This window comes from Balaenoptera acutorostrata, chromosome 3 (assembly GCF_949987535.1).
Source record: "Balaenoptera acutorostrata chromosome 3, mBalAcu1.1, whole genome shotgun sequence".
Taxonomy (NCBI): Eukaryota; Metazoa; Chordata; class Mammalia; order Artiodactyla; family Balaenopteridae; genus Balaenoptera; species Balaenoptera acutorostrata.
In genome coordinates this window covers 173,847,566-173,919,654 of record NC_080066.1, presented here as the reverse complement: position 1 = coordinate 173,919,654, position 72,089 = coordinate 173,847,566, and positions in this window count along the sequence as shown.

Sequence of the window (72,089 nt, the reverse complement as noted above, 5' to 3'; positions counted from 1 at the left end):
TAAAAGCACCGTACCTGGAGCCGATGGCCTGGGGTTGCCTTGAGTGAATAGACTCTGAGGCCTGTAGGGAGAGCTATTCTCAATCCCAGCCAGAGGGAAAAGGGCTGACAGATGTGCTCGGACCACTGAGCTGTAGGGACAAGGAGGGGACAGAGGGCAAGATGGGTGGGGCTTCATGTGAGACCTAGGCTGCAGAAGGCACTGGTGCGCCAACGGTCCAGGGTGGCGGGACGGGATCACGTGGGCAGTGAGAGTGGGTGGGGGAAGGGGAATGATGCAAAAGAATCAGAATTTGGGGGAAAAGAAGGAGAAACTCTAATAGCTCAGAGGCAGGAGAGAAAAGGAAGTAGGGGAAAAGACAGATATGACAATAAAAATGGGGCCATCTTTCAACTTTTACAATTGTTATGGGTTGAATTGTGTCCCCCATAAAAGATATGCTGAGGTCTTAACCCCTAGACTTTAGTTGGAGACAAGGTTTTTTTAAAAAAATTGAGATGTAATTGACACATAACATCGTGTTAGTTTTAGGTGTGCAACATAATAATTTGATATATGTACATATTGCACAATGATCACTCCAAGAAGTTTAGTTACCATGCATCACCACACGTAATCAAAAATTTTTTTTCTTGTGATATGAACTTTTAAGCTCTACTCTCTTAGCAACATTCGTATATATAATACGTTATTGTTAACTATAGTCACCATGCTGTATATTACATGCCCAACTCACTTATCTTATAACTGAAAGTTTGTACATTTTGACCTACTTTACCCAATTCCCCCACCTCCCATGCCTGCCTCTGGTAACCACAAATCTGCTCTTTGTATCTTTAAATTCGGTTTTGTTTTAGATTCCACATATAAGTGAAGATCATTTCTGTCTGACTTATTTCACTTAGCATAATGCCCTCAAGGTCCATCCATGTTGCTGCAAATGGCAGGATCCCCTTCCTTTTTATGGCTGAATGATACTCCATTGTATGTATACCACGTTTTCTTCATCCATTCATCCCTCCGTGGACACTTAGGTTGTTTCCACGTCTTGGCTATTGTAATGGAGAGAGGGTCTTTACAGAGGAAATCAAGTTAACATTAGGTCATTAGGGTGGGCCCTAATCCAATATGACTGTGTCCTTATAGAAGGGGGAAATTTGGACACTGAGATAGCCAGGCACAGAGAGAAGATGGTGTGAAGACACACAGGGAGAAGGCCGTGTGAGGAGGGAGGATTGGAATGACCCATCTTGCAAGCCAAGGATCACTGAAGATCGCTGGTGACACCAAAAGCTAGGAAGAGGCTCTCTGTGAGAAAAGAAATTTCTGTTGTCTTAAGCCTTCCAGCTTATGGTACCTTGTTCTGGCCGCCCTAGGAAACGAATACAGCAATTATGAAAGTGGGTGGGGGGGTGACGGGAAGGAACAGTAAATGCCCAGTGTGGCCAGCGTGGACCCTGGGAAGAAGGTGGGTATGAGGGGGTCTCAAGTTCTGGGAGAGGAGCCCCGGGAAGCATTCCCACAGGGTCACTCTCTGTCTGCTGCAGTTCCCCAAACTCCTCACACTCTTCCCTCTGCCAGAATGCACTCCCCCCAACTTCACATGCTCCCCATCTGTTAAGACAGAGCTCCAAGGCGCTCTCCTCTGTGAGATGTTTCCTTATTCCAGCCTCTTTGAGATTAATCAGAAGGTCTTGACCTGTCTTCTCGTTGCCCAGCACTGGATGGACGCTGCTTTAGGAAAGTGCCATCTCTGCCCCTTCATCTGACACCTGGATGCCCATCTGCCAGCCCTCCTTTCTGCTGCCCACCTGAGCCCCTCTCCCGCTCTGCCCCCAGCACCCGACACAGTGCCGGCACGCAGGAGGACCCTAAAACGCCTTGGCTGGACTCAGTTTGATTCATCATCTGTCACTCCCATAACATCAGGAGCAGCAAGCCCAGACAATGATGTTTTTATACTTCTCAGAACTGCTTTCAGTGTCTCGTTAAGTAATTGCATGCTTAATATTGCCGGGAAATAGTCTCTAAATGCCAGAGTGGGAGAAAGCAGTTTTCAGAGTACAGGAAATGATACAGTTTTTGCTCAAGTCTCCAGCTCGCTTCTAAATGGAGAAACAGAATATTCCCAAATCCATAAAAAAAAAAAAATTTGATAGATAATACAGATGTTCCTTGCTTTACAAAATAGATCGTCCTGGCAATATTGGGTGTAAATCAAATTTCTTAAAATTAAATTACACTGAAAATGCACCATGGGAACGTGCTTTTAAAAGGAATCCTGCAATGAATTCTTTTGTAAATCAAAGAGACACTCATTCATTTGGTCATTCAGTCATTTATTTATTCCAGCAGTCCTCAGCCCTGGCCAAACATCAGAATCACCTGGGGAACTTTTAAAAAATATACCATATTGAAGCCCCACCCCTAGAGATTTCCTTTTAATTGGTCTGGGGTGGGGCCCAGGTCTCAGTATTTTTAAAAACTCCCAGAAGATTCTGATGTGCAGCCAGGCTCGAGAACCACTGGTTTATTCAATAAACATTTATTAAGAACCCTCTAAGTCAGACCCGACTAAGTGCTGGGAATTGAGCGGCTACTAATAAGACACAGCTTGTTTCCTCCCAGGAGCTTGGAGTCTAGAGGCCAACATAGATACATTAGCAGACAATTTCCCTTGTAATGTGAAGTCTGGGACTAATATATTGGAGTTCGTCTATTTTATAAATTTTGATTTTTCATGCAGCTGATTGGGCTTTTTGCTTTTTGTATTAACTGAGACACAGTTAAATAACATCTTTGAGACTGTTTTATCTGGTCTGACACAAGATTTCTTTCTGCTGGTGTTTATTTGCCTTATGTGTCTTTCTCTATATCTTTACTTTCCATATTTCTGTGGCATCCTATTTTAGCTTTATCTCTTAAACATCATAGAATTCGGTCATGAAAAATTCACTCTGAAAAAAAACTCACTCTTTTAATAGATGAGTTTGATCCATTTATATCTGCTGCATGTATCTGGGCTGACTTCTGCCACCTGGCTCTGTGTTTTCTATTCACTATGGTTTCTCACTGCTTTTCTCTTTTCTCTTTTCCTGCTTTATAACATTAAGTCAAGTCTTCATTAGTTTCTTCCCCCCTTTCGATTGTTTGGAAGTTATTCTTTTATAATTTTAGCGTTCGACCTTACTTTTTCAAGTTGAGTACTTAACTTCTACATTACAAAATATTTCTGTCATCCTCCAGGAAAATACAATGATTTTATTTATTCATTTTATTGAAGTATAGTTGATTTACAGTGTTGTGTTAGTTTCTGGTGTATAGCAAAGTGATTCAGTTATATATAGAGAGAATATATATAGAGAGAATATATATATATAACTTGTTTTCTATGTCTGTGAGTCTGTTTCTGTTTCATACAATGATTTTAGAGTGTTTTAACTCTTATCTTCTACCTCCCAGTTTTCCTCTAATTTTTGTCAAGTATTTTAGTTCTTTCTTGTGTTTAAAATTCCCCCAACTCATGAATTTTAAAAATTTTATACAAACAATGTTTGTTTAGATTTAGCAGCATATTTACTAACTTCATTTCTGGCCAATTTCTTCTTGAATCTGACTCCTTTTTATTGGATTTAATATTTTTCTCTTTGGATTAGGTCTTTTACTAAGGTCCACAATCCCATATACTCATTTCTGAATTCAAAAAGCTTTAATAACTGAAAATTATTGAAAATCTTTTCTACAGAAATATTAGTGTATTTAGTTAGGAGATGCTGCCCCAGACTGCACTGCAGTGTGATATGTGATACTTTCTCAAATATGAAACATTTTAGGCCACCTTCCACACCAGCTCAGGCCACATGTCGTGAAAGGGTGATTCCATACCCCTGTGAATGGAAAAGGACCTCCAGCCTGAGAGGGTGACACGTCATGGGCCATCTTCCGGATGCTTCCATTCAGAACCAATCCCTTCTTCCTCCAGCATTTTATGACTAGTTTATAACAGAACTTGTACCTGTCATTCAGGTCTTGCGTTTGTCACTGGTCACCAAGGGTCCCCCTGCTACACACTTGTTCTACTTCCTTGGGGGCCTCTGTAGCCTGATACCCACCCCTTCATAAACCATCTTCATATTACATTTCAAGCAATATCAGATTATACATCTTAGACCAAGGTCTAGCTAGGTCTTGAGATGATTTAGGGGTGGGAAATCTCCTCATCCATATTTTCTTTATACATTGTCAATTGAAAAATAAAACGCTGAATGGTATTTGTCTACTATGAAAGTACTTTCGTATGCATGAAAAAGCAGATGTGTGTGGACATGTACGTGTGTGTATGTGTAAGGAGACACAAGACATTGGTAATAGCATTTAATTCTCGGGTGGAAAGGAGATTTGATTCTAGTGAATATCCTTTTGTTTGGCTTACCTTTCTTCTACCACATGCAAACATTATTTTCAACTTAAAAAAACCAATTAATATGAAACAAACAGCAACATCCATAAAAACATCCCTTTGCTCTGTCTTGCACTCACCATTCCCCTCTGTCATAAAACAAAATATTCTCATCCACTTGTTGTGTGAAGGACGCTATGAACCATGGGGTCTGGGTTTTCCCAGTTCCCTTCAAAAGGAAACCTTTTGGTTTTTTGGGGTTTTTTTTAAATTTTATTTATTTATTTTTGGCTGCATTGGGTCTTCGTTGCTGTGCGAGGGCTTTCTTTAGTTGCGGTGAGCAGGGGCCACTCTTCATCGCGGTGCGCGGGCCTCTCACTGTCACGGCCTCTCTTGTTGCGGAGCACAGGCTCCAGACACGCAGGCTCAGTAATTGTGGCTCACGGGCCCAGTTGCTCCGCGGCATGTGGGATCTTCCCAGACCAGGGCTCGAACCCGTGTTCCCTGCATTGGCAGGCAGATTCTCAACCAATGTGCCACCAAGGAAGCCCAAACCTTTTGGTTTTAAACACACTTTGAAGAGATGATCTTTTTGGTTCCCCAGTCTTTGGACTGTGACCCATGTACTTCCAAGAAGCTCTTGGTCCTGTCACTGTCCCTTCGGGAGATGGCTCACTTGGGTCATTGAGGCTGGCCCTACCCAAGGGTGTCAGGCTGGCTTTGGTGTTGGTTTAGCAGAAGGAGGGAGCTTGGCCTTCTAGGGACACAGAAGGCACTCAGGAACCCAGGGTGTGAAGGCTGAGGGCTGCCAGTGCCAACCTCAGGACAGAGCGTGCCGGGTGACCCCAGAGGAGATGCACGAGCCAAGGAGTGCAGGCTGCATCTTGTCAAGAAGAGTGAGTTACTGTCGGATCTGCTTTTCAGAAAGAGGGCAGTGCCAGGGGGCTGGGGGGACTGGGTCTCTGCAGGACGGGGTTAATGCTCAGCAGGGCTGCTGTGAAAATTCAGCGAGAACACGTGCGTCAAATACTGATGCCTCTTACGTTATAGCCTTTGATCCAATTTCCTCTCTTCCTTATCTCTCCTCTTGTTTGCTGCAGCCCTCCTCTCCTCTCTGCAAACTATCTAATGGATTTCACCACCCTCTCATCCTCTTTGCCGTCTTCCTCTTTTCAAAAAGTCTTTCATTTAAGAACTGTAATGGGGTGTGGGGTGAAGAGGCATTAGACAATTATGCCAGCGGCTTTTATGTGTGTGATGGAGGCATAGATCACATCAGAGAAGACGTTCCTTCTTTTTTTTTTCTTTTTATAAATTTTATTACTTTTTTTTAATCCTCAAGAAACACAACGCGTGACTATATTTTCAGTGTAAAAGTTAAAAACTGCACATAAACCTAAAGTGTTTCTTGACCCTTCCCATGTTAATCTTCTCTTTGGAAGTAGTCAAGGAAACTAGTTTGATGAGTCTAATTTTCTTGAACTTTTTCTGTATGTTATATCCTTAAATAAGGTCCAACAGAAATACATAGCACTGTTTTGTACTTGTCTGTGAGTGTGTGTGTGTATTCTGTTTTGCATACAGTGACTATACTTTACGAATTGTTCTACAACTTGCCTTTCTATTCAACATCTTGTCTTGGTCATATTTCCACACCAGTTCTTAGAGATGGGCCTTGTCTTTTTAATTGTTACGCGGCACTGCATGGTTTTGAGTGGTACAAACTCTTGTTGCCCATCTAGTATCTACTTTGTTAACAGAACCTGATTATGTTGGCATCTTAGTCAGCTCAGGCTGCCATAACGAAATACCACATTCTGGGGGTTTTAAGAGACAGAATGTGTTTTCTCATGGTTCTGGGGCCTGGAAGTCCAAGATCAAGGTGCCAGCAAGTTTGGTTTCTATTGAGAGCCCTCATCCTGGTTTTAGATGGCTCCTTTCTCCCTCTGTGTCCACATGACCTCTTGTGTGCTCATGTGGAAGAGCTGAGAGGGGAGATACTATGCATAAAATAGATAACTAGTGAGAACCTACTGTATAGCACAGGGAACTCTACTCAGTGCTCTGTGGTGACCTAAATGGGAAGGAAATCTGAAAAAGAAGGGATATATGTATACGTATTGCTGATTCACTTTGCTGTACAGTAGAAACTAACACACTATTGTAAAGTGTGTAACAACACACTATTGTAAAGTGTGTTTTATTATCCAATAAAAATTTAAAAAAATTAAAAATAAAATTGAAGAGCTGAGAGGGGAGGGAGAGGTGGGGGGTAGAGGGAAAGAGAGATTTCTTTCTTATAAGGCCCTCAATCCTGTTGGATTAGGGCCCCACCCTTATGACCTCTTTTAACCTTAATTACCTCCTAAAACCCTATTTCCAAATACAGTCACTTTGGGGGTTAGGACTTCAACATATGCATTTTGGGGGCACAGTTCAGTCCATAGTAGTTGGGGAGGCAAGTGACTGCCTTTGGAAAGTGTTTCCCTTCACATCTCACATCCCTACCTATTACACTGCCTGGTCTACAACATGTGCTCAGTAATGGCTTGTGAGGTTTATTATTTAAAATAATAATAATAATAAATATAATAAATAAATAAAAGTTACCACTGATGAGCTGGGTGACCTTGGGCAAGTGATTGTCAAATGGAGACAGTACTAGCTTAAGTGTATTGAGCACTCACTACGTGTCAGTCACTGTTCTAGCACTTTCTGTGCATCATTTCACATACTCCTCTCAAACCTAGGAGGCTGGTACAATTGTTAGACTATTTTCCAGGTCAGAAAACTGATGCACAGAGAGGTGAAGCAGATCACCCCAGGTCATGCATCTAGAGAGCAGAGGAGATGGGATGTGAACACAGGCACTGTGGCCCGAGCCCTGCTCCTTCCTGGGTTACCTGCTGAAGTGGGTGGCCAGGAGCACTGACACGAGGACAGGTGGGGAAAGGCTTACTGCATGCTAACTGCTCGATGAACTATTGCTATTATTATCGCTTCCCCTTCACCTCCATCTCATCATTATCATTCTTATTACAGGCCCTGTAAAATAAAATAAAGTAAAATAACATAAACTAAAATAAAATGTGATTAAAGTGTATTTTCCCATTGCAAAACATGAACCAAGTTCTGGTCTCAGGTGGCAAGAAATTAGAAGACTCTTATCCTTCCATGCTGGTATTTTGATACCCAGTCCTAGCCATAGCATCTATGTGCCAGACCCTGTGCTGGTGACTTCACACACACTATTTCAGATCTTTACAACAGGCCCACAGGGCTCCCCTTTTTACAGGCTAGAAAGCTGAAGCTCTGAGAACTTAAAAGAATTGCCATCGGTCCCACAGAGGGAAGCAAAATACCTGTGCCTCAAATTCTAGCCCATCTGGCTCCAAAGCTTCCATGTTTTATCTTGAAAAGAAAACTGCAACTTGGACCTGCTGTTTCCCCTCCATTACCCATTCAAGGCCACTGGGGAAAGCAGGACATGGGTGATTCTTGCTCCTTTTCAGATCCTATAGAAAGGAACTTGGGAGTCCCAGCTGCTGCCCATATGACCGTCTTTGCAGAAGCTGTAGGTGGGGTTTGCATAAATGTGCACTGCTGCATGCTGCTGCAGGGGAGGGGCCCGTGAAACGCGGGGGTATCTGACAGCGAAGGGAGCAGGTGGGGAAGCAGAGCTGTAAGGACAAGCATCCCTCCCTCAGAAGGGCCTCTGAAAGTTTCCTTCACTCCTTTCACCCGCAGTTTTGAAGCCTCAGGCAGATGAGGTCCCGGGGCATCAGCAGATCTGAGTGACAGGTCGTTCTGAGGAGTCAGTGGCAGTTCTTGTCCACCATTTGGATTTCTCTAAATCACAAAAGCCAAGGCCAGGCTTAGATTCCTGGCAGTCAGTTCGGCAGGTTGTGGTTGAATCCTGGAAGGCTTCGTCCAAAGGCAGACCCACCCTCAGCCCTCTGGAGAGCACAGGAGCCTTGCAATCAGTACTCTTGGGGTGGAGTCCAGCCCTAGCCCTTTCTGCTTGTGGGTGACCTTAGGCAAGCTGCTTCGTCCCCATCAGCCTGGGATTTTTGATCTGGAACAGTTGGTGGTTGCTCAAGTTCAAGGAGACGGTGGCGGCAAGTGTCTGGTGGCAGGTGCAGAGCTCAGCACAGAACTGGGGCTCTCTGTAAATGACACTTCTGCTCCCTTCTCTCATTTGCTCTGCAGAACCCCCGATGATACACAAATGCCAGGACCAAGGTCCTGTTGTCTGGGCCTCCTCCCCTGACTGGGGCTGTGGAAGGGCCTGGGAGGACCCTGGCTTCAGAACTGCCAATAGCAGTCTCAGGAGACGTGGCTGAGTGGTGACAGCAGCAGAATGGGAGGTAAGGATTGCAGGCTCAGCTATGTGCCTCTCCCATCCTGGGGTCCCAGTCCTGGACCAGACTAAGTGGATTGGAGAGGCTTTCACATTGGGAGCTCTCCGAAAATGGAAACTGGGTGTCAGAGGAAACAGCTCTTTCCAGACCACATCCTCACTCTCCAGATTGCCCAAGAAAACTGATGTCAAATAGAATCTCATGTGGGTTGGTTTTATTCACTCATTCTTTCAAAATATATTCAGAAGCCAACCCTTTCCATCCACCTCCACAGAGTCCCCATCATGTCTTTTTAAAAACAATGTATTTGTTTATTTATTTATTTATTTTTGGCTGCGTTGGGTCTTCGTTGCTGTGCGCAGGCTTTCTCTAGTTGCGGTGAGCGGGGGCTGCTCTCCATTGTGGTGCCCGGGCTTCTCATTGCGGTGGCTTCTCTTGCTGTGGAGCACGGGCTCTAGGTGTGCAGGCTCAGTAGTTGTGGCGCACAGGCTTAGTTGCTCCATGGGCCTGTGAGATCTTCCCGGACCAGGGCTCCAACCATTTTCCCCTGCATTGGCAGGCGGATTCCTAACCACTGCGTCACCAGGGAAATCCCCCACCTTCTCTTATCTGGATTGCTGCGATAGCCATTTATTGGTCCCTCTGCAGTCATGAATCAGGTCAGGCCCTTCCTCTGCTCAAAAACCTTCAATGACTCCCCATTTCCTATTTAATAATGCAGAATGATCCCTCTTCCGGCACTCCCAGCCTCCATTACCCTGTCCTAATTGTTCTTTTTCTCATAGCTCTTATCACTTCTAATAGGCTACAGTGCTCTCATTTGCTGTGTTTTTTCTCTGTCTCCTTCACTAAATGTGCTCTCCAGAAGGACACTCTTGGGGAGGCTGACGTGTATAAAGACACTGACTACGCAGTATTTTAAGGGCCGGGAGAGAGGGGAGTACAGGGTGGAGGGAGCTCAGAGGAGGGGGAGGCACTGCCTTGGCCTGAAAGGGGTGAGGCTTTACATAGAGCAAACCTTGGTACTCTGACAATTTTATAACACTTTCATAGGTGAAAAGTATAATGCATTTAGATTCAATATAGTTATGTCACAATTTAAAAAATATCAGTACTCAATATTTACAACGTTAGGACTACATAAATATTGTTCACTGCTAAGCCATATAGTATATTGTGGTTGAATTTCCTTCCTTATATTAATTACTACTTATCAAATAGCTGATTTTTGACTTTAAAAAAAGTCTTTTTCTGTGTATTCCAATTTTTTTTTGCTGGAAGTGTGAACTTTCTCTTGATATATTCAAACACGATGAATAATTTACCAGTTTCCTTATTAACTCCTGGAAACTTCCACCCTCTGCTCTTGCTCTGGTTGTTCTCTAGATCTGTTGCCCAGCTGTCATCCTGGAAATTTCCTTCGTCCTGTGTTAAATTACCTGTTTCATGGACTCCATGTTGCTATGGACTGAATTGTATGCCCCCAATTCGTATGTTGAAGCCCTAACCCCCACTGTGACTACGTTTGGAGACAGATCATTTAAGGAGGTAATTAAGGTTAAATGAGGTCATAAGGGTGAGATCCTAATCTGATAAGATTAGTGGCCTTCTAAGAAGAGGAAGAGAGAAATTTCTCTTCATGTGCATGCATGGAGGAAAGACCCTGTGAAGACACAGCAAGAAGTCAGCTGTCTGCAAGCCAGGAGGAGAGCTCTCTCCAGAAACCCAGCTTGCTGGCACCTTTGTCTTAGACTTCCAGCCTCCAGAACCATGAGAAAATAAACGTCTGTTCTTTCAGCCACTCACTCTATGGTATCTTGTTATGGCAGCCCTTGTAGATTAAGACACATGACTTACTCTCTGATTTTGGTGGAGTGCATCCTCCAGCAGCTTCCTCAGACATGGTTCATGGAAGCAAATTTTTTGACACCGTCCATATCTAAAATTTTCTTTAGTCTATCCTAACACTCAGTTGATACTTTGGGTATATAAATTTTGGTTGGAAATCATTTCCCTTAGAATGTTGAAGGCATTGTTCCATCATCTTTTACCTTCCATTTATTGACAAATTCAGAGTCACTGTGATTCTTGATTCTTTGTATTAAACCTGCTCCTCCCATCTCCCAGAAACACTTAGGATTCCTTTATGTCTGATTTTTGAAAATTTCTTGATAATGTGCCTTGGTGAGCACCTTTTATTTCTATCTTGAGCTAGGTCTTCAGCGGGCTGTTTCAATCTGGAAACTCATTTGATTGCACTCCACCAAACTGAACTGTATTTTTTGATCATTTTTTTTTCTTTCTCTTTTCTCAGTTCTCTCATTTTCTGGAAATCCTAATAATTTGCTATTGGACCTCCTGCACTGATACTCTCATTTCTCTGGCTTTTCTATTTTCCAGCTCTTTGTCTTTCTGTTATAATTTCCAAAAGATTCCCTCAATTCTATTTTCCCACCCTTTACTGAATTTTTATTTGAAGTAGGTTTTAGTTTCTAAGAGCTCTATAAATGACATCCTGTTCTTGGATGCAATATTTTCTCTTATCTCTCTGAAGATATTAATTCGTGTTTTTGAAGTCTTTGTTTCCAACATGTTCCTTTGTTCTGTTCTCTGGTTTTAGTGCTTTTCTCGAAGGTTTGGTAATTATTGTCTGTCTGTTCATGTTTAAGAACAAAGAACTAAAAAGCTGGTTGGAAGCTTTGGATGCAGGGTGGGCCATGTTGACTGGTAGGTCTCTTTACAGAGTTATGGCTGTTTCATGGAGGGACCCCAAGTGTGAGTAGCTATAGTTATTTTTTGTCTCAGATTAGTCAGTTCTCCTAGAGAGGTCTGCTCCAGGCTCATTCTCGTGGAAGAAGCTGCCTGAATCCTGGAAGCCTAGAAGGGGAAGGGTCAGGGGGTCCCACCATTTAGGACACCACTCTTACTTCATTCCCTGTTTCCAATATGACGCCCACTCTACCCTCAGCTGGGCCTGGTATCCTTGGGTTCCCACCCTCCCTAGTTCAGTTTCTTCAGAGATTAACCTTTGCCTTCTGCTAGCATGTGGGATGGGTGTCACATTGTGGAGTGTGATGGGAAGGGAAACTCGGGTTCTAACTGTTCTTTACATGACTTCTGGATGAATCTTCTTATCTCAAGACATACCTGGCTCCCAACCCTCTGAGGAAACTGCAGCCTCCAACTCCTGGGTCTTTGGGGGTCTGGTTCCTAAATCAGCTTGATTTTTGAAGTTGCTCTCCACTCCCACCCCTCCCCAGTGGCAGGTATGATACTGCTCTGCTAAGTCAGTTAATATTGTCCATTTAATAATTTTTGGTCAATTCTTGTCTTCTGGAGGCTACCTCTCCCCACCTCAATTCTACTGTTTTTTGAGGATACATACCTTTGTTTTTCCTTTACCGTCACTTCAGAAGGTGTTAGAGAAAGAGAGAGGAGATAAACGTGTATTAATACTCCATGTTTATTAAAAGTCAGCTCGTGGGGGTCTTTTGCTTTATCTCATGAGTGTTCTTCTCTCTGGTCTACACACGATCACACACACTTACCCGCATCCACAAATCAGTGAAAGGACGCTTCAAGTTTGCCAACAGAGACTATGTGCCCACGTGAATTAGTGAAAATTAGAATCAGCACCATTAGCAACACCCAATGTCTGCATCCTGTTTGTTAAAGCCTTTGTAACACGTGCATTTAGGAAGCATGCTTTCATTAATAACAACAGTTACCATTTACATGATAACTACCATGACAATGTAATCACACCTGACCATAAACAAGCTCTTTTCCAATTTGGTGTCTTATAATTAGATGGCCCAGCCTTTGTTCAAGAAATGGAAGGAACACCGTGTTGAGAACCAGCAGGCTTGGGACAAACTCTCATCTTGGCCACTTGTGAACCTGGTATCTAGACCGATTACCCCAAACCTTCTGAGTCGTACTGTCCTTGGCAGGTGGGGTCCCCTGGCCTTCTGTGTTGGTCTATGTCCCCAGTCCCTGTTCTAGTTCCCTGGGGAGAACCGACCAGAACCCAGAATATAGTTGTGTGTGCTGGGAACCCTGGTTCTTCCCTTGGTACCGAAGCCTCTGCCCCTGGGGCTGAACCCTACTTCCCATATCTTTTTTCTCCTCCTGGACTTCCAGCTCCTTGACCTGCACAACGCCTGGACACAAAGATGCAGCTACTCCTCCAGAAGCAGGAACCCAAAAGCCTTTGCAAAGAAAAGGGCCTGCGGGCTGCTGCTTTATGAGTCTGCAGAAAAGGAGAAGATGGGGGACTGCAGAAAAGGAAATTTCCCCACTCCATGTTCAGACTTTGTATAAAATAAGTGGGAGTTATCAGCTCTAGAGAAAAAGAAGCGACATTTATAAAGTTCCTACTCTGTGCTAAGCACTCAGTAGGCACTTTAAGTTTTCCTCCAGGGCTAGGAGGTTCTTATTATGTCCATTTCATGGAACAGCCTCACCTGGGCGGGAGACTTGCCCAGGTCTCCCCTTGGGGGTCAGGGAGGGCTGGATTCAAATCCAGAAGAAGAAAGTGGGATGAGCTTCTGGCTTGGGGACTGCTGTGGAAAGGAAGGAAGGAGGCGTGTCCTGAGCAGTGAGCCCACGTGTGCACTTGGAGAGGCTGGTGAGGTTCCTGGCAGAGCCCAAGCCAGGCACTTGAGGGGTTGCTGCCTTCCCCACCAAGCGAGTAACCACAGAGCCTCCTGCTTGGCCTTGGAGAACCCTAAAGGGTCAGCCTCCAAGCTTGGGGCTCTGCCCACTCCGCCTGGTGACTGGCCAGAGCCCGGTGCCCAGGGACACTCACTGGAGGAGGATGAAGGATGCTCAGTGCCCGGGACAGGCCCACCTTGACCAAGAACCAAGGCGGGGGTACCGCACGCAGAGTACAAAAGGTCATGCGGGAGAGCCAGGCTCTCCTTAAGCTGGGTTGCTTTTCAGCTTAAGGATCATGAATGGTCGAGGCTGAACCCCAGTCACGGCTGACTGGACTCCCCCTCAGAACATTTGATAGGGTTCATGTATCACTCTTGGTCCCCCTTGAATCGTGACAAAAGGAAAGTATTTATTACAGGCAGACCGAGCCCTCGGGCAAAAGCCCGTCATCTCTGATTTGCCTGTTAGCCCAGGCTGTGGAATTAAATGCAGTTTTGTTTTTATCTATTTGCATGGAAGCTTTCCAGAGAAAACACCAATTTTTGTGACCTGCGCACTTTGTATCATGTTAATTAGGTTTGAAAACTCATATATTGTTTTCATAAGGGCTATTACATTTTCTCTAATTAAATTAAGGGAAAAATAAGGATGCACGGCAATAATATTTATTATTAATACCAGACTCCAGAGGCGCCCAGCAAGTTAAATCGGAGGTAAAAAAAAACCTTAAAGACAGCCTGGACTTCAAAATAATGTGGTATATTCCAAGATTTCAGCAAGTCATTACTCTGAACGTTTTGGAAAAGTAGAAAGTGAAAAATGGACCCATTTGTGGGGGAAAACAGGCTTCTGGTCCTGGTTCACACTGAGAGTTTCTGGGACATTTACTACTGTTTCATTACAGTGGTTTTACCAAAATTGCAGCAACTTTGTTCCAAGGGGAATGTTTGACTTAGGTTTCATGTGGATTCAAAAGTTGTAGTCAGCTCGGGTTTTAGTTCAGCCCCAGACGGGTTTCCTTCACTAGGGGTCTTGGTTTGAGGAAGTCAAGTCAGGGAGGCAGAGCAGAGGAAGTGGCCCCTGGGAGAGAAAGTGTCACATTGGAGGGGGAAGGTGGTGGCATGGGCAGGTCCCTTCTGGAAACTGGGGTGAGTTCAGGCCAAATTCTAATGGGGAGAAGGGAGAGCTGGGTCCATCACAAGGTGGTTCTAGAACAACCTTCACTAAGCTCACAACTGGAGTGGGCAGTTGTAGTTTGGGACCACCGGCCTCATGCCAGTTTCTCCTTCCTAAGGGTACCCTGATTTCCTTTAGGGATACTCCCTTGGAATGCAGTGTTGGTGGCATACTGGGTGGTGGTGTCTGCCCTTCCGCTATGAAAGCAGATGAATTCCGGAGGCTTTTCTGTTCCATCCTTTCTCTTCTTCCCCAGCCCTGCCAAAGGGTGAGCTCAGCCAACTGGGCTCCCTCTCTGGGGTCCTGGACCCTTGGGTGGGCTCAAGGATGGAAGAATTCTTTGGAATACATTCATTCTTGTGGAAGCACTTCAGAGCCACTGTCACATAGACCCTGCTGCCAGCAGCACCTTCAGATACTACCTGACCCATCTGACCCTCCTCTTCCAAGCTGGCTCCTTGGCTTTCCATGTGGTCCTGGGAGCCCCCATGTCCCTCCCATAATCTCCCTTTCTTCTTGGTTAGCCAAAATCCATTTCTGTTGCTTGTGACCAGAGAGCTCCAGTTGTTGCAATGGCTTTTGCATTTGAATGTGGGATAAACGTGTGTGCTGCAGACTGGCTGGTAGAGACCTGGGAGAGCCTAAGGGGAGCCCAAGACTCTATCGGTCTGGTTTAAGGAAGATCACTGGATCAGGAGTCAAGGGTATTGCTTTGAGTCTCGGCTTTTCCACTATGCCCCGTTGGGAGAACTTGACCCGTCAGTTTTCTTTCTGGGCTTCATCTGTAGGTGCACTGTTTGGAATATAACAACAACAATAGCAACTATAATTTATCTTCCACTTTGTAGGGCCAGGCAATGTGCTAAGTGCCATATGTGCATTTGCTTATTTAATCCTTACACCACCTTGGATCAAGCCTGTTAGTCCCCCTTTTTCAGAGAGAAGGAAGCTGGAGGTCACCTTGCCAAGAAGGGGACACACTAGGGCCTGAACCTGGGTTTGTCTGGGTCCATTAATGGTCACTAAGGACTTGGGTGCCTGTTCCTGTTTGCCCAGGACTGAGGGGATGCCCAGGACACGGGTCTCTCAGTGCTAAAACCAAGTCAGTCTTGGACAAACTGAGATGGTTGGCCGCCCTACTCAAGATCCATCCAACTGGAATGCTCTGTGGTTCTGGAACAGCATGGACTTTGGTTGCACTGGGGACCAATGAGCACAGGCTAACAGTTATTAAACCTCAGAGTATAAACAAAACCCAAATAGGGTTTCAGATGCCATCTTCAATTGTCACCGGACCCCATCCCAGTTAGCCTGCATCCTCCAGTGGGTGAAGAAATCCAGAGCTCTTCCAACAAACTCTTGGTTGAATCAGCTAACCCCTCAATCATTTTACAAGAGGCCCTTCATCCTACTTGCCTGTCCCCAGGCCACACTGAAACCAGTCATCACCATTGCCCCCTCCACCTCACACCAGTATTTCCGACTGTGGAACACTCAGTGCCTGAAAATGTTCCACATATTTTGAATTTTTAAGAAATTGAATTCTGTTTTGCAACTGGCTCATGCTGTCATTGTCTTCTCTCAGATCCAACTGGCAGAGGTCTTAGACTCTGGTTCCCTCATCTGCCCTAGTCTTCTCACTCCTATACTGATTACTGATTGACCAGACATCTATTGAGCACCTACTATGTGCCAGGAATGCTATGGAGTACTGCGTGCTAAGGACCAGGAGACCAGAGAGAAACCTGTTGACCACTGCTCTTGAGATGCCCCTACCCAACCGATTCTCACTCAAAAGAGGTCAGGTCTGTACGATAGAACACAGGGCCTGTAGAATGAAGAGGAGGTTAATTAGGGAATCAGATATTCCAAAGCAGTAGGTGATTAACTGTTCCGTTCCCAGCTCTCCCATGGCCTTGCTCCTATCACAGCTGGTTTCACACCATATGGTCATCATTTTGCTGTTCTTAACTCCTCGTCCAGTGCTCAACACACAGCAGGTACAAAGCACACGGTCTGGTTGACCAGACCCTTAATGCAGCAGAAGAGGCCTGCTCTACCAGGTGAAAAGCTTTGCTGACACAGAGGATCATTTTATAATGTAGTGAGCTGTCCTCTCTCAACCCTCAAGGATTCTATTTTCTAAATTCCAATTTCTTCATTTCTCTGCATTGAGTTTTCTAAAATTGGGCCCATCTCTTAAATCAGGTATTGCTACCAGGCCCATCTGATAGAACTATAGGAATTCAGCCTCTTTGGGGAGCTAGGAAGTAAAGACAGTAAGAATATGTCAGAAATGGTAGTAAATGTTAGAAAAATGTCAGCCATTCCAATGACCATTGGCCATTTTCTTAAAAAGTAACTAAGAGGAGGCCTTAGGCGCTAATGCAAAGACTCCTGAACTAGAGGTTAGGAGACCTAGATTATAGGGGGAAAAAAAATGAAAAGAACTGGAATTGGTGACTTTGGGTTTTCACAGCAAAAAGATTAAGCTTGCTGGGGGTTCACAGTCCTCACTGAAACTGAGTGCTGGATGAGTCAACGCGTTTGGTCTCAAAGAGAATCTTCTGAAAGAGGCCTCGTACCCACCACCCACTGCCCATCAATCAGCAGAACCAATCTTTCACTCACGCAGACTGGAAAGTCACAGGCTCCTCAAAGATCCTCTTAACTTTAATGAAAAACCTTTGATAGATTCTCAAACCCTAACAAAGACTGGTCACCCAGCGTATTTCATACTTGTCATCAGGCAGCCCCTGGTCTGGTTTGCTCCTGGCTCCTTGAGATGGATATCGTTGCAGGTATGAACAGGTACACCCCCAGACTTGGGGTACCTTCTTGGGTAGCATCCAGTCAGGGAGGGCCCCAACAGCTGTTATGAAATAGATGTTGTCCACCCGGGACAGAGTGAACATTTCTAAGACGGCTGGACTCGCTGAGATTAATAGCATCGGGGGAAGAGTGCTAAGGTCCTGGGCAATCATGCTGGTGTTCAAAGCCAGCGTCAGCCTCCAGAGTAAATCAGGGCTGGTGACTAGTCGGTTTGCACCGGGATGTCTCTGCCTGTTGTTTATGGCTGATGTCCACTCTGGCTGGCTAGTCAATGACCGCGCCGTTCTGGCTGGGATACATTTTGAACGTCACTCCTGCTACCCACTCCAACCTCATCCCCCTCCTTGCCCCGGAACCATCCTGTCTGCTCCAGGGACTGGTTGGGCGAAAGGGGATGGAGAGCCATGTTCCTGGGTGAACTTACGGTCCCTGAGACCAGGTCACTCCCTTCTCCTGCCCCAGATCTGCAACTTCAGTGGCTCCCTTTGACTCAACAGAATAAAATCCAAACTCCTTGACCAGTCTGACCTTGACCTCTTGCTCCAGCTTTCTTCCTCCGCTTCACTCCCTCTGCCCTCTCTTCCCAATCCCATCCGGGGATGGCTCCACATTCACAAATACAGTCTCCCACCCCTTCCTCAGTCTCCTGAGCCCCTCTTCCTGCACTGCCCTGTGTGCTGGAAACCTGCTGAGGTCCTGCCCGCCCATCCCTCAGTGACTTGCTAAACCCAGCTCCTGAGAAAAGCCAGTCTTGAGCTCCAAAGCTCTGATCAGCTTGTCTGGTCCAAATGCCTTGTGAGCTGCTTTAGGGCAGGGACTGGGCCTGATGGTGTCTGTCTGTGGCCTCACAGTGTACAAAAGAGTGCCCAGTACATGGTAGACCTAGTAAGTAGTTGGGTTGGTTTATTTAGATGCTGAGGGGTTGTCCTAACTCCAACATTCTTTATTTCTCTGCATTTTACTTTATTTTTTTAAAAAAATTTTTGAAGTATAGTTGATTTACAATGTTATGTTAATTTCTGTACAGCAAAGTGATTCAGTTATACATATATATATATATTCTTTTGCATATTCTTTTCCACTATGGTTCATCACAGGATATTGAATATAGTTTCCTGTGCTATACAGTAGGACCTTGTTGTTTATCCACTCTATATATAATAGTTTGCATCTCTAGCTTCAACATTCTAGAAGTTAGTGTTTGCTGAGCCCCAGTTCTCAATCCAGAGTATGTGGATGAGGGTAGAAGGCAAGACCCCAGTAGTGACTTTTTCTGGAGTGATATATCAGGACTTCAGGCGCAGAAGGTGGGGCAGCCACGGACCTTGCAGTCTGACGAACATGGGCTGCAACCCTGGTTCCCACAACCTTTGAGCTGTGCAGCCTTGGGTAAGTCACTCAAACTTTCTGGGCCACAGCTTTCTTGTCAGTAGTATGGATTTACTACTGATATCCTGAGGATTTAACTGGATAATATTTGCAGATATCTACTCAGGGGAAGGCCTAGGAAGATATGCAATAAATGTTGGCCACAGAAAGCTGAAGCTTGGGCTCAGTGTCCCTTTGCATCCTGATAAATATGAGATTGATTAGAACTGTGGTTCTCAGACATTAATCATGTATCAGAATCACCCGGAAGGCTTGTGCAAACACACATGGCTGGGCCCCTGAGTTTCTGATTCTAAAGGTCTGAGGTGGGACCTGGGAATTTTTGTTTCTAACGAGTTCCCAGGGGAGGCTGATGCTGCTGGTCCAAGGGCCACACTTTGAGAACCACCACCTGAGTGTGCCTTAGGGCTTTACCAAGGGCATCGTTCTGTGTTCAGAACATAGTTAAATGAATAGGTAATTCCCCAGGGGTTTCTACAGGAGGCTATGTTAACCAAATAGGTTATTTTGCAATGATGCAAAAACTCAGGGTATAAGCCTTATCCCAACATGCTCTTTTACTTAGCAATGAATAATTATCTTACCCATTCATGGTTCATGCTTGCTAATGTCAGTGCTCTGTGTTTGGCCAAGGATGTGTTAAATCTAGAGGTTTAGTGGTGTTAGCATAGCATGAAGGCAGACCTTGTGGACACTTACCATGTGTCCTTAGAAAAGAATGACAGACCTTACTAGCTGTGTGTTCTGGGCACATTAGATTTAATTTCTCTGAAATATCCTCACAGAGTGGGAGAAGATATTTGCAGTACAGATAATTGACATAGGATTGGTAGCCAGAATATGTAAAGAATACTTCAAAATCAATAAGAAAATGACAGACAATGCAATAGCGAAGGAGGTAAGTGATTTGAATGGGTATTTCATGAAGGAAGACACCCAAATGGCCAATAAACATGTAAAAAGATGTTTTATTGAATTAGTTATCAGGGAGGTGCAAAATAAATTCACAATGCAATTCTACTACAGCCCTACCAGTATGGCTAAAATTTAAGACTAACAATACCAAGTGCTGACCAAGACACAGAGCTACAAGACCTCTTATACACTACTGATAGGAATGGAAATTGGTACCATTTGCTTTGGAAAAGTGTGAGGCCTTATCTACTGAAGTTCAATATATGCATGATTTATGTACCAACATCTCCACTCCTAGTGTCCACGCAGCAGAAACGTGTACAATGTCCATCAAAGACATACAGGCATATCTCGGAGATACGACGGGTTCAATTCCAGACCACTGCAATAAAGTAAATATTGCAATAAAGCAAGTCACACAAATGTTTTGGTCTCCTAGTGCACATAAAAGTTATGTTTACACTATACTGTAGTCTATTATGTGTGCAACAGCATTATGTCTAAAAAAAAAAACAATGTACACCTCAATTTAAAAAAAACGTATTGCTAAAAACTACTAACCATTCTCTGAACCTTTAGTAAGTCATAATAGTAACATCAAAGATCACTGATCACAGATCACAAATACAATTTTTAAAAGTTTGAAATATTCTGAGAATAACCAAAATATGATACAGACACAAAATGAGCAAACGCTGTTGGAAAAATAGCACCAATAGAATTGCTCAACGTATGGTTGCCACAAGCCTTCAATCTGTAGAAAATGCAGTATCTGTGAAACACAGTAAAGCACAATAAAACGAGGTCTGCCTGTATATAATAATGTTCATAGCAGCATTCTTCATAATAGCCCAAATTTGGAAACAACACAGATATCCACTAACTGATGACTGGATAAATAAAATGTGGTATACCCTACAATTTGGGTGCCCTGGGTTTTATAGGCCACATTGGTTGTTTAACACATTTCCTCTAGGTTTCGTGTGCCAGGGGTGACTGTGAGTACAGAGTGGGCAACTAGAATCCACATTTCCTAGGCTCCCAGGCAAGGGCTGGACAGGTTCTTTCCCACTGATCAGCTTGATGAATCATTAGAACATCTGTAGGAGGTCCCCATTTCCCAGATGAGAAAACTGAGGCTTAATAAAGGTGAAATGACTTGCTCAGAGTCACGTGGCTATTCACAGGTGTACATCCCCAACCAGAACATGAGCTGCTCACGAACTGTGTGTCACCATGTCGCCTGTAGCCCAGCCCAGCACCAGCCACTTTGCAGGCAGTTAATAAATACGAGGAGAGTGAAACTGGTAAGAAATCTCTTTTCTGTTTGCTAGAGGGCACCCCGATTGTAAGGTCATTAAAAGCACATCGTTACTGTTAATTACAGCAGCAAGGCCACTGGAGATGGCAGCCTTTTCCCATCCTTCCTGTTTCAAGAATCCCACTGCTCCAAAGGGCTCTGAGCAGAGCGTGGGTTAGGGGGAGGCTGGGGGTGTGGCCGTCTTTTAAGCCCCCAGGCACACATGTCCACCCTCTTAAGGAAGCACGAACCCAAATGACTACCATCTGCCCTGCGCTTTGCAAAGCACGTCCACGCACGCTGACTCACTTGGTCCTCCCAGAGGAAGCATAAAGTCTCTGTGAATCTGAGCGATTTGCCCCAGCCCTGCCGGCTACTGCAGGGCAGATGTGAGTCACACAACCGTGGCAGGAGCCAGAGCATCCCTAACTGCACGGGGCTTGCAGACTCCAGCTTCTGGCTCTTTGCCTGGGCAGGTCCTCCTGATAGTACATTGCTCACCTCCCTCCCTCCAGCTCCGCCGCATCCACCGACCTGCACGGGTCTCTTCCAGGATGTCCAGATGTGGCAGCCCCAGAGGTTGCGCTCTTCTCCGGACTCTTTGGGTTGACGGGGGTGGGGAGGCTTCCTCGCAGCCCACGGAGCCTTGCTTCTGCCTCTGGCTGTGCAGCGTGCCAGCTCCCTTCTGTCTTCTCCACAAGGCCCAGGGCACTGTGGGCCCACGGCATCTGTTCAACAGACAGCTGGCGTCTTAGGATGAGTCCCTTGGAGGCAGACCCTGTGACACGCTATGAGTGTCACAGTTATTTGGGAGGTGATCCCAAGAAGCGCAGTAGAGGCAGTGGGGAAGCGAGAGAAAAGGGGAACTTTTTCTCATGAAGAAAGCTGATAACAGGTGCATCCAAGCAGGTTATCTTGCGGTTCCTGAGGAGCCCTCATCCAGGGACCTCTAGGGTGTCGACAAAGCCACGGAGTTGCTCCTTCTGAGAGGCAAGGAGCTGGGGCCTTTGCCTTCCACTGCCCATCTGTCATCAGCTGAGGGCTCTCGGAGAGCATCATTTCCCCAGCACGTCCACCTGCCCCACCGTGCAGGCCACAAGAACCGTCAGGTGAGGAGTCCAGGTGCTTGCAGTTGGTCGCAGGTGAAATATACCAGAACCAAGAGTGCTGAAGAGATGGGGGTGAGACACAAGTGTCTGCTGCGCTTGGTAAATCAATGAAAAATCATCACTGGGTATATTACATTTTAATTTTTAATTAAAAAATGTTTGTATTGTGATAAAATACACATACCATAAAATTTACTATTTTAACTATTTTTAAGTGTCCAGTTAGGCACTGAATGCTTTCACATTGTTATACAGCTGTCAGCACCATCATTTTTCCAAACAGAAGCTCTGTACCCATTAAACATGAATTCCCCATCTCCCCCTCCCCTCAGCCCCTGGTTACCTCTATTTTACTTTCTGTCTCTATATATTTGACTATTCTTTGTAGCTCATATAAATAGAATTATACACTATTTTCCTTTTTGTGTCTGACTTGGCTATATTAAATTTATATATGACATTTATAAATTTATTTAATTATGAAAATGCACATATCCTTTGATCCAGAAATCATAATTCTGGGAATCTTCTTTGCAAGAAACATAAAAGCAGCAGTACTAAATGACATATGTCTCAAAATTTTCATTGTATCACTGAGTGTTAAGGTGAAAAAACTAGAAATCACCTCCACCAAAAGAGAATACTGGTCAAATAAATAACTTTACATCCCTATTCTGGGATATTATTTCAGCTATTAAACAGAATGAGTAGATTCATATGTATCAGTCTGGGGCAATGGCCAAGATATGCGAAGTTTAAGCAAAAATAAATAAATAAATAAAAGGCAAGTCACAAGTAGTGTTATAGAATGATCTTATTTTTGTTTAAGAAAGTAAATGAAAAAGAAAAGAAAGAAGTGAAGAACATGATGTGTGCATGGTGCATGTGTACATGTATGCTGTATGAGTAGATAGAAAAGTGTGTTAGAACATACCCTGGGGGTTGGGTCTAGAGGAGGTGGGGTGTAACTTTTTCTTATTTAACTTTTTACAGTAATATCTATCACTGCTGAAACTAAAAAATAATAATAATAATTAAGAAAAGCATCTATACATCATGACCTGGTAATTCTACTTTTGGTTATATACCCAAGTAAAATGTGTTTATACCAATCAAAAGTCAGGTACAAGAAAGCTCATAGCAACATTATACACATTCGCTAAAAAAATGGAAACAACCAAATGTCTGTTATCAGTAGAATGAATAAATAATTGGAGGTATAGGCACCCAATGGAATACTATACAGCAAGGAAAAAGAACAACCCACCGAACCATACAACAGTGGAGCTGAAGGGCCAGTGAAAGCAATCTCTGCTTTTAAAGAACAGGACATTCCTTACCTAGTTTGCCGGGGGAGGGGAGGGAGGAGGGTGTACTGAGTGGTGATTCTATGCGTATATGTATATTACAAATTCATCACAAGCTGATACATGTGTGCATGTTGCTATCTATCAGATCTCAATAAATAATAAAAAAATTAATAATCAAGAAAGGAGAAAATGCAGGGAGGAAGGAAGAAAGGGAAGAAGGGAGGGAGGGAGGCAGGGAGGAAGGGAGGGAGGAGGGAAATATATCAGATAGGAGAAAGTGACTGAGCAGTCTTTTCACGTGACTGTTTCTAGGAGAGAAATAAAAATGTAGAAGCATGAAGTAAACCAAGAACTTTAACCTGTGTTGATTGGGGTGAAAACATTCCTCTGTCCCCAATTTCTCTGCATTTTAACAGGCAGTCTCCTCAAATGAGAGGTCTGGGAGGTGGGATGCACTGGGCTTTGGGGTACCCTGGGCTTTTACACAGCCTCCTGGCCCTGCTGTTCCCTGGCTGGTGCTCCCCAGCAAGGCTCATGACCTCTCTGAGCCCATGAGCCTGTGGGCAGCCCACTGCCCTCACAGACCTTCCTGGAAGCCAGTGGGAGATGCCAGATGTCTGCGTGTGTGCCCAGCTCACAGTAGACACTGGACATGATCTCCCTTCCCCTCTGCTTTGCAGAACCAGAGAGTAGAGGGATCTGGTAAGTTTCTGGACAGAGGGCTTTTGACAGGTGAAAGCATTTGAGAAAGAAAATCCTTCTTGCAATAGAACGCATGGTAGGGAATTTCTTTACAAAAAAAATCAAGCTTCCAACTCAAGTAAGCCTTGGGTGAAATTTAAGAATTTCTCTGATTATGTATCTAATATTGACCAGAAAGGGGAGGGGATGGGAGTAGATAAAAGACGCTTCTTACTGAAAACTAGCTCTTTCCTTTTTCCATATGCTGTGTTTATGATTATGGGTTTTAGAGCATTTTTCTTCTTGTATTTCATAAAATACCGCATCTATTCACATAATTCACCCCAAGCCCCTCTCCTTGATATTTCGAGGCAGAGAAGGCGGGGTGGGGGGAAGGGATCATATGAGCCTCTGGGGGCTGGTTCACCGCCTCCCTGGCAAACGTCTTCGTGTTCTGACATCTTCCTGAGGCCCAGTGACTCACCAGGAGTTACCCAGTCATCGGCAGCCAACCTTAACCAGTTCTTCCAGGATTTCCCTTTTTTGTGTGAAATCTCACTCTGGTGCGTAAAGGAAAAGCTGTTAAGAGAGGAGCCATGTGTCCCTGTCTGTTGGTGATGGGTGAGCAGAAGAGCGGGAAGGCAGTGGGAGAGGGGAGATTCATGGGGGATCACGAGCTGCCATCTGCCCTTAGGTGCGCTTTCCTGTGGGGTCTGTAGGTAGCAGGTTCTGCTGGGGAGTCCTCTGTGGGTTCTCACCAAGTTATTAACTGAAGACGCTGTTATTGGAAGCCGGCGGAGGAGGACAGTCTTTAGAATGATGAGTGCAGCTTGGGCATCATTTGGGAACTTCAGCGTGTCCTGCAGGGTGGGGTCATGGCTAGGGGCTCTCGGAAGGAAGAACCCTTTAAAGTTGGAATGCTGTGCACGAGAGTGGCCAGGATGGTGTGGCGAAGATGCTTACCGTTTGCACAGAGCATTAAAGACACCAAAACACACGACTCAGAGAGAATTCCTCTTGATCTCTCCTCTCCCATGGGCAGGTAGAAAGGTTCCTTGGAATCATGGCATCCAAATCCTCCACTTCATAGAAAGGCAAGTTTGGGTGGCCCTCTCGTGTCTCCATGGGCCCTTGTAAACCTGCACCCTCATGTAATTGTTACATATATCTTTCCTCTAGATCATGAGTGTTTGAAAGCAAGGAGTGAGGATTCACCATCTCTCTATCCCTAGGATCTGGCACTAGACGGAGTACATAGTAGGTTTTCAATAACAGCCCCTCAATGAATGGAAGAGAGAATGAATGCAGTGGTAGATCAGCATGGGTCCCCACTGTGTCCAAGGTCAAACCACTCTACTGAGGCCATCAGGGTGGCTGGAAGGAATTAAGCAGTGGTCAGAGGAGGAAGTTTAACTGGTGGATCCCCGTCATTCTACTTTCTGTGGGTACATCTCACTGCGAACTTTCTGCCATTCGATCCTCCCAACAACCCAAGGAGTAGGTGCCATTATCCCCAACATACAGATGAGAAAACTGAGGCTCCGAGAGGCTAGGGGCTGGCCCAAGGTCACAGACAACGAGCAAAGGGTGCAGCTGGGGTCTAAACGGGGCCGTCAGACTGCAAAATCCCGCCTCATCCTACTGCTCAGGGGCACCTTCCTGTACGGGTGTTCCCGAGGACATCCCATTAATCCGGTCCCTTCATGGCAGGGGAGAAGGGGGCTGGCCTGACGACCCTGGTTATGTCATGGTGGCTCTTGGAAGCTCATGTCACCCTGGTCGCTGACCTAAAAGCCATGGCTAGAATCTGCTGTCTAGAAAAATTCCCTTATGAGTAATGTTCTTGCCATACAATCTAAGCAGAAAGCCCATGAATGAAGCCCAAGATAGACCCATCTAACAGCGAGGCCCCATGGAGACCCACAGGACCATAAACTGACTCAAGAATGCTCGTCCGGGGCTGGGGCAGGACCACCCCAGGGGTCTCCAGGATGCAGTCTGGCCACTTGCAAGACAGATTCTCAGAACTGGGCCATCCCATCCAGTTCCACTCTCCCTGGGAGGTGAGAACACAGAGGCCCAGAGAGGGTGGCGTGGCTAAGGACAAAGGGTGTTTCAGCAGCAGGGCCAGGTCTACTGCTCAGGATGTCTGACCCTTGGTGTCCTGCTTTGGTGAGCAGCACCAAAGCTCATCACACACCAGGAGGCGTCCGTCTCCTCTGGACTGACCTCTTCATTATATTTCGCTGCTGTTTCTAACGTCCACCCTCATCCTCGTGGGACACCCTGTGTGTGTGATCTCCCCAGGGCCCTTTGGAAGTGGGTGGCATTAGCCCAGGGCTTTCGCCTGGGAAAGCAGAAGGCAGAGGTCAGAGCCTCCCTGAGGTCACAGGGCAGCAACCTCAAGGCGGGCCCCCACACTCAGGCTTAGCTCCCCAGGCAGATTTAAAACATTTAAGGTCTGCTTTGCTAGGCCCCAGTATGCCCAGGTCATGGTGGGCCAGGTCATTTTTCACAAAGTCAGGAAGCTGTTGGAAAGGAGGGCTGTATCTCCATCAGAGCACCAGAGAAGAAAAGTGCCATCGCTGTACCTTCCGGGTTAAAACCTTTCCAGAACATTCGTTGACTTCAGCTCACAGGGGAAGAAAGGAAACTCCTTCACTGAGGTCCATCCATGCACTGTGAACGTGCTGGGCACTGCACGTACTCAGCCCCGTGCCTTCCTGTGGCCTCCAGAGGGCAGGTTATTATCATCTGTGAGGGGACAGTGGCCAGAGACGTCCAGTGACCATCTCTATTGCCCAGCCAGACTGGGGCGATGACATTGTTTTTGGCCCTAGCTCTGACCGCCAGCTTTTTCAGCTCACCGAGTTGGTTTCTGCCAGACCAATTCCTCCGTATCACGGTCAGAGGGAAGATTCCCGACCCAAGTAGGCTGGAGACATTCTGTTTCGTTGCTAGAAAGGAAACAGCAGTAGCACTGTCTCCAAGTGGTCCCCTTGGAGCATGGCAACAGAGCCCAGAGAGGGAAGGGCTTGCATTCCTGGGGACAGAAGCGGTGGGCAGCCCAAGGTCCCAGCAAACACCCGTCAGCTGCTTTTTGGCCGTGAGGAATCCCCGTCTTGGAGCCGCCCAGGCTGGTGACTGGTGACTGGTGGAGGGACGGATGTGTCGTCATATGCAAATACCATACCTATATCCACGCATGCGTTTCCCCATCCCACCTCAAGCGCCTCCCCCCAACGGGGGCCAAGCTGAGAAGGAAATCTGGGGTGTCCAAGCAGAAATGGGGTCGTCAGGCTGGCAGGGCGGAGATGTGGGTCTTTATGTGGAATTAAAGGGCATCAATAAATTGCCCAGCTCAGGTCATGTTGGGAGATGATCCACAAACATGCATTTTGTCTCCTCGGTCCCCAGTAGGAATTGGCCCCGGGAATCTGGTCCCATTGTGCGTGATCTTGCGGTGCTGGCCCAGCAAGCCAGCTGTGCCCAGATGTTCGGGATGCACCTCCGGCCTATTCTGTGCTAAATCCTTGTGCTGTAAAGAGGCTTTGTGTGGAGAGAAGCCCCCAGCTGGAGTTGTTAATGAGCAGGGGGCGGGGTGGGAGCCACTTAGCTGGGGAGGCTCTCCTGATAACGCCAGGGGGTGTTGAAAGCCCCTCAGTCTGTTGGTGGTCTGGGCCCACTCCCACCCCATGGCCTGCAGAGAACAGAGCAGCACCTTCTGGTAATTATCTACCTTCCAGGGACTTCTCCCCTCCGATCTGGGGATTTAGGGGTGGGGAGGGATACAGCTGGTGCTGTTAATTGGTGTCTTCCCAGTAACCTCCGATTAAGTCCGGGGATTACACTAAAGAGGTGAGGAGGTAATACCCAAAATAAACACAAGTGCCCTTCCTAAGCGCATTCTTGCCAGCAAGTTAAATAATTCAGCCCCTGGAGCCTGTTCCTAAAAGATTTAAATACTAATTCAGGTGAGGGGCGGGGCATTGGGAAGCGTAGTAGATTTCTACCGATTCTGACTTCTTCTGACATCTTTTAAAGGCTTCGTTTCTGCGCTGTTTGATTCTCTTTGACGATTGTCAAGTTAAGTTTACTAAAAACAGGAGAAGACTTTGTTCCGGGGTGGGAGGCGAAGGGGGGCCGCTGGATTAGAAACATGAGTCGTCCCCAGCTTGTCCATCCGCCCTGGCATCGTTTTATTCCTGCGTTTCTGAAAGGCTCCGAGTAATCAATTCCAGAGGAAGGGCTGGGGGAACCTTGGCAAAGGGGCCTCCTTCTTGGCTATCGCTTTGAATATTTTATGCAGCTAATAGAGTTGCGATGGGGCCCAAAATGTGGGCACTCGGAAACTGACGGGGTCCCATCGGAATGTATGTTCTGATGTATGCAGCCTCCCCCCGAGAGCAGATCTCTGGGGGCCCTTGAGCAAGGCATGAGCATTCAGGTTTCTAAGCCAGGAGTTTTGCAGGAATTTTCATGCTTTGAAGGAAGAAAAAGTCTTGAAATCAGAGTCTACATTTATTGAGCACTTACTGTGTGCCCAGCACTGCATTAAGTACTCACACTCACTCTCTCATTTAATCCTGACAACAGACAGCCTAGTCAGGAAGGGCTTACCATCGTTCCCATTTCCCAGATGAGATAGCCGAGGCTCATAGATGTCAAGGGCTTGCCTACCAGCAGTAAGTGGCAGGGCATCACTGCCCTTGCTCCATCTGTGTCTGCATCCTCAGGGTCACTGAGCCATGCCCTGGAGAAAACATGGATGTGACGTTTCCGAAGGCACAGACAGAGTCCCAGAATGACAGAAGCCTGGGCTGCATCCCCATCACAAACCCCGACGCCAAGTGTCAGTTTGTCTACATTTGCTCTCCGCCAGCAACAAGCTTCTCATCTCTCCCTAAGGCAGGCATCCATCTGACAGCAGCTCTCACTGATGGAAGAGTTTCTGAGCTGAGATCTGAATCTGATAGGTTCTCCCAGCCTCACCCCCATGGGCCCACAGAGAAGCACGTCTGCCTCAATCCTGCAGAAATAAAAAGATAATTCCAAGCCTCCCCAAATCACCTCTCCTCATTTTGTACTTTTTCCTTCCATCCCATAACAGCGGGCTTTTTGGTGTCACTCATCTGAAAACCATTGTTGGGAAAGTCCTAAGAACGTTCTCCCCTCCTCACCACGCAGCCCATAGGACGTAAGAGTTCAAACACGATTGGGGGCCTCCTGGGGACGTTTGCCCTGGACTCAGAGAGGAAGCCCAGGCTCTGAGCTCTAGCCCTGCTACTTACTCTCCATGACCCTGGACTACTTACTTCCCTTCTCTGAAACTCTATAAAATGGCATTAGTATTCCCTCTCACGGGGCCACGGTGAAGGTCAAATAAGAGGAGACAGGAATAGCCAAGGGCTGCACAGAAGTTGTAAGACTGTCGTCATCATCATGTACATGTGGACGCTTGGGGTTCCCACGACCATCTGGGAAGCAGCACATAGGGATGCTTTGCTTGTCCAGGTTCGTCCAATTAACAAAGTGCTATATATACTTCCTTCTACAAAGCCAGGAAATAATCGCAGGTTAGATAAAGGAGCTTGAATAGCAGCTCTGTGACCCTAGTGAATTCACTTTGTCTTCCTGAGACTTCAGTTTCCTCATCCTTATAATGGGTAAGTACCACCACCTTGAAGCCTTATGAGAACAATACCCAGGAGAAAGCCAGTGCACAGTAGGTACAAGATAGATCAGATCGTTGCTGGCTGTCCTCACCCCTCCCTTTTCTCACCCCTATTTGAAGAGGAAAGTATTGCAGCTGCTGTGACATCAAATTCAACTTTAAATGTTGTATTAGCATTTAGCAGAGGTGAGAAGTGGCCTTGCAGAAATACCATAATCAGAACATTGTGGCTCTTGTAAATTTGAGGCCACATATGTGTCATTCCGCTCTTTGTGGATGTAATTGTTTTCCAAGTGGCTTGTTCCTCAGGTAACCCGATGTTGACGGCACTAATGCAATTTTCATATCGAAATGTTGTTCTAGGGGGAGGGTGTCTATTTCACTTAGGCTCGTTGAAACCCAATCTACAGGAAAGGACGTTATAACAGAATTGGAGGTTAAATTTCATTTGCTGATTTAATAAAAACTAACAGGATGGATTTGGGGATATTTCATTAATCTTTCTTTCCTTTCAGTGCAAAGGAAATTAAGTTCACTCTAGTTCAAACTTTGTTTCACTCTTATACAATAGGCTGCCAATGTCCACTTTCTCTCTGGCAAGTTAAAACCTAATTAGTCACAGAAAATTCTTCCCTGACCCTGTCACCGGGAGCAGACGAGGAGACGCACGCTTGTGCACACACGTGCATACACACACGTACACAGACGCGTGAACACACACACACTGCCACCCTTTGCTGAGTCCTGCTTTTATTGTCAGTGGCTATTAAAACCTGGGGGTGATGATATGCCTAAAAACGTATCGACAGGACACAAGTTTTGCAGAGGCTCCTTGTCACGGCTTCATGATGTGATGATTAGAACTTCCCTAAATGTGTCTGTGTCACTTGCAGGATGGGCTGGGATCCTTTTGAAATGGACAAAGAATATCTTTTCAGTTATAGGCACCCCCTACTCTATGGCATCATGCTTTTAAATGTCAACTCTGTATTTTTACTCTGCTGAGTAATCTTCAGGGGGGAACTATGTAAGGCAGGAAAGTCTAAGGAAAGGTCCCTAGGCTTGGGGTCCAGGGAGCCCCTTTTAGAGCCCCGACTCGATGGATTATTAGCTGTGTGATTTGGCGTAAGTGACCTAATCTCTCTGAGCCTGGGTTTTCTCTTTGGGAAAATGGGAATAAATAATCCCTGGTCTACCTGCCACAGAGAGAGATGTGAGAATCAAATATGGACATTTAGGGTTCAGGCCAGTGGCCACCCCTCGGAGTGGTCTACTCTGGTCAACCCAGAACCCCTTTTTTGGTCCCCTTCACACAGTTCTGTACATAGTGTTGGCTGCTGTTGACTGCGTCTCCCTTACTCCCACGTGTGAGCCCCAGGAACTCTGGTGGGAACTCTGCCTGTGCCCCACTGTGTACCCAGCACCTGGCCCTGCGGCTGAGACACGGGAGACCCCCAGCAGGTGTTTCATGCATGAGTGGCTGTGTGCCCAGGAACGACCTTTTAAACTATGATGTGTTAAGGTGACATCATAGTCACTGGGACAGCGAGACGTCATCATAGGAACAGGATGTGTTTATGGCGTATTTGCATCTGGGTATTTCTTGGTTGTCTGGGATTGGCAGCCTTGAGGGCCCTTGGAGTTTTATAGATGTAATGAGGGCTCTAAGCTTTCAAGCCTCTACTCTGAAGGTAGTTGGTATTCCTTGTATTTACAAAGATTCCAGGATAGAAACCGTTACCGGTTGATGGGGCAGCCGGAGTTTCTTGTGTGTGGAAGTGATTTGTAATGTAGAAAGTGCCCCATACGTGGACGTTTTACAATCCCACTGTGAACAGAGTGGAGGGTTGGACACAGGCCTGTGGAATGGCTTCCGGGCTTGTTGTATCAGCCTTCTTGAGGGGCGCATGGTGACAAGAAAAGTGGGGAAAGACAAGTCCAGGCTGAAACCCCGGCTTGCTGCCTATTATGAACAGTGTGGTCTGGGTGGGTTGCTTAATGCCCCTGGGCCTCGGTTTCCTCATCTGTAAATTGGGGATAATGATAATGTCAGTTTCAGGGAGTTGTGTGGGGATTACGTGAGATACTGTGTGAGAAGCATGTCCAATTTCTCAAAGCAAGTCTTTAGAAGCCTCTTCCTGCCACAGAAATCTGCTGAGCCCAGTGGTCCAGCGGGAGTTCTGGTCCAAAAGGTCTGCTCTGTCATTGGACTGGGTCCCCTTCAGCCTTGTCCCTGCCACTCACAGCCAGAGGTCACCCCATCCGCCACCCTGCCTCATAATTTGTCACTGTGTGGGCCCAGCCTTGGGGTGGGGAACAGTCACCCATGTAACATTTTGTATCCTCACTGCCTTGCTTTGAAGCGTTTCCACGCTGCCTCTTGCACTGCGAGGAATAGACCTTGTAGCTGAAGCGTCAGGGGTGAGGAGAAGACCCAGGGCCTCAGTGAGCAGCCAGGGATTTTTCTCCTTATTTGAAAAGTGGGCCTAAACGTGCTTGCTGCCCTCCTTGTCCCGCAGGGTCACATTGGAGGAATAAAATGGACCAACACAGGTAAAAGTACTTTAAAACGATGCTGCACAAGGCACATTAAGAGTTTCAGTTCATTAGCTGTCCTTCTGGGGGCCTGCAGCACTGGGCTAGGCATGGGGTTGGGGGCAGGGAGTAGTCAGTGAATAAATGATAAATAATATAACATGTGACTATTAATAAATAGTTATTATAGGCCAAGCACTGGGCTGTGTCCTTCATTGCATGAATCCCCATATGAGGGAGATGCTAGTATTACTAGGCCCATTTTACAGATCAGGAAGCTGAGGCTCAGAGGTCACATGGGTTTGGAGGCAGCAAAGCCAGGGCTTAAGCTCTGGTGCCTGTTACTGGCCTGTGTGGTGTCAACGACTGCAGGGCTGTGATACCAAGAGTAGAGGCAAGAAGAAGCCTGAGTTACAGGGTTTGAACTTGGTCTTGAAAGGAAAAGGGGAGTCGACTGCATAAGGAAGATGGGGAAGGCTCTTCCAGGTGCAGGGACAGACTTCCTCTGCCTTGGTCCCCCTCTCCAGCCTCCTCCCCCACCCCTCCCCGGGTAAAGACAGGCTGGTCCCCATCTCCTGGAGGGCCTTCTCTGCCGTGCACCCAGAATGCTCCTCCTCTTTGGCCAAACCCTGCCCACCCTCCTAAGTCCAGCTCAAGCCTTGCCTTTTCCGGGCAGGCTTCCTAAACACTCGAGCCTCACCTCTTTCCCATGAACCTGCCACCCATCGTGGCAGAGGGAAAGAATGAATGAATGAGGTCAAGAGAGCAGAGGGAAGGCCGGGTGGTTTGGGAGGTGGAGACCATCGTCAGAGCCATGACAAGGGGAGTCGAGGGGTTTCTAGAAAAGGAAGCTCCAAGCCAAGCCAGTCACTGGGGGAATGACGTCACTGGGATCAGAGGGGATGGTGAAACTGAGCGCATCCCCTTCTCCTCCTGGGGCCCCAGCCATACTGAGCCCGACGTGGCTTCAGTATCCTTCTCAGCCCAGGGCACCAGCAATAAGCACGACACAGCACCTTTGTGTAACTTGGTACATATACCAGTCACCATTCTAAGCGACTGAAGTCGTACATACACAAGTGCACCAACCCCATGAGACAGGTACTAAGGTTTATCTCCATTTCATAGATGAGGAGTGAGAAGTCTAAGGCTTATGGACCTTAAGGGACTTGCCCAGTGTGACCGGGACGTGTTGCAGGGCTGGGACACAGGCTCAGACGGATGGGCTCTGAACCACTTCACCAGGGGCCTCGTCAGTTAGCAGGGGACAGGAAATGTACTGGTCACTCTTGGACTTGATCATAATGCGGATTCATTCATTCATTCATTCATCATCTCAGCACCCCGCCCCCATCCACTATCTATCACTTCACCCGCTTTATTACCTTCAGAGCTCTTACAACTGAAATCATCTGGTTCACTTAGTAGATTTTGTGTTTCCCATTACCCACCTGCCTCTTCCCTCCATGGTGTGAGCTCCTGGGGGTCGAGACACCGCTGCAGGCTGCGTGTGGACCCCAACGATCCATCCTCTTCACAGCTGAGTCCTGAGCCTAGGACACCACTGGACCCGTGCTTGGGGAGGACCTCAGGCCCCTGCTGGGTGTGAAGCACAAGCCAGCCTTTCTTGTCAACACCCCGTGGAGGTCACAAAGTCCCCCGAGCACGAAGTCACTTGAAAGCAGTTAGCAATCAGCCCACCCTCCTCAGGCAGCTGCAGCCCAACTGAGGCTTTCCCTCCAGCCCTCCCCTCCCCCCCACATCCCAATTTCTGGCAAGGAGGGAGCCACTCTCCTTGTCACTGGAACTGGGGACCATAAAATTCCCCTCCTTTCTTCTACCCATGTCGAGGGTATGACTTCTGATTCCTATTTGTCCAATTCAAACCCTTCTGCTGGGATCCCCGAAGGCCCTTGAGTAGAGTCTTTTGCTACAATACCCACCCCTCACTGCCCTGCCTCTGATTCATCTGACATGCAGCTTCCTCCAGGAAGTCCTCCAGAATGCACCCCTGTCTCCCATCCTGTGCTTGTCCTGGTGTCTGTAATACACATGCTGTAATGTACATGCTATCGTTAGCTGGAGAGACAGCACCCTAAACTGGGTGCCCTTGGAGGGCAGGGACTCCTCCTATTCCATGCCCTGTGGGTAAGTGTACAACCCACCTTTGTTTAGTGAATGAATAAATGAATAAATTTTGTTGAGGTACGGACAGATCACATTTCGAGCCCACCTGGTGCTCACCTGTGCACCCTTCCAGCAGGGCTGGGGCAGGGGCCGCAATCCATCACTGTCACCTTCTCATTGGCCATCAGACTTAAAGCCTGGGGCTGGGGTAGGAGGCCCTCTCCTGGGACACAAGACAACATCACTTGACCCGTTGTCCTGCTGACAGCGCTCATCCGGAGAGCCGCCTCCTCGAAACACAGCCGGCGTGGATTGGAGCCACCACAGAGACTTGACAAGTGGGGGGATAGCTCGCCTGTGTCCGCAGAAGGACACACTGCTGGGGAAGGTATTAGCATTCCAGCCACTCTCCAGATTTGATTAGAGCTGATAACAATCACAGGGGACCCACTCTGCCAACGACAGCAGTGCCGGAAGCGGCCTAATTCAATAGCCTGCTGCTCTGGCCTTGTTTATATATCTCAGGTACTGTCCAGGGCCCATGCAGGAAGGCAGAGCGCTCGGGTCCACAAGACAGACGCTGCTTTTATTAAAGAGCCAAAGGAAGGGCTTTGGCACTGCGGGAACAGGGTTCCTACCCTGTCAGCACATTCCTGGCAGGCTGCTTGGGGAGACCAGCTTCTCCCCAGGGACAGCCACTTTCTCCTTGCTTCCTGTTTTTTTTTTGCTTTTCATATCTTTTAAAAATTTTATTTTATGGAAGTATAGTTGACTTACAACATTGTGTTAGTTTCTGGTGTACAGCAAATTGATTCGGTTCTACATATATATGCATTCTTCTTCATATTCTTTTCCATCGTGGTTTACCCCAGGATATTGATTATAGTTCCCTGTGCTATACAGTAGGACCTTGTTGTTTATCCATTCTTTATATCATAGTTTGCTTTCGTTTTCAGGAGGGTCTCCCACCTGAAAAACCCGCCCTCTCCACAGCCTCCCACAGAGACCTGCCAACCCACTCACACTGCTGGGATCCAGGAAGGCGGAGGTGGCTGACAGGGAACTCAGGTGGCTTTTCCTGCCTCTCTCCGTGGTCCAGACAGGAGGAGGCTTGGCCAAGGTCACACAGCTGGTCTACGGAGTTTCAGGTCCAAGGAGCCTAGAAGATGGACCATAGGGCTGCCAAGTGCAAGGCTGATTCCCTGCCTCTGGGCACTTGTTCACCTTCACGTTTCATCAGAAAATGTGGTTCCTTCCCCGCTTCCCCACATTCTGCTTGCTCTCCTCTACAGCCCTGCCACCTCAGCCCCAAATCACAAATGTCTCAACATTTGTCTACCTCCCTTGGGTGGGATCCTCCTTGGACCGCCATCTCCATGGGCCACGTTCCTGTGTGCTGGGTCCCAGTGGCCACACACTGGGAAACCAGGTGTAGCCAAGGCTGGCCAAGGCTGCCCTCCCCCCCACCAAGTTGGACCATAGTCGGGTGGGCTCTTCGGGTTTTGCTGCGGCTGGAGGCTGGGATGCCCTCACTGTGCCCTCAACATCCCTCTGCAAGAGGCTTTAGTTCTGCCGACCTGGACTCAGACCTTCCCAGTCAGAGAGCCCACCCTCCCAGGTGAGGATGGGATGCTGGAGGGAGGGGCAGGGGCGGTGAAGTCAAGAGTCAGCCCTCCCCGAGAGGACCCGCTGCTTGGTGACACCAGTGGTCTCGCCCAAGTGGGTCAGGACCCTGCAGGTTGGACTGAGGCCTGGGAAATTGTCAGCCTTTATCATGCACCTGCTGTCTACTTGTCACCCTGTGCTCAGGTCCATAGGGGGACACACCCACGTAAGAGTGATGATCACCTGCTAAAAAGTGAGTGGTGCTAGAAATTAAAAGTTTGCTGGTTTTGAAGATTTCTGCCTAATTCAAGGGTCTAACAGGTAAGTCTCAAAACATTTTGAATGAGAATGTTGTAAATATAGAGATCAAAATGTGACCGATACTATAGTAATTTAACCTCTTTTAAAGGCATCTCAACAGGTTTCTAGAAAAGAAAACTAGGGGGAAAATAACTTTTTTTAGTATGTTCACGAAAAGCATAGGCTGATTAAAAACTAGAATTTTATACATACGATGAAAACATATATACAAACGTATATGTGTTGTGTAAATAATTTTCAACGGATAATCTTATACAGAAAACTAATCATGGAGCACATCTGCACACATCTTTGTATGTATAATCTACACATGTGCATATGATTCTAAGTGTGAATCTTACAAAATTCTTCTAAAGTTCTTCCAAAAGTCCTGTTCCCAGGTACAGAGATTTCTAGCACTCTTGAAACATAGGAAGCTGGTATCATAGCATAAATTCTAATGAAACCATAAATTAATGAGGAAGAATAGCCTAAAAATCCAATTGGTTTAAGAAGCCTTAAACTCAATCACCCATAAGCCCTCGATGGATAACAAAGGAGTTGGAACCCATTGTTCCCCACCCACTGGCGCCTCCCAAATCCAGGGTTCTCAGTCCCAGTAGGTGGGTGGCAAAGGCCCAGCTAGGAGCAGGCAAGAGGAATAAGAGCTGGGTTAACAGAGCAGACTCCGTGGAGGCAGGGAAACCCAATAAAGCCTTGGCGTTCGCCAGCTTGAGCTGCCATAACAAAGCACCACGAATTGGGTGGCTAACAGAAGAAATTTATTTTCTCAAGGTCCCCGGAGGCTGGTCGTCAGATCAAGGTGTTGGCAGTGTTGGCCTCCTGTGCCTTCTTCTGTGTGTCTGTGTCCGAATCTCCTCTTCTTACAAAGAGACCTAGTCATATTGGATCAGGACCCACCCTGATGACCTCATTTTAACTTAATCACCTCTTTAAAGACCCTGTCTCCAAATACAGTCACAATCTGAAGTACTGGGGGTTAGGACTTCAACATCTGGATTTGTGGGGCACAATCCAGCCCATAACAGCCTTGGAGAACACAAGAAGGGTACCTGGATTCGGAGTCGGAAGGCTTGAGCTCTAGACCCAGCCTTGGTCCCTGGAAGCCCTGTGGGTTAAGACATTTCACACTTCTGAGACTCCATTTTCCTATCTGTGAAACGGCCATAATAACCTCACCCCGCCTCTCTCAGAGACTTGCGGGAGAATCCAAAGACGTAAAGGATGCAAAAGTGCTTTATAAACTGTAAGGTGCAGTCTGAGTGCAAGGGGGTGGCAGGGGAGCTCTCTACACAGGGGCGCACAGAGGGGGGGGTCAAAGTGGGGTTGAAATCCAGCCTCATCTCCTCTTGCCAGGTAACATCGAGCCCAGGGCTGCATGGACCTGGAGAAAAGGGTTCCATTCTCTAATGCACATGAAGGCTCTGGAAGGTTCTGAAGGACCAGCAGAAGCCTTGTTGGGGGTGTGGAGGAAGGGGAGGTGATTGTCTCCAGGAGAAGCAGAGCACGGCCTCCAAATCCTACCAAGTCCTCGTCCAGCCAACCCAGGCCTTTCTCTCAAGTCGGCACAGTTCCACTTTTCCGGCTGCATCAGGAATTACCTCTCCTTTGGGCCAAAGATAAAAAAGTGTGTGGACTTGTTTCCAGGATTATTAAATTACATCTAGCATATTCTTCCCGAGTGTGTCCCGTCTTAGTGGGGTTTAGAGCTGCGATTGGGCCAGGCGAGCTCCAGTTACCTCTAATGAGGAGATTAATCAGCAGGCTTAACGATAATTCTTCATTGATTCTCTTGTGCCTGCAGAGCCTGCGTCGGCCAACCCGGGGGGGGGGCGGGGGGAGCCCCAGAGCATTCCCTCCACCCACCCAGGAGCGCTCACCTTGGTCTGCTTGGGGCCAAGGCCTCCACCTGCCCTACTGAAGAGCGGTCTGGTGCTCTCAGGATGGGATTAAACACCAGCTAACACCCCTGTGGGGAAGAACAAAAGTTAGAGCAAGAAATAAAGACCCCAACAAAAAAAAATTCAGCTAATTCCATCCTGTCAGCAGTGGATATTAAGACTGTTCGCTGGTGAGGCCTGCCATGCGTAAGCCACAAAGGCACTACTGTTGAGCTTTAATTTAATTTTCAGAGAGGTGAGCGAAGCCCCCAGTGCTCTGGAAAGGAGGTGCTGGGAGCTTTCCCTCCCTGCGGGCAGTCTGGAGTTTTCCTGAGACTTTGCGGAGCGGGTCCCCTGCCTCGGTGAGGAGGGATGCTTCTCAGAGAACCGTTGATTGAACGCCTACTCTGGGCCTGCCTTTCCACCGTCTGCAACTGTCCCCAGAGCTCGGAGCTCAGATGTAATTATGTCCATTTCATGGATGAGGAAACTGAGGCTCAGAGAGGCTGTGTGATTTCAGTGAGGTTGCCCAGCAAGTAGGCAGCAGAGTTGGGGCTCAAGCCCACAGGCCTTTCCCACTCTGTGGTTGCTTTCCCCTAAGTTCTCTGCTGCCACTCAAGCAGCAGGACCTGGGGATGGAGACAGAGGTCACTTCTGTGGCTTCATCTCCTTCGGCAGCTCTTTGGACTAGTGGGTGCTGTTTCTCGGGAAGTTAAATGAAGGACCCTTTTGCCCAACTATCCCCCCTTCACCCTTCACCCGCCGGAGGGCTGTTGCCCCCTGCCCATCCCTTTTTATTTCTCGGCACTTATCAAGCACGTCCTCTTAACCTGGCACTGGGCTTCGTGGTTTTTACAGGGTTAACTATAATTTCATGCCCATTTTACAGCTAGGGAGTGTTGAGGCCAGGAGTCCAAGCCTCTGTGAGCTGCCTCCCTTGTTCTGATGTCCGCTGGGTCCCTCTGGGGGGAATGCACCCGTGTTCGTAGGAAGGAAAGTTAGGAAGGGTGCAGGAAGAGGGAGGCGGTAGACAAAGCCCTGTAACGACTTCTCAGGCTGTGCAGAGGGCATATCAATCTTTCTAAGTTGACCAGGTCGCCAGTGCTTAATGGCTTGTGGATGGCTGTCCTGTGAGGCTGGCTTGAAGTGCCCACTAGCCTCGCCCCGGGGATAAGGAGGTCAAACGGTCGGAAGAGGTGAGTGGCCGAGGAGAAACAAAACATCAGGCAGGAACCGTGAGGATTTCAGTCAGACAGGGCTGGATTCGAGTCCTAGCTCAGCCATCAACCTGCTGGGTGACCCTGTGCATTTTTCTTACTCATTTTGGGGTCCCAGTTTCTTCTTTTGCTACACACACACACACACACATTGCCACCACTGCTCTCGAGGTGACATAGGGTGTTGAGAGCTAAGTGGGTAACTTTCACATTTTACTCTCTTGACAAGGATATGGACTTCTGAAAACACAGCACACACGCCTTTACTTTCACAGTTTACAAAGACCTTTCCCATTCATGATAGGGAACATTGGTCCCCCAATTTTCACATGAGGAAACTGAGGTGCAGAGAGAAGGGGCTTCCCCACACGCTTCAGGCTGCAGGGAGCTTTCTAGAGCACTACTCTGGTGGGGACAGTCTTCTGTTTCAAGGACCTGCCACTGCCCTCAGCGTCCAAATAAAGTGTGTGTGCACAAGTGTGTGATTGTGTGTGTGTGCATGTGTGGATGTGTCAATGTGTATACACAGATCTTCATGTGTGCACACGTATACATACATACATGGTCGTGTTGTGTGCATACGTGCACGACTGTGTATGCACGTGTGCATGCGTATGCATGGGCATGTGTGTAAAATCTGGTCCCCGGTCCCTCTCTCCCTTCTCCCCATGCTCACACAGACCACACCAGTCTAACTGAACTACAGGTATAAGTTCCCTGCTACTCCGTATTCTTGGCTGCCTTCCTAATGGCTCACACTGACGCTGGAGCCAGACTGCCTGGGTTCAAACCCTGTCACTTATCCTTCTGAGGCCTCGATTTACTCATCTCTAAAATGGGTTTCCTAGCCCCTGGTTGGTGACATTTACATGTATTATTTGCAAAGTGTTTAGTACAGTGCTTGAGACATTGCAAGTGATACAGGAATGTTTGTTAAGTAGATAATTGGGTCGATGCCTCATCTGTGTATCCTTGGACTGTGGAACAAATCTCCCTGTACTGGGAGTGTCCATCCCCACAGACTGTGAGATCTGCTGTCTTTGAAGCCCCAGCCCCTGGCTCTGTGGGCCCAGGACCTCCGAACATTCAGGAGGCTCCCTCCCGAGTCCAGCCAGGTTCACCTTCAAGGGCTGTCTCTTCAAGATGGCATGCCCTGTATAAATATCTCTGGAGGGCAATAAAAATAATAGCCATGCTAGTTAAGCCTGTGAACAGAGAAACTTTAGATCAGAGCTATCCAATTAAATGATTCCTCCTCCACGTAAAATTGTTTTTGATTTTTACTGTAAACTTCTCAGGTCCTCCCATCCGAAAGCATGATCGAGGTAACTCCAACAGCTGCACCCTGCAGGGATACAAAGATTGGAGATGCTACTCTTGCTTCTGGCCCATCTGGTGCAGCTGCCCGTGTGGCTCCCAGGTATTGTTCCCGCCCCCAAATCAGGCAGTCCCACCAGGCAGCTGATGGGTGGGAAAGTGGGAGCTCTGGATGCACCTACCCTGGGGAGGGACAGGGAGGAATGGGTGAGACCTGGCCCCACCCAGTTATCAGGTGGGTCTTCCAAGTTCAGAGCTACCCAGAGCATGTCTGGCTTTGCCAGGAAAACATTAGGTGGCCTTACAGGTGAGGTCCAGCGACCTCAGTTTCTCTATGGAGGCCCAATGGCAGGGATGGGTTGGAATTGGCAGGCACCGGCCCCTGGAAACCAATTGTTAAAATTTCAGGACTTTTACCAGCAGGTTGTTAAACAGAGTCACCATTAAAAATTAAATTATGTAAACTTACGATTGAATAACATATTAAAAACAAAGATGGACTTCCCTAGTGGCACAGTGGTTAAGAATCCGCCTGCCAATGCAGGCAACAAGGGTTTGATCCCTGGTCCGGGAAGATCCCACATGCTGCGGAGCAACTAAGCCTGCATACCACAACTACTGAAGCCCGCGTGCCTAGAGCCCATGCTCTGCAGCAAGAGAAGCCACTGCAATGAGACGTCTGCGCACCGCAACGAAGAGTAGCCCCCGCTCGCCGCAATTAGAGAGGAAGCCCAAGCGCAGCAACGAAGACCCAACGCAGCCAAAAAAAAACAAAACAAAAACCAAAGGTAACGGTAAAACTACTCTTCATGATACTATAATGATGAATGCATGTCATCACACAATTGTCCAAACTTACTTAATGTACAACGTCAAGAGCAAATCCCAATGTGAATGATGGACTTTGGGTGAGGAGGATGTGTCAATGCAGGTTCATTGATTGTTATAGATGCACCACTGGGGGAGGGTTGATACTGGGGGAGACTGCGTGTGTGTAGAGATGGGGGGATATGGGAACTCTCTGTACTTCCTGCTTAATTTTCCTGTGAAACTAAAACTGCTCTATAAGATAAAGTTTATGAATTAAAAAAAAAACTGCTCTATAAGACAATGTTTATGAATTGCAACTCAATTCATCCGAGGTTAATTAGTCAAAGCTCATCAGTTCCTGATTATTTTACTAGATTTTTGCTACCATCTAATGGAAGTACAAATAATGATGGACTACCTCCATCTTTTCCCAACTCTACATTCAGGTGATGTCGCTTTGATAGCTTGAAACCAGCCATGGTGGGAATATTTACGCCACGTAAATGGACAACTGCTACACATCGGGGCTTAATTTATGTTGTTGTGGTGATTGTTTAGACTTGAGGAAGTATGCAGAATAAACTTAAAATATGTCATGTCTACAGCTGTTATGTTATAAATAGCCCCTCAAATTGAGGAACTCTTCTGCCAGCCTTTGAAAACTATTATCTGAGTCAGAGGAGAAGTTGCACATGTCATTAGTGAACTGGTGAAATCTCCATCATTTCGCTTTTGTCTTACTTGTTAACATAAGTAAAAACATCAACAAACATTCCTGTCTGGAGTGCCCTCATTCTTCGATTGCATCTGTAGTTTGGCTATGGATATAGGAGTTCAAGAATGATCAATGAAGGCATTCTCTGAGAATCAACTGGGACCATGTGGAATTTACAATGAGGAGTATTGTGCACTTTATTATTTGTTAACTGTGTGCTACACATCTTTCATGTGAGTAAAATTTATAATAAATATTTACCTGCAAAGGCTGCTTGGCTTCCCTCTTTGTCCCTTAAGGTAAAAGTTGAAGGGGGTATAGCACACTTCAAAACCAAAGAGAGAAGAAATAATAATAACTACTGTTTATTGAGGGCCCCCTAGATGTCAGCTCTGTGCCAGACATTCCCCCCCCCACCCCGTTCAAACTTCACAATCGTCTCTGGGAGGCACCTTAGTTTGTGTTCCCTTGAAAGTGGACCCTGAAAAAAGGATGCATGTCATTTATCAGAGAGGTGATCCCAGGAAACGCTAACAGGGAAGTGGGGAAGGGAAGGCAGCCTATCAGGAAGTGGGGAAAGGAGGCAGGGAAGGGAAGGCAGCCTATCAGGAAGTGAGGAAGGGAGGAAGGGAAGGGCAGGCAGCCAATCAGATGTTAGCAAGCCAGTTACCATGGGGACAACTGGAGCTGGGTCCTGCTGGGGTCTCTGGGAGCCAGGGCAGGGCTTGCACTCAAGACAAAGAGGGCCCAGGGGGCTGGGGTATGAATACATCAACTCCTGGGTGTCATTGGTTGGGTGCTACTCTGGGACTGCTGTTAATTCATTGTATTTGGCTCCCATATTACGACATGGCATCCCCATTTTTTCTGTGAGAACAAAGATAACCTCATGTTTCTCTGAGAAGGGATGAGAAAATAACCTAAATTGTCTTCAGTGGAAGAAGTCAAGGAGCAGGTGACAGGGGTCCTACACTCTTTCTAGGACTCAGTCCCTCTCTCTCTGTCTGCAGGCTCTTTCCTCTGTTCCCCCCATGTTCTCAGAAGCTCCGCCTTCATGGTGGTGAGGTGTTTGCCCCAGATCAAACCTGACATCCTCCTAACTTACAGTGAGAAAGAGAGAAAGCCTCTTTCCATGCACTCAGGCAAAGACGGGGGTAGGGGGGTGATTCTCTGCTTGGGGCTGATTGGTCCGGCTCGAGTCACATGCCCACCTCCCTCGACCAGTTGCAGGGGCCAGTGTAGGGTGATGTTCTGACTGGTCAGACCTATGTGTTGTGCTCCTTCAGGAGGGTCCCACATGCAGTAGGAGGAGGGAGAGGAACTCACCCACCTCGAGACCAACGCTGACAATAGATGTGTGACTTGTGTCCATAAATTTTATGAATTCCATAGCATTGATCCAGAAAGGATTCTGAAGACATTAAAAAGGGAGGTGAGGTGACCACTTTGTAAAAACATGGAAAACGCATCTGAGAAATGGTAGCATGCAGCCCGGTCCCTACATTGAATTGGCATTATTTTTTTTTTTGGCTACGCCACACGGCTTGTGGGATCTCAGTTACCTGACCAGGGATAGAGCTTGTGCTCTCGGCAGTGAAAGCACGGAGTCCTAACCACTGGACCGCCAGGGAATTCCCAACACTGAATTACCATGCTTGTTTGTTTACCTTCATGTCTGTCTCCATTTATTAGACTGTAAGGTTCTTGAGGATGGGGGGCAGGGATTCTGTCTTTGTGGTTCGTTGCTGTAAGTCGAGCACCTGGAACAATGCTTGGCATATAGTATCAATAGATGCTCAATAAATATTGGATGGACCATTAACTAATAAAGAGTATAGGCGGAGTTGGCTTGTAAGGGCAGTGGGCAACGTACATACTCTGACAAAATCAAAATGGGGACCTAAATAAAGCCAGACTGTGGCCGATTACCTCTGTGACCAGGAAGATTTAGAAAGTGATCCAAGTGGACTGAAAGTACCAAAACTAGTGTTTAGAAACCAATTACTATGGGCCAGCTCTCTCTATATCAACTCACTGAATCCTCCCACTGCTCTGTTGAGGCAGGAACTCTTATCATTCCCATTTTATAGATGAGGTAACAGAGGCACAGAGTTTAAATGCCATGCCTAGAGTCACCCAGGTGGACTAGTGCTTCTCAAACTTTTGGGCTGTGAATAAGACAGATACACTTCTAACTCTCATAGAATTTACAATCTAGTGCACAGCTTTTCAGATTTTAAATGAGCACTTGGGACCTTGTTAAGACACAGATTCTGAAAGGAATCTCCTCCTAAACTGTTGGTGGGAATGTAAACTGGTACAGGCACTATGGGGAACAGTATGGAGGTTCCTTAAAAAACTAAAACTAGAACTACCATATGATCCAGCAATCCCACTCCTGGGCATATATCTGGAGAAAAATCTAATTCAAAAAGATACATGCACCCCTATGTTCATAGCAGCACTATTTACAATAGCCAAGACATGGAAGAAACCTAAATGTCCTACAACAGATGAATGGATTAAGAAGATATGGTACATATATACAATGGAATACTACTCAGCCATAAAAAAGAATGAAATAATGCCATTTGCAGCAACATGAATGGACCTAGAGATTATCAAACTAAACGAAGTAAGTCAGACAGAGAAAGACAAATATCATATATTGCTTATATGTGGAATCTAAAAAATGATATAAATGAAGTTATTTACAAAGCAGAAAGAGATTCACAGACCTGCAAAACAAACTTATGGCTACCAAAGGGGAAAGGGGGGTAAATTAAGAGGTTGGGGTTAACAGATACACACTCCTACATATAAAATAGGTCAACTACAAGGTCCTACTGCACAGCACAGGGAACTAAATTCAGTATCTTATAATAACCTTTAATGGAAAAGAAATCTGAAAAAGAATATATATCTGTGTCTGTGTGTGTGTGTGTGTGTGTGTGTATAACTGAATCACTTTGCTGTACACCTGAAACTAACTCAACATTGTAAATGAATGATACTTCAATTTTTAAAAATGGTTTAAAAAAAAGGAAAAAAAAGATACAAACTGTGATTCACTAGGTCTGTCTGGGGGGAGGCCTGGGAGTCTGCATTTCTCACAAGCTCACAGATAGAGCTGCCACCTGTGTTGCCTTCAGTGGCAGGACTACTCAAGGTAACACAGAGATGAGGACTTCTTGGAGAGGCAGACACAGGTGGTCTGGGTGAGAAAAGGGCCATAGAGGTGAGCAGAAAGGAGTTGGGTTCAAGCAGAACCTCTCCTGGGTAAGAAGCAACTGGCTGTATTATCACATCTTGGTACTTAATGGACCACCCAAGTGTAGCTTATTCTCTGGCCTAGGTGGCCACCTCCTCACACCTCCCCTGTGCTGTCCCAAAGCCTCTGAGCCTGAAGACTCAGTTCCCGGTCCCTCTCAGTCCCAGCAGCTTCCTGCTACAGGCCCCTCCTTCCTCTGACAATCCTTACCGCCCCCGCAGGAGCCCCCTTTCCTGGACTGCTCTGGGTTGTTGGACGGATGCCCTGCCCAAGAAGGAGACCCATCAGCACCCCCTGAGTCCTGGACTTGGGATGTAGAACAAAGTCTGCTAAGTCCCCTGCCCCAGCCTCACTATGTGGCCTGCAGACACTTCAGTCTCCACATCTGTAAAATGGGAGGGTGACCCTTCCAGCTCTAACCTCCAGTGCCTGATTGGTGGACACACTGAGAAGTTTCAGATTTCAGGCACTCCATCTCCCAACAAGCACAGACAAGACTTTCCCTGCTCTCCCAGGGTCTAGCAGTGCCCTTGATGGGGCTGGAGGGCCAGTATGGATCCTGGGCGTCATACCTTTGGCGCTGAGGAAGAGGTGTCTTACTGGGGAGACCGTAGGGCTAGGCTGTGGCTCTAGGTTCTGGGCAGAGAATGAAGGTTTCACCAAGGGCCCAGGTCTGGCTCCCTCCTCCTTCTCCTATATCGCTTCTCACACATGGAGGTTTGGGGAGGGGGGCGGTGCCAGAGAGGTGGGGCAGGCAAAAGGAGAGTGGAGGAAGTATCCTGCACACAGTAGAGGTTAAATTATATGTTTGTAAAATGGATGAATTAGTGAATGAATTAAGTTCGTTCAATTTTCTTGAAGCAAGATTCATGAATCCTTGCTGGGAGGACTGCCTTGGGGAATGGGCTGTGATGGGCTGTGTCCTCTGTTATATCTCCAAGGTCTGGTACATATTAGGTACTTAATATACGTTTACTGAGTTTATGAATGAAGAGGATTGAACAGTTGTGAGGAAAGAATGTCCCCCAGCTGAAATGAAGGAGTCAGTCATTTCAACTACTCAGGAACAGGAAGGGGAGTCAAAATTAAGCAGTAACTAGTATACAGAGAAAGAGTTTTGGCCAGCACTGAGTTCAACGTGAGTCCCACTGTGAGGTATTTGCTAATGGAGTTAATGCCCACTTGGGTTGCATTAACAGATGTATAAAGTTTAAAATGAAGGAGGTTATTTCCCTTTCACTCAACTCTGTTTTACCACGCTTGGAGAAATTGTCCTGCATTCCGAGCCCTGCTATTTAAGAGAAGCACTGGCTGACTGAAAAAGTCTGGAGCAGAGGTGACAGATAGAACCACAAAGGGGTAGTTGAAGGAATTTCTGGGGATGATTCATTTTGAAAAGAGAAAACTCAGAGCACCTAAAAATATCTTGAAATAGCTGAAAAGCAGTTCTGGGAAGGTTGGCTAAACATTCTTTGTGTAGCCAAAAGGTAGTAGAAATATTACAGAGTCATTTTTAGGGTCAATCTGGGAAAGAATTTTCTTGCACAAAAATTATCCAAAGGTGGGAGAAGCTGTATCCTAAGACAATGAGTTCAGAGTCACAAGAGAGAGGTCAACTGTCCGTTGAAGGAGCTATTACAGAGGTAACACAGCAAACCAAAAAGGACATCTCAAGGCTCAGAAGACCTGGATTAGAACTGTCTCTGGTTAGACAATAATGAAGATAATGAAAAAAATCAGTGAAATGGAGAAAAAACAACAATAGCAAAAGAAGGAAAAGATTAATAAAACCAAAAGTGGTTTCTTCAAAAAGATCAATTAAGATAGATAAGAAAATGCAAACAATGAAATACAAACTGAAATGGAAGAAAATACCTATTGATATAAGGATAATTAAAACATAATTTAAAAGTATTAGGAAAAACTAAAAGCTAATACATTTTAAACTTGAGAAAAAATGGAAAAATGTGGGAAGAATAAAAAAGAGCAAACATTTATTCAAGAACAAACAACTGATCTTGAATAGACGAATACACATTTTAAAGAAATTGAATGGTAGTCTAGGTCTCCTCATCACAAAAATTCCCAGGCCCAGATGGTTTTATAGGTGAGTGCTACCAACTTTCACATACAGAAAATTCTTATCTTATACAAGTTATTTCAAAAGGAGATGAAGAACAAAAGAAACCATTTAATTAGGTTTGTCAGATTATCAGTGTTATCTTGATCCCTAAGTTAGACAACGGCAGTCCAAGAAAGAAAGTTACAGACTCACAAAAAATAAAAATAATTTATTTTTAAATCAACAAATAATTGGACCTAATAAGAAAGTTCAGCAAGTTTCTAAATACAAAACCACCTTTAAAATATCAGAAGATTTTGGACTTCCCTGGTGGTGCAGTGGTTAAGAATCCGCCTGCCAATGCAGGGGACACAGGTTCGAGCCCTGGTCTCCAGGAAGATCCCACATGCTGCAGAGCAACTAAGCCCGTGCACCACAACTACTGAGCCTGGGCTCTGGAGCGCATAAGCCACAACTACAGAGCCTGTGTGCTGCAACTACTGAAGCCCGTGTGGCCTAGAGCCCATGCTCCGCAACATGAGAAGCCACCTCAATGAGACACCCGGGCACCGCAACGAAGAGTAGCCCCCACTTGCTGCAACTAGAGAAAGCCCGCGCACAGCAAAAAAGACCCAATGCAGCCAAAAATAAAATATAAATAAATAAATAAATTTATTTTAAAAATCAGTAGATTTTTCTACATGAACAATAAACAGAAAATATAATTTAAAAAAGAAATATACCACGCTCAAGAGCAACAAAGCCATAAAGTATGTAGGAAGTAACCTAAAAAGAAAGCACATGGGGACTTCCTTGGTGGTGCAGTGGTTGAGAATCCGCCTGCCAATGCAGGGGACATGGGTTCAATCCCTGGTCCGGGAAGATCCCACAGGCCGCTGAGCCACTAAGCCAGTGCGCCACAACTACTGAGCCTGCGTGCTGCAACTACTGAAGCCCACGCGGCCTAGAGCCCTTGCTCTGCAACAAGAGAAGCCACCGCAATGAGACGCCCACACACTGCAATGTAGAGTAGACCCGGCTTGCAGCAACTAGAGAAAGCCCACGCACAGCAGCAAAGACCCAACACAGCCATAAATAAATAGATAAACAAATAAAAATGCAATCCCTATCAAATTACCAATGGCATGTTTTACAGAACTAGAACAAAAAATCTTAAAATTTGTATGGAGACACAAAAGACCCTGAATAGCCAAAGCAGTCTTGAGGGAAAAAAACGCAGCTGGAGGAATCAGACTCCCTGACTTCAGACTACACTACAAAGTTACAGTAATCAAGACAATATGGCACTGGCACAAAAACAGAAATATAGATCAATGGAACAGGATAGAAAGCCCAGAGATAAACCCACGCACCTATGGTCAACTAATCTATGACAAAGGAGGCAAGGATATACAATGGAGAAAAGACAGTCTCTTCAATAAGTGGTGCTGGGAAAACTGGACAGCTACATGTAAAAGAATGAAATTAGAACACTCCCTAACACCATACACAAAAATAAACTCAAAATGGTTTAGAGACCTAAATGTAAGACCAGACACTCTAAAACTCTTAGAGGAAAACATAGGAAGAACACTCTTTGACATAAATCACAGCAAGATCTTTTTTGATCCACCTCCTAGAGTAATGGAAATAAAAACAAAAATAAACAAATAGGACCCTAATGAAACTTAAAAGCTTTTGCAAAGCAAAGGAAACTACAAACAAGACGAAAAGGCAACCCTCAGAATGGGAGAAAATATTTGCAAACAAATCAACAGACAAAGGACTAATCTCCAAAATATATAAACAGCTCATGCAGCTCAATATTAAAAAAACAAACAACCCAATCCAAAAATGGGCAGAAGACCTAAACAGACATTTCTCCAAAGAAGACATACAGATGGCCAAGAAGCACATGAAAAGCTGCTCAACATCACTAATTATTAGAGAAATGCAAATCAAAACTACAATGAGGTATCACCTCACACCAGTTAGAATGGGCATCTTCAGAAAATCTACAAACAACAAATGCTGGAGAGAGTGTGGAGAAAAGGGAACCCTCTTGCACTGTTGGTGGGAATGTAAATTGATACAGCCACTGTGGAGAATGGTATGGAGGTTCCTTCAAAAACTAATAGTAGAATTACCTTATGACCCAGCAGTCCCACTACTGGGCATATACCCAGAGAAAACCATAATTCAAAAAGGCACATGCACCCCAATGTTCATTGCAGCACTGTTTACAATAGCCAGGTCATGGAAGCAACCTAAATGCCCATTGACAGACGAATGGATAAAGAAGATGTGGTACATATATACAATGGAATAGTACTCAGCCATAAAAAAGGAATGAAACTGGGTCATTTGTAGAGACGTGGATGAATCTAGAGACTGTCACACAGAGTGAAGTAAGTCAGAAAGAGAAAAACAAATATAGTATATTAAAGCATATATGTGGAACCTAGAAAAATGGTACAGATGAACAGGTTTGCAGGGCAGAAATTGAGACACAGATGTAGAGAACAAACGTATGGACACCAAGCGGGGAAAGCGGCGGGAGGTGGTGGTGGTGTGATGAATTGGGAGATTGGGATTGACATATATACACTAATATGTATAAAATGGATAACTAATAAGAACCTACTGTATAAAAAAATAAATAAAATAAAATTCAAAAATTATTAAAAAAAAAAGCACATGACCTCCATGAAAAAAAATTTGGTTTTACTGTATTAAAAGACTTAAAAGAAGACCCCCCCCCATAATAAATAGTTATTTCATGCTTTTGATGGGGTCACTTAATATTTAAAAGATGTCAAATTTCTCCAAATTAATCAATCTCAATCTAAATTTCAGTTGGGTTTGTTGAGGGACTCAATGAACTTATTTTGAAGAATAAAAGTCTGTGAATAGCAAAATCAACTGCGAAAAGGAGGAGACAAGAGGGGTATCCCCATCCATTGGATATTAACATACTACAAAGCTACTTTCCACAAGCAAAATTGAGTTGAATCACCAATGAAGAAAAGAGGGAGCTCAGAGAGAGATGCATGCATATATGGGAACTTAGTATACAATAAAGGGGACACCACATTTCAAAGGAGAAAGGAAAAGTTGTTTTGGTGTTGGGAAAACTGGTCCACTACAAGAGACAAATAAAATTAGATCCCTAACTAGTGGTGTAAGCAAAGTTGAAGTGTAGATGGATTAAAGCCTTAAATGTGAAAGACAAACCATAAACATAATAAAGGTGATTACAGAAGATTATCTTTGTGACTTGGCGCCAAGAAAGGACTTTTTATACAAGACCCCTAGAATACAAACTATGGTTTGGATGAAGTATGAGAACAGAACTGATGGATTTTGAGTACATCAACATTACGGATTTCCATTCAATGAAGGACAACCTAGAAAAAGCTACTAGATAAATGACAAAAAGGGATAAAATACGTACAATATCCAAAATTAATTAGGGACTGATATCCTAGAATATATATAAACTGCTGTAAATCTACAAAAAACAAAACAAAAAATAGGAATCCCAATAGAAATATGATCAAAGAAGAGGAGCAAGTAATTCACAACCAAAGAAGCCCCAAATTCTAACAAGCATCTGATGAAATTCTCTTATTAGTAACACAGAGACTTGCAAATTAAACCAACAAGGTGATGTCACTTTACATCCATCAGATTAACACAAATTAGAAAGCAGAATGGAGGACGTGGTGGAGTGTCATCTTTGGGGGTCCTCTGATGAAACTCAATCAAATTAATTATAAGTATCTCCTCTGACCCAGCAATTCTACTCCCAAGTGTTTGGTCCAGAGAGGTTCCCACACAAGTCCAGAAGGAAATATTTACAGAGATGTTCATCACATCATTGATTAGGTCTAGGGGCATTGGAAGCAACTGATATGCCCATCACTGGGTGAATGGATAATTAAAACATGCTCAATGTATACACTTCAGAACACCATGAGCAGTTAGGGATAGACACATAGCAACATGGACAAAGCATAAATACATAGAATTGAATAAAAAATAAAAAAGAATCAGCATGATATCTATAGCTTAATCATATTTACATGCAGTAAAATTATGTGCACATAAAGTAATAGAACATGTTTTACAATAATGGCAATGTTGGGTGTAGGAACGGGCAAAAAGGGATTACACTGGTCTATGAATCATCAGTCAATCAAGATGGGACACCAGCATGGACCAGCAGTGACTTTAGCCATGAATCGAGGAGTGTGATTAGCTCAGTCCTCTGTACCCAAGGTCCCCCCATAATCAAGAGGTGGGCTTGCAAATCTCAAGCATTATGTGCACACACACCTACTCACCAGCACACACACACACACACACACGCTCACACATAAATGCAAGATTATCAGCCTCTCCGGGATCACCAGTACTGCACAGCAGAGCTGTTGCAAGGCTCAAAGATAATATATGTAAAGGACTCAGTCCAGAGACTGGCACATAGTAGGTGCTTCTTCAATGGAGATAAGAGGCTGTGTCATGCAGGGGGAGGCCGAGCCTGTGGATTCCAGACCCGAACAGCTGGCTCTGTGCCTCAGTTACTGTGTGACCTTGCAGGTTTCTTAACCCTTCTGTGCCTCAGCGTCTCCAGTCACCTGGGAATAACAAAAGTCCCACCTCTCAGGGCTGTGCTCAAAGCTAACTGAGTTGAGGGCTTCCCTGGTGGCGCAGTGGTTGAGAATCTGCCTGCCAATGCAGGGGACACAGGTTCGAGCCCTGGTCTGGGAAGATCCCACATGTCATGGAGCAACTGGACCCGTGAGCCACAACTACTGAGCCTGCGCGTCTGGAGCCTGTGCCCCACAACAAGAGAGGCCGTGACAGTGAGAGGCCCGCGCACCGCGATGAAGAGTGGCCCCTGCTTGCCGCAGCTAGAGGAAGCCCTCGCACAGAAACGAAGACCCAACACAGCCAAACAATAAATAAATAAATAAATAATAATTAAAGGTGCTAATAATTAAAGAAATAAACAAAAAAAAAACAAAAAAAAAACTGAGTTGATAGCCACAAAGAACTAAAAACAGTGTCTGCCACGTACTAAATCTCCAATAAGTGTTTGCTTTTATTTCTATTATTATTCAAGCTATTATTAAAAGAAGGACCATGTCTTCCTTGAGTTGCTTCCAAAATTGAGAGTCAATGCTTCCATGAGTCTGTGAAACACTTGTCATATGGTCTACAGATGGGACAGTGTGACAGCAGGAGAGAGTGAATTACCATGTCCAGTGAATTTTCTCTCATCTGTCGGTCCAGAAACCCGAGTGGTATGGTCAGAGCTTTCTGAAAGAGGCCCAGCTGTGTGGCCAGACGCAGGGAGATGGGGAGGGATGGGGTGGGGCAGGAGGTACGGCCCTGATTCACCAGGTGTGCGCACCTGATGCCGGGCCAGCCCACCCCATCCTCTTCCAGGGAATGGGGCAGAATCTCTGGGGTCTCCACCGCAGGCCCTGGAGAAGAGCCTCGTCCCCCATTGCCAGGGGCATCCGGAGTGTCTCACCATCATATGGGAATGATTTAGGGCTCTAGGTTGCAGGGATCTTGGGGCAGGAGCAGGCTAAGATTTCCATAAACACGAGCGCCGAGCCATTTATGGGTTTTACTAGAAATTTTATTGGCGTTTGGTAGTGTTGGCATTGTGTGTGCCTTCAAATGTAAATTAGATTACTGGCAGTAGATTCAATTTAGCGGTAAAAATGTAAAGGGAGTAGAATTGGGCTGAGGATGAAACAATGCAATGACTGTTCTTGGGTCGGCAAACGGTGAAATCACCAAGCGAACACGCTGAGTAGAAAGGGGCGCGAGGTGATGTGGAGGTGATGGGAGAAGCACGCATCCCCACTGGCCCCGCCGCTGGGAAGTCAGATGAGCTTGGTCCACGCGGCCACCTGAGTCTGAGGAAGGTACAAGGCTCAGTGCAAACGCCATCATTTTGTCCCCACACATGTGAAAAACACACTGCACAGATTTTTGAGGAAATACAGCAATCGCAAATTTGAAAAGAGGCCTGCAGGTCCAGGGGCTAAGAAGGTTTAGCTGGGGGGCTGCATCACTCAGAGCTGATGCTGATTGAGCACTTACTCTGTGCCAGGCAGGGTGCCAAGTAATCTTCACAACAACCTTTGAGAGGTGCAACTAATAGGTCCATTTCCCAGATGAGGAAACAGAGATGGAGTGGAAATGATTTGCCCAAGGTAGTAAGTAACAGAACCAGAACTCCAGCCCTGAGCCTATGCATCTGACCATGACGTTTCAACTCTCATGAGGAAATGCGGTGTATGCAGTGCCTGCGTCTTTTTTTTTTTTTTTGCGTTTGTATCCTATAACAGAATGCTTCTCTGCTGGGCCCCCTCCCTTCCGTGCTTCCCCCCCATCAGCAGGAATACTCCATGGTCTATGTTTTAGTTCCTCTGGATTTATTCCAGAAAGATGACTAGTGAATTGAGTAAATGCATCCGAGCTCACAGAGCAAGGCCGGAGGAGGCACCAGGGCATTCCCCGGGGTTTGGGGTAACCACGCTTGATGGCCCAACACGTGGTCCTTCTCCAGTGAGGGTATCACCATCACCGGCCACCCAGGCCAGACTAGCAAGTTGCCTCCGCCCCTCCCTGTCTCACCTCCCACAGCCTCAGTTCTGTCCACCCATGACCTTTGTCCCCGTGTCCATCCCCAACACTTCCCCACCCCCAGGAACTTGCCCCCTTCCAGCTCAGCTGAACTCCTGCGACAGACGCCTGATGGGACTTGGCCAGCAGAAACTAGGGAGCCGGGCTGTTCAGGGGGCGGGAGCACTGGAAGGGAAGGACCCTGGGGCAAGCCCGGGCTCACGTCAGGATGTCCCTGTAGGAGGAGCATGTAGCACATCGCAGGAGTGAGGCTGGAAGGGCCAGCTGAGACCATTGTCGACCCCCCGAATGCTGGGTTGGGGGGCTTGGGCTTCTTTCTAGGGGTCTGTTCAAGACCCGATGAGTCTGGAAGAGGTGAATTTTACATCAGTTTCACTTGCAACTCAATTCATCGGAGGTTAATTGAGCACCTACCATGTGCCAGGCACAGTGCCAGTTCTGGGAGTAGAGCAGCGAGTGAGGCAGGCTGAGTTGTCTTCCTCACAGAGGGTGAAATCTAGATGAGCAGTCATGGGAGTCCTCTCCGAGGTGAAAGAGTGCCCTAACACAAGATAATGTTTACCTTTGCATAATAATATGTATAATAATAATACACCCTTTTATTATTCTGTCAGGCACTGTACTAGCCACTTACCTTCATAAGGACCCTGCAAGGTGGGTGTTATCCCCACTACACTGAAGAAGACCCTGAGGCTCAGAGTGGTACAGTGATGCACCCAAGTTCACCCAGGACTGCAAAGCCTCAGCCAGGGAAGCCTGGGGACATCTAAGGAGTGGTCTGCCCATGAGACCGTGGGCTGGGTCTGATTTTTCTCCACCATCCCCCCAGACCTGAACCGATGGCAGCTCTGATTATTAGGGCTGTAGCTCACCCTAAGCTGATGGAGAACCAGTACTTGGGGGCTTATAAATCCATGCAAGTTTCCAAAGATGCGGGTTGGGGACGTAGTACCTAGAGCCCAAATTCTCTCTGATGGTAAACTTCAGGCAGGCCCTGGGGAGCCATGTCTGCAGGCAGAAATCCTTGCCAGAACCTTCTAAATACCTCCCTTGTGTGGCCTTTCCTCCGTTTAGAAAAGGGTGACCACCCTATTTATGAAATGGTTGTGTCCAGACGAGGTCTGCGGTCAGTTTGCTTTTCTGCACCAGACCCGGGAATCCAGGCTTGGGTCCCGGCTCTATCACAAGTGGTCACATGACACTGGTTGAATCATTTTTCCCGTCGAGGGCCTGAACCAACTTCCTTGTCCCATAGAGGCCTTCGTGTATAGACCTCTCCAAGGGACACTTGAGATGACACCAACAGGGAAGTGGCAGTGTCCACCTGAGGACAAGACCAGTTGCAGAATTTGCAGGGCCTGGGGAGAATGCAATGCAGGGTCCCTGGTTCAAAAATTATTAAGGATTTCAAGATGGCAGCAGCAGAGCCCTGAGTGGGGTCTTCCGAGTGGGGCTCTGTGTGCAGCCGTGAACCCGGCCCTGACCGAGGAGCCTGGCCGCAGAGAGGCCCCGGACGCCCCTCTCAGGGCTGGGCAGTGACTGGATTTCCAGCGGGGCAGCATTCCTTTTTGCCTCTTCTCTCTTCTGGGGAGGCTGAGTCATTCCGAAAACCAACATTCAAAAGACAAGAGGCGGTTTTGGCCCACGGTTATTCGGAGAACACAACTCTTTACTGGTTAAAGAAAAAATAATGTAAAGATGCAGCCTCCAGAGACAGCCTCCTCAAGGCTCGGTGTCCTTATGTGCAAAACTGGGGGTGGAGGGAGCTGGGGGTGGACCAGATCCTGATTTCTCACCCCAAAGTATCCCTGCTCCTCAAAGTCTGTCTTAGACTGATGTCCTTATCAGTACACCAATTCATCTAAAATTCTCGTTAAATTCATTAAAGCTTTTCATTGTATTTTTTTTTTTCCAACCAGTGCCCCAGGTGGGAGTTCACGACATTTCAAGATTAAAAATGCATCAGAGAAATGCTGAATGTGAGCGTGGAAAGTCTGGAGAAGCCATCAGTCTGGGATTAGCTAAATGAATTCAGGCTTCCACACAAGGCAAGACTATGGAGCTGCCGTAAATAAGGTAGGAGAACAATGAATGGCATAGAAAGATGCTGAGGATGTATGGATGAGTGCATAAAATAGGCTTCAAATGGTATGTATGACATTATTTGGTTGCGGGAAGAAAATATTCATTTAACATTTATAAATTTCCACTACATATAGCCATAAAGGATTAAGCCCCCTATATGAAACATGATTATTTCTAGGTGGTGGGACTTTGTGCTCTTAGTTTAATGATACATGTTTAAAGTGAACATGTATTACTTTTGTAATGAGCAAAACTGATCTGTGTTTGCTGATTTTATTTGAGAGGTTGCTCATCTTAGCTCTGACATTCGGCTGGTCTGTCTCGTGACCTGCTTTAGGAGTGGACTGAGGGGTGAGGGGCTCTCCATGGAGAGGGGGTGGTCTGTTAGGTAGCTTCATCTCTTTTATGGGGTTCCCACACACCCCTCGGCTTGTCTGCTCGGACCCCCTTGGCACTTATGGGGCACTTGCCATCACAGACGCTCAGGCCAGCCTCTGTCCCTCATGGCTGGACGTGCTCCAGCCATTGGTCCCCAAGCCCCCAGCTGCGGACAGCTCGGCTGGGGAGGCAGCTCGGCCTCCCCACCAGGCCCTCCACCTGAAAGAGATTAGCTGGGACCACCAGAAGCCTGCAACCCTAATCGCAGGGATTTTGTTTCTTGTTTCCTTGGACGAGCTCCTCCAGGTGTTTTGAGTGATTAGCCGGGGGCCAGGCCGCCGGTCACTGTGCCACCATTGTGTCCCCGGCCCTGTTTTCTGGCCACGTGGCCTTGGGGAACGATCCCAAATAAAAATGGCCAGAGCAGCCCGCCAAGCACCTGGACCATTTATGGGGGGAGACTGTGAGGACAGGGAACCCACCCAGAGGGCTTGACGTCTCCACCTCGCTCCCCAACAGCGGCGGGGGGGGGGGGGACTGCTCCCAGGTGCCTCGCTGGTCTCCTTTATGGGGGTGGGGAGGGGATGACAATTCCATGACGTAGGCCAGACTCTGGGAGGCTTTTTTTCTTTTGGCAGGGCTGGTTTTTGCCTTCCTGCCGGGATAGCCTCAGTAAATCCCCCCTGATTGCCACCGAGTGATGCATGAGATGGTCTGCTGCACAGGCAGCTGGCCCCCGATCCAGCCGATAAAGAGGGATGCCTTCCCCAGCATCTTGGGTTTCTCCTGCTGCCTCTTCCCTTGGTATGGATTACGCTGTTTTCTCATAAACATGCTCTCTCCATCCACACACCCCCACGAAGGAAGGCTTTTTCTGAGCAGTGGAAGAGACAGAGAAAACCTCAGACAGAAATGGCAGGGGGCGGAGGGGGGCGTGATGGGCAAGTCCAGCCTAAGTCACCCTCTGCCCTGGACTTTTTCTAACCTCACAGTTGCAACAGGGTTTCAAGAAGCAGAAAATACAGAAAGAGAGGAAGGAGGAAAGACAAAAAAGCCGAGAGGAGACTCTTGGAGCCTGGCTCCCATCCTACACCCACCTCCTCTTCTTGCCAGAGCTGCTTGGAAGCTTGGGGAGCCCACAGATCCTGGAGTCCTCAAACCGAGGCTCATGGGCGGACGTTGGGGGCTGAGAAATGCTTGGACCGAGTGAAAATTCCTTCTGGACAGCGTTCACGGCTTGCCTCAGATCCTCAAGGGCTCACGACTCCATTAGGGTTAGAATCACGGACCTAGTTAAATCCCATCTTAGATTATGGGAAACTGAGGCAGAGGGGGGTGACTGTCCCCAAAGTCATTAAATAGGTAAGTGACAGACCATGCAACCTGAAGTCAGGTTAGGACATCACTGGTGGTTGGCACCAAACTGGAGGCCATGCCCTCCTTAATCATAATAAAAATAAGAACATCTGCTATGCATCGGGCACTGCTAAAAATATTTTACACGTAATCATTCTTTAATTCGAGTAGTTCAATAGTATTATCCCCATATTATAGATGAGAAAACTGAGGCACAGAGGAACTAATCACTTGTCCAAAGTCATAGCTAATAAGATACGGAACCGGGATTCTCAGCCAGGCAGTTGAGCGGCAGACACTGTGCTTTCAACCCCATCGTGAGCACCCAAGTGAGGCAGCCGGAGATGATGATTGGGAAGAGCACGTGTGTGCCTTGGAGATTCCAAATCTGGTTCTGCTATTTACTGTGGGACATTTCTTCCCAACTCTGAGCCTCAGTTTCCTCATCTGGAAAAAGGGTGTCATCATTTCTACCCCCTCAGGTCTGTGGGAAAGACCAAATAAAATGAAGTAGTGAGAGCCCCTAGCCTGGTACCTGGCACAGGGAAGATCCTTGGAAACAGACTCTTGAGTTGAATGAAAGTAAAAGCAAAGCACTGCCAGCATTTCCAAAGCTGGAGATGTGCTCAGGATGACGTAGGGTGGTCAGCCAAGATGGGCACCCAAGAGCAAAGAGGCAGGTGAATAGGGAGGTTGGAAGGTAGGGGTTGGCCTCTTAGCCTACTCCCTAGGGTCTCCTGGAGGGATTGGGGCAAAGAAGCAGTAGGATTTGATCGTGTCTCAGCAACGGCATCGTATCAGGGGCCATGCTCTGCATAGTCCCACCTACAGGCTAATGACATTTTTTAGATCCTTCTTGGAGCTGTCACTCAAGCAGTCTGGGTTCTGGCATCCTAGCGGCCCTTTCCTGCACCGTCATCAAGAACAGAGCCCGGCTGCCAAGGTGGAGGAGCCCACCCTTGCTGGCATCACCCCTCTCTCCCCTTGGCTGGCCTCCCTCTTGCCGACCCCAGATACCAGCCTGTGAGTGACCCTCATCCCTCAAAGAAACCTGGAAACAGAGAAGGGAGAAGCTAGTTAAGATCCGAGCATAGGACCCCAGTATGGTGACATCGTTCTGTATGCACAGCGGACTGGAGACAATCCTATTCAGTTCTAAGGCAGAGGACGGGTCAAAGGTTTGCAGGCAGGTTTTAACAACCGGGTGCTTGGTTCTGCCTAAAGCAATTAAAGTTAGACCAGCCTGGTCCTTCTGGAACTTCCCAGCACCCGGCCAATGTCCAGGCCCCTTTGCCTGGCATCCAGGCCCCTTTGCCTGGCATTCAGGCCCTTTGAGCTTCCCCTCCCCCAACATTCTATCCTACAGGCCCATCAAATGGAGCTGTTCTCACCTGTCCCCATTCATAGACTAGACTTATCCATCTCCAATGAGGGTCCTTCCTCTGAATCCCTGAAGGTCCAAATCCAAATCATCCTGCAAGGCCCTCTCAAATGGCCCCTTGCTCAAAGCCATCCTTGACCCCTCGGTGACATCATCTCTTATGCGCGGCTCTCCTGGCATCAATCACTTCTCACCTGGGTTAGAGTTACTTGTCAAGATGCCGTAGTCTTGGCGCTCCTGTAGGGCAAGGCCATGCATTTGTAAACTCTCAGGAGCTCAGGAGCTCAGGAGCCTCCGGATTCCCCTGCTTGGGGTGTGGATTTTGTCCACACACCCAGGCACGTGTCTGTCCTCCCTCTGTCCACATGCGTCCAGGCGCAGAAAGTTCCCTGCTTAGTGCGGGCCATCGTGTGCTAGACACCCCTGCCGGACTGCACTAGTTATCTCCTTTGCAGGTGACGACACTGAGGCACAGAGGGGTTCTGAAGGTTTACTGAAGTCATGCAGCTTGTTAATCGCAGGAACGGAACTCGAGCCCTGGTGGCCTGGCTCTTAACCATTTGACCGTCTCCACTAAGGTAGGCATTGTAACGCACCCATTTCACAAAGTTCTTCAGGGGATTTGGTGAAAATCTACTTTCTACTCATCTGGTATCTCTTATCCAAGATCCCTAAAGAATAAATTTGATCCTGAGTCAGTCTTTTTACCTCCAGCCTATACAAAGCCTACACAGTAGGAGTGCAATAATGTTTACTCAGCAAATTATTCATTTGGTGCTAAAACTCAACTTTTTTATAACACCGTAAAGTCAGGGGAGTGCTCTGCATCCACCAACCACTCTGAGCCTCGCACTAATCTAAGAGGAAGACAGGGCAGGGGCATGTACCCATTTTATAAATGGGGAAACTGAGGCTCAGAGTTATAGGTAACTTGCTCAACACACAAAGCTAGCGAACAAGAGAGTTGGACTTGGATGTCTCTTCACAGCTGCCACTCTGCTCATCCACTCTAAAAGCTGCTGCGTGGATGCCTTTTTATTAGACAGTGTATTGGTTTCCTAGGACTGCTGTGACAACGTACCACAGTCTAGGTGACTTGAACAACACAAACTTATTATCTCATAGTGCTGGAAGTTAGAAGGCTGACATCAGGTGTCCGCAGGGCCACGCTCCCTCTGAAAGCTCTAGGAGAGAATCCTTCCTTGCCTCTTTCACCTTCTAGTGGTTGCCAGCAGTCCTCAGTGTTCTTGGCTTGTGACTGCATCCCTCCAATCTCTGCCTCTGTCATCACGTGGCCTTCTTCTCTATGTGTGTCTGTGTCTCTGTGTCTCTGCTTCTCTCTTATCAGGACACCAATGCCTTAGCTTATGAGCTGGGTGCATGATCTGACTGGTGTCTGCCTTTAGTAGCCTAGGAGGGAGCCCGTTGGCAGGGAGAGGTTAAATTAAAATCCCCTCCTGTCAGTGGCATGAACTTATATATACTACCAAATGTAAAATAGATAGCTAGTGGGAAGCAGCCGCATAGCACAGGGAGATCAGCTCGGTGCTTTGTGACCACCTAGAGGGGTGGGATAGGGATGGTGGGAGGGAGATGCAAGAGGGAGGGGATATGGGGATATATGTATACGTATAGCTGATTCACTTTGTTATAAAGCAGAAACTAACACACCATTGTAAAGCAATTATACGCCAATAAAGATGTTAAAAAATAAATAAATAACATGATCAAAAGAGAGTAAGGATCCTAGGCAAATATAATTTTAACAGTTTATGCCAATAAACATAATAAACTTTTGCTTTAAAAAAAAAAATCCCCTTCTGTCCTTTCCTGGCTGGAGCTGCTCAGAAGGGAAGAGCATGCGTGGCAGAGGGAACAGCAGAGGAAAAGGCAGGGAAGTGTGAAAACCAGCCTGGGGGTTCAGGGGAAGGTCTTCAGATGAGCGGGGTATTGGGAGACGTGGGGTCTGACTCTGGAGCAATCTCATGAGTAGAGCGTCCAGCTCAGCATTTGACCCCTCACTGTAACTGCTGGGCAGCTTGGGGTGACCTCTCCATCCTCGCCAGCATCTCTGAGCTCCTCTCTAAGCCTTTCGAATAAAGCTTCTCTGTTGATAGGATCATGATATTAGGTCTGGGGGGCTGGGGGTGGCACAAAGATTACTTTGTGGGCAGCCAATTGTGAGTCTACGTCAGGCTGCGTTTAATTTGGGGCGATGCGTAGCTGGCTAATTCTTCTATAGTGGCCGCTGTGTGTACTTGGCAACTCCCTAATGGACAAAATCTGTGTGCCCCACCCGAGCCTGGCACTGAGTCAGCCTGGACTTCAGGAAGATGGCGGGGGGCCTCAGCCTCCTGAGCCCCTCCTGCTGGCTGTGTGCTCTGCGGGGGCCCCATCCCGGTTTCTGGGCTGGGTGCTCACAGGAAGCAGTCTAGGATGGCAGTCACACCCGTGGGTACTGGGGGCAGCCTGCCTAGCTTCAAATCCCAGCTCTGCCTCTGCAAACTGTGGACCCTGAGAAAGCTGGTTTAATCTCTCTGAGTTTTATTCCCTCATCTGTAAAATGGTGATACTAACATCCATTTCATAGAGTCATCAAGATTAAATGAGCTGCTATATACCAAATGCTTAGGATGGTACCAAGCATTCTGTGTATGTGTTTATTATAATTTTTATCATTTTTTTGAGCAGGGGAAGTCAGGATGAAATGGAACAGACACATATGAGAACCGCCTGGATCTCGGGGTTACGAGTGGGGATGTTGGAAGAGATGCGAGTTTCGGGGTGGGGTGGGCTGGGCTCTGTTTTGCACGTGGCGGTTTGAGATGCCTGACATGGTCCATCAGAATGGAGATGCCGAAAGGGCGGGTGGCTGCGTGCTGTGTGTCCGGAGCTGAGAACTGGAGATGGGAACCATTAGAGTCCCTGGGAAGCCGATGTCCCACAAGCTGCCTCTCTTATGTCTACAGTTGATTTCGCCCAAGATGTATGTGTGTTTTGTTTTACTACCCAACATGACTGTGTTTGACTTAACACAAAAATATACCCCTGGCCTGATAGTTGAGGAAAGCAGATGTTGCAGGAAGCTGTGCTCTGTTCCTCCCATGGCATATCACACCTGTCCCCAGGGCCTGTACCTCACTTTGAGGAGCTGGAAGTCATCTTAATTCTCATCCTGGAGAGGAATACGTCCTTGGACCCATGTAGAGGTGAGGGGATGGAAGCTCTGAAGTGATAATACATCACTGAGAGTCACAGCCAGCGAGCGGTGGGGCAGGGGGCAGCGTCAGTTCTTCCTGCTGCAGAACCCTTGCCCTTTCCGACATCATGTCAACCTCACAACACCTGGAGAATGATGAGCTTGATCTGTTTAGTTTTCTCTGTGTGAAGAGGCAGGGAAGAGCTATTCCTCTTCCAGGAATGTGCATCAGAGATGTCCTTGCCCCTGGGTAGCAGGAGCCATGCTCAGAGCAGCGATGGTTCAAAGCAGCACTGCTACGGACCGAATACCTGTGTCTCCCTAAAGTCCACATGTTGAAACCTAACCCCCCATCTGATGGTGTTAGGAGGCGAGGCCTCTGGGAGGTGATTAGGTTATGAGGGTAGAGCTCTAATGAATGGGATTAGTGCCCTTATAAAAGGGACCCCAGAGAGCTCTCTCACCTCATGCCATGTAAGGGCACAGCAAGAAGACAGCCATCTATGAACCAGGAGGCAGGCTCTCCTCAGACACCAAATCTGCTAGTGCCTTGTGTTCTTAAGTCCTAGTCTTCTTGGACTTCCAGCTTCCAGTACCGTTAGGAATAAATTTCTCTAAGCCAGCCAGCCTGCAGTATTCTGTGATAGCAGCCCGAGTGGACTGAAAAGTCAGTGCCATTCACCAGAGCAAACCCCTAACAGCAACCCAATGCCAAGCACAGGACCCCGGCTGAATAAACTGCAGAACGTACTCACCATGGAATGCAATGATGCAACCAAGAGAATGAGCAAATGCAAAATATGGATGGGTCTTCACGTAGAATACGGAGTTTAAAAAGGTACCAGAAATAATATTAAGTAAAAAAATAAAAAATAAGTCTCCAAAGACTGCATACAGTATGATATCCTTTGAATACAGTTAAATGCAAATAAAATAAAGATATGAGAATTTGAATAAATACAATAAAACTATACAACATGGGGACTTCCCTGGCAGTCCAGTGGTTAAGACTCTGCGCTTCCACTGCAAGGGGCACGGGTTCGATCACTGGTCAGGGAACTAAGATCTCTCATGCCATGCAGCGTGGCCTAAAAAATAAAAACCTTTCCTTTTCTGCAGCTCTACAGAGTTCCTTTCTATAAACACAAAACAAAACAAAAACTATCAACATGGAAAGCAAGGTAATGTTGAGTATAAGCTTGAGGGTGCTATTGTGGGAAGGACCATAACAAATGGCAATTATTGTTAAGGTCTTAGCTGTATTGTAAGTGGTGACTGACAGGTGCTAATTTTGCTGTTAAAAACAGCAAATTGAACCAAGTAAATAAAAGTGTGCTATACCTGGACTGCTGATGACAGGCGTATTGTTATTTTTGATGGAGAATAGAAGAGTCAGGGAAGTGGGGGTCACTGGACCTGGTGTCTGAGCTGGGGCTCTGTAGGCAGAGGGACACGGTGGCTGGGACCAAGGGCAGAGTCGTGAGCCCAGGGGAGGGGGCGGAAAGAGATGGGGCCAGTTGGGACTCCTTTCCAGGGTTACAGGTGGAAGGGGCATGCTGGTTCTGGCCCGCAAGGATGCTGACCCCAGGGCTGATGGTCCCATCCCCGTGGTCCTGATGGCAGGCCAGTTTCCGGGGAAGCAGCCACGTGAGTGAAGCTGAGTCCCTGCCCCTTCTGTGGCGTGCAGCCCGTGTGGCTGGGCAGAACACGAGGGATGGTGAGTCCTCTCTGGAGTCCCGAGGAGCCCTCCGTAGTGTGGGTCCCCCGTTAGTGATGACGCCTCTGGGATCACTCAGTCTGCACCAGTGTCTTTGCTCTGCCAGGGCGCCGGCACATTTGTCCAGTGGTGAGTCAGACCCTGGCTCCTGGGACAGCCCCATCGCGTGTTCTGGACAAACAGTTCTCGACTCATCTGACTCAAAGCTCCCTCCAACACTTAGTTTAACCTCCCCTTTATGATCCTGAAGTACAGATTCCTAGCCTCTATCATGTAACTACACACATCATTTTACAAATTAATATAATGCCCTAAATGTTAGATAAAAAGAAAGTGATGTATAATAAAAGGTGTGTGCATTTCAGTAGGTAAATGCGTGGGCTGGACTCCGTTGGGATGAAGCAGGGGACACGAGTGTCTATCGGATGTATCACTGTTGATGTGAGAGCTGTCCCCAGAGGATGGACACATGGACACATGGCATTGGGCTGGCAGCTCACAGAGCCAAAATCTTGGGTCCAGGGAGGGGATTTTCTGAGTGGAGGATGATTCTTAATCAAGTTCCATTGATTTATATGATAGTTTCAGTCCAGATGAATTCAGTGCATATTTTAACCTTGCAGAATAAACTGAGTTTATACATCACACGGAGTAAGGCTCTGGATCAGGAGTTCTCAGCACTATTGACACCTGGGGCACAACCGTTCTTTGTTTGGGGGCTGTCCTGCGCATTGTAGGATGTTCAGCAGCCTCTCCGACCTCTACCCTCTAAATGTCAGGTGCAACCCCATGCCCAGTGTGACAACCAAAAATGTCTCCCGACTTGTCCAATGTCCCCTAATAGGCAAAATCACCCTTGGTTAAGAACCACAACTCTGGGCTCAGGTAATTGCACAAAGATTTTTGCTTTTATTTACTCATAGGAATGTCTGGTTAGGAAATCCTTTGCCATGCGGGACTGCCCTGTGCTTTGGCAGGGGCACTGTTCACCCAAGAAATGCCAGCCATGCCCCCTCCTCAATTATTATAACAACCAACCCCACTGCACAGAAATCCAAAATGCCCCCTTGGAGGGTGGGTGTTGCTTCTGTGATGAACTATTGACCAGAGTGACTGCATGCAGGGCGGGATGTGGAGACCTCTGGCCCCAAAAGTCTGGTCCAGATTTGAGTACATGAATGATCTCCCCTGAATATTCCTGGACGTATAGGGGAAGAGGCTCCTGGGGTGAGGGTGTTCAGTTCTCTATTGCTTAATAACAAGCCACCAAACTCAGTGGTCTGGATGGCAGTTTATTAACGTGGCTCAGCTGGTGGGTCTTCTGCTCTGTGTGCTGTCTGCTGGGGCTGGAAGGTCCAAGATGGCGACAACAGTCCCAAGTCCGGTACCTCAGCTGGGTGGCTGTAACCACCGGGGGCTGGCTGGGCCTATTTCTCCACATGGCCAGCTTGGGCTTCCTCACAGCGATGCCGTCTCAAAGTAGGATTACATTCCAAGGCGAGGAAACCGCCAGTCCTCTGAAAGGCTGGTCCTGGAAGTGACACACAGGATCACTTCCTCTGTCTTCTATTGGCCAAAGCAAGTGGCACGGCCATACCTGATTCATCCAGAGGGGATGGAGATGTGAGCAGCAGCAAATGCAGGGAGAAAAAATTGATGGTCATCTTTGGAGGCTACCACAGGGACACTGGATTTCCTACCGCCATGGGCTGGTGGAGACTCAGGTTCTGCCATTGGATAGACAGGTGTATGTGTCTATTATATGTTAGAAACATTTCCATTAAAAAGCATGTTTCCAAAAAGTGCTGCTTAACAGCAACTTGCGTTGAACATTTACTATGTGCTGAATCTTGTTTATCCATTCAACTGCCCCACAATCAATCCTAGGGTGTGGGCACTACTCTTCTCCCCATTTCAGAGATGAGGAAACTGAGACCCAGAAAGTAATCTGTCCACTAATCCTACTTCTGGGCACTTATTTTAAGGAAATGATTCCGATTTAGTTATTAGATGTTCATTACAACATAGTTTATAATAGGAGATTGGTTAAATAAATCATGATATGTCTGTATAAAGTATTGTCCAGTAACAGGAAAATAGTGATATACTGTGATCCTCTCAATACAGGCAGTGAAAAAATGGGTTATAAAACAATATGTATAATATCCTCTCATTTTGGACAAAAATATACACAAAGTCTTAAAAGTGGCCTCTAGGGAGGGATTCTGAATGGGTATATTTTGTCTTTTTGTTAATTTGTGGTTTCTCCTCTTTCTACAATGAATATGTATTGCTTTGGAAGGAAGAGAAAAACAATTCAAGCTGTCACTTTTAATTCTTGGAAAAGGAAAGAAAAGAAGAGGTTGTCTGCTTAAATGAGAGAGTTTCAGGTAACTGACCGGATTTTCTGGTCAGTGAACCAGAAAATCACCCTCCGAAGATGGACTCCCCTTGACCTTGTTGACCAAATTCAAGTTCACCTAACTGAGCAAATTCGACTAAACAAAGTCCAGCCTGATGCTACAGTGGGTGTTCCCTGCAACGCCAGCTTCTACGCCCCTTCATCAGCCATGTCCACGCAGCCAGTTTTGTGTGCCGGGCCCCCCGATCAACAGCCAACAGAGAATCAAGGATGCGAGGAACTTAATTCTGCCAACAACCTGAAGGAACTTGGAAGACCTCCAGGTGAGACCACAGCCCTGGCCAGCACCTTGATTTCCGCCTTGCCAGACCTTTGGCTGACCCATGCCCAGATGCCTGACCCACAGAAACTGCAAGATGATCAATTGTGTTAAAGTTGCTGCATTTGTGGTGATCTGTTATGTAGCCATAGAAATCGAATCCACTTTTCTCCCACCCTCCCTTCCCTTCCTCCTTCCATTCTTTCTTTTAAGCATATCATGGATGCCTTCCCCCATTATTACACATCATGCAGAAACAACCCCCAGAATGGATTTTGCTCTGTGTTCTCTGTAAAATGAGTGGTGGTAGAATCTGACTCAGCAGGGACTCAAAGTCTGGCTGCGGGGCGTGTCCAACCCGGAAGGCATGCATTCAGCTTGGAACCTGGTTTTTTCAGATATCCAGAAGACAAACTGTTCCCCTCAAAGGGCATTTTTGCCATGTTCATGTCCTTTGATGGTAGGGCTAGCTTACTACCCGCAATTGAAGAGGAAACCTCCCAAGAAAAGACATACTTGGAAGGGAACACTGCCTCCATGTCCGGGAGCATCTGTTTTCTTGGCTTTTAGCCTTGTTCTGTTGCATTCTGTCTTCTTTTCCTGGTGTGTGTGTGTGTGTGTGTGTGTGTGTGATCTCCCTGTTAGTTACAAGCTCCCTGAGGGCAGGGAGCACATCTTGGGATCTCTCTGCCATCTGGCATCAGGCACATGGCGAGCTCATGCAGTGTTGGCCGGCTTAAGGGAACTCCATCAGCCACGATAAAGGGAGGGGTATGTGAGCCACGTCCAAAATTCCATCTATCTTTACTCCAGTCCTTTTTTCATCTGGGTACCCGGGTAGTAAAAAGGAAACATTTCAGAGACAAGTTTGATTTGATCCCCGGCCTTCAAACGTATTGGCTGAACATTCAAATTTCTTGACCTCTTAGCCTCAGAAGGCCCATCTGTAAAATGGTCTATCAGAAAATTAACATATGTGGGACCTCCAGGCACATAGTATGCCTTCAGTGACAGCTAAAGTTTTTCCTTTTCTTTCTGTTCTTTGATCTTATTTTATTTTTTCCCCTTGTAAGAAGACCAAACAGGTTTTGGCTTCCTGAGCAAGACCCTTCTAGAAAGTATTCATGTTAGAACCATAATAACGAAGTTTGGCATTAGCCTTGGTGGCTGTGTTTGAATTTTTCAGGCCATGGAAATTCTCTCTGACAATCATTTATGACTAGTTTCTGGCCCAGGCAGAGACCATGCTGGGACCAGAGTGAGGTTTTGATGAGGGTGGGTAGGAGAAGCAACCCTTAGGAGGGAATGGTGTGAGAGTCTGTCCCAGGGGCAGGAATGTCACATTGCTTTGCATTTGTCACAAAGTCCAGGTATTGGTCTGAGTGAGAGTCCTGTGCTTCTGGGCATACCAGCCCAGTAAGTCAGGGTGAGTCCCTAACCTCCATCACAGCCCAGAAATCAGAGAGAAATTCCCCAGGAGACATCAATGCCACGAAGAGGACCCACTGGTGGGGAGAAAAGGGGACCCTCTTACACTGTTGGTGGGAATGTAAATTGGTGCAGCCACTGTGGAGAACAGTTTTTTTAGCTTAAAAAACTAAAAAGAGAGCTACCATATGATCCAGCAATCCCACTCCTGGGCATATATCTGGAGAAAACCATAATTCGAAAAGATACATGTACCCCAATGTTCATAGAGGCACTATTTACAATAGCCAAGACATGGAAGCAACCTAAATGTCCATTGACAGATAAATGGTTAAAGAAGATGTGGTATATATTTACAATGGAATATTACTTAGCCATAAAGAAGAATAAAATAATGCCATTTGCAGCAACATGGATGGACCTTTTCATACTGAGTGAAGTAAGTCAGACAGAGAAAGACAGCTATCATATGATATCACTTATATGTGGAAACTAAAAAAAAAGTGATACAAATGAACTTTTTACAAACCAGAAGCAGACTCACAGACTTACAAAGCAAACTTCTGGTTACCAAAGGGGAAAGATAGGGGGGGAGGGATAAATTAGGAGGTTGGGATTAACGTACACAGACTACTATATATAAAATAGATAATCAACAAGGACCTACTGTAGAGCACAGGGAACTCTACTCAATATTCTGTAGTAATCTATATGGGCAAAGAATCGAAAAAGAATGGATATATGTATATGTATAACTGATTCACTTTGTTGTACACCTGAAACGAACACAACATTGTCAATCCACTCTGCTCCAATATAAAATAAAAATTAAAAAAGAAAAGAAAAGAAAGCAAAGCAAAGCACAGAAAAGAAAAAGAAAAGAACCCACTGGATGAGGTCTGAGAGGAGGGGTGGGTGCCTGGAAGTCAGGAGTGATGATCAGCCAAGTGGGGAAATCAGGGAGCTTTATGTTTACAGGCTCACAGGAACCTTGGAGACCTGCTGGGTTTTAAGCTTCTGGGAGGCAGAAAGCGTATCTTACTCCCCTCAGGGCCCAGCCCCTGGCCAGGCACAGCAGGCTTCCCGAGTTGTTGAATGAATAAAGGGCAGGGAGGAGACATTCCCCACCACCACCACTTAACAGACTAGGAAACAGAGGCCAATGCAGAGAGGGTAACTTGCCTAAGGGTTAGTCTCAGAAACTCTTTCCCTCCTCTTGCACTGTTGGTGGGAATGTACATTGATGCAGCCACTGTGGCGAACAGTATGGAGGTTCCTTAAAAAACTAAAAATAGGACTACCATATGACCCAGCAATCCCACTACTGGGCATATACCCTGAGAGAACCATAATTCAAAAAGACACATGCACCCCAATATTCATTGCAGCTCTATTTACAATAGCCAGGACACGGAAGCAACCAAGGTGTCCATCGACAGATGAATGGATAAAGAAGATGGGGTACACATATACAATGGAATATTACTCAGCCATAAAAAGAAACGAAATTGAGTTATTTGCAGTGAGGTGGATGGACCTAGAGTCTGTCATACAGAGTGAAGTCAGTCAGAAAGAGAAAAACAAATACTGTATGCTAACGCATATATATGGAATCTAAAAAAAAAAAAAAAAAGGTTCTGAAGAACCTAGGGGCCGGACAGGAATAAAGACGCAGACGTAGAGAATGGACTTGAGGACACGGGGAGGGGGAAGGGGAAGCTGGGACGAAGTGAGAGAGTGGCATGGACATATATACACTGTCAAATGTAAAATAGATAGCTAGTGGGAAGCAGCCGCATAGCACAGGGAGATCAGTTCAGTGCTTTGTATCCACCTAGAGGGGTGGGATAGGGAGGGTGAGAGGGAGACGCAAGAGGGAGGAGATATGGGGATGTATGTATATGTATAGCTGATTCACTTTGTCACACAGCAGAAATTAACACACCACTGTAAAGCAATTATACTCCGATAAAGATGTTAAACAAATAATAAAATAAAATTTAAAAGCTTAAAAGAAAAAAAGAAACTCTTTCCCACTCAGGCATCAGTAACTGAGAATAGGTTGAAATGAGACCTCTCCAGGGTTGACTTTTCCTTTGAAAATTACACATGCCTTTGGGAAAGGAGTGCACTTCTATGAGCAGAGGTCGAGGTCTTCACAGGTGAGGGAGGGTCTGGGGTGTGACTGGTGCTCGGCTAGCCCGCTATGTAGGTGGCTGCTGAATGGGGCCATGGGAAAAGCTGACAGCACCCACAGCCGCCCTTGGTCAGCCTGACCTGGCCCCAGACTGACCGGATGTCCAATAGGATGGCGTGGATAGGATGCCATGAAAGTTCCTTCTGGCTTCGTTTTACACCCTCACCCTGGTGTTGGTCCACATCGTCTCTCTCCTGGATACCTGTAATAGTGATGCCACGCCACTGCTTCATCCTCTTTAATCCATTTACAAAATGGGCTCATGAGACCCTTCTCCCTCCATTTGCCTCGGCTTATAACCCTTCAGTGGCTTGGATTTAGAACAAAAGGAAAACTGCTCACTGCCTCCTGCTCCAAGCCCACCTCCTGCCACTGTCACCCTCTGCTCCAGCCCACTGCTGTCTTTTGGTCCCTTATAAACACAAAGAACTCTCCCATCTCAAGAACATGCTGTTCCCTTTGCCAAGAATACTTTTCCCTCAATCATCCCATTCTTATTCTCATCCTTCAAGTCTCAAATTAAACACCACTTCCTCAGAGAGCATCCCTGCCCACTTCTCTGAAGTAGACCCACAGAGGTCCCTAGGATAGGGTTCTATTTGTGTCCTTTATAGTGCATATCAAAGTTTGGTAATTATATATTATTTTGTTTGTCTATAGCCTATTATGTTGCTCTACCGCTAGCCAATAAGCTCCACGAAGAGAGAGACCATGTAGGTCTTGTCCACCACTGTGCTTCCCAATGTACCTGGCACATAGTAGGTAGTTATTATATATGTGTTGAATACAAAATGAATGAATAAAGAGATGAGTGAATGTCTCAAGTCCCTGGTGGCAGACTTCATCGGAGACTCTTCAAGGAGACTACCCAGCTTGGTAATACCCTTAATAAGGACTGGGTTTAAAGCGACATAGGCAGAAACTGTAGACACAGATGCTAACAAAAGAAAGCGACCATTCAGGGCAGTACAGTGTGGAATGAGAACACAGACTCTGAAAGATGAAACATCCAGACTGGGCCAGACCTGCAAGCAGGGTTTCTGTGTGGTATGGAATCACTCTAGAACGTGCCCTAACGGTGTCCACTCCCACTCAGTAGTAGGGATGTCTGCCATCCTCAGCCAGTCATGCTGTCATCTTCATCAAAGAAGGATTAACAGGCTCTCTGGGGACACCAGGGATGGAGTCTGGGCTGGTGGGTCCTAAATTGCCACAATCTAGGTCATGATTCTAAGCCCTACTCTCCTATATTATTTGTGGGAATGTGCTGCATTGAAATATTTCTTGAAGGAAATTTGGCAAAATGTATTGAGTCTTAAATATAGTTATGACC